The sequence below is a fragment of the Monodelphis domestica genome, chromosome 1 (genome assembly GCF_027887165.1).
Source record: "Monodelphis domestica isolate mMonDom1 chromosome 1, mMonDom1.pri, whole genome shotgun sequence".
Lineage (NCBI taxonomy): Eukaryota > Metazoa > Chordata > Mammalia > Didelphimorphia > Didelphidae > Monodelphis > Monodelphis domestica.
In genome coordinates this window covers 603,566,106-603,627,053 of record NC_077227.1, presented here as the reverse complement: position 1 = coordinate 603,627,053, position 60,948 = coordinate 603,566,106, and the positions used below count along the sequence as shown (strand labels likewise).

The following is a 60,948-nucleotide window of genomic DNA, read 5'->3' as shown; positions in this document are numbered from 1 at the left end:
TTCTAAGATAGTATTCACTAATGTTGTTATAATTCTCCATTTCTGAATATGGCATTAAATATATAGTTCTATTCAATGATTTGCTAGACTGTGTCACAATTTTTGGCAGCATTTGGCTTTTTTAAAAAAGTTGTTTAACACTTTTTTGTCAAATTTGATTATACAGAAGCAAAACTACTTTCCAAGGCATTTTGTTAAAGATTTAAATCATCCTACTATTTTGAAAAGGAATAATTTTTGAAATGAAAGGCACCTTAGAGATCACTTAGTCCATCCTCTTTGTTTTAAAGGTGAAGAAACTGAGGCCTCGAGTGCATGTGACTTATATAACTATACTAGTCTAAATGTAAGTCAGATCCCTAAAATGAAATGCCTTTGAAAATATAGATGTTGAGGCTATGGTGAGAAAGGGGGCTTTTGGTTCCTCATCCTCCCTTCCATAGTTGTAGTCATACAAAGTAAAAAATAGTCAACAGAGGAAATGTGGTGTTAATGAATTAAGAAGTCCTTACATCCTCCTTTTCTCCTTTTATGAAATGTAAAATGTCTTGCTTTAACAAAATTAAAGGAACTATTTTCATTGGATGAGCAAAAATTGACTATGTTGTTGCATAGTTTTATATAGTGAAATGTAAGATTTAAATTAATATCCAATAACTCCAAGTATTATATTTTGTAAAGTTTATTAATAAACACTTGAAGTAGAATAAAAAAGAACAAAAGTAAAACCTGAGTAAAAAACACCTGAGTAAAATTCCTCTACCTCTCACCTTACCCTACCTTCACAGTCACATTTCTGGGAGAAGAGAGAACATGGAGCTACACAAAGCTTATATCTTCCCTATGTTGGTATTTCATGTTAGATATGTAACTGGAATGCTGAGAGAGCAAGTCCTGGAGAGCAAAATTCTAATTTTACAGAGTGTATAATTTTTGTAAATTCAAGATTTAAAGGGGTTTTTTTGTTTTTTTGCTTTTTGCTTGTGAGTAATTTCAGCAAACGAAGCTCACTAACTCCCTGAATTGAGAAAGTGAACTTTTTGGAGAAGACACCATGGAGATGCCTGCAGAAATCACACACTGCATCAAAAGATCCAGATTGAACTTTGGGATGTAGTGAATTTAATTGAGTGGGGTTGAACACATTTACTGTTGTAAAGATTGGATTTGGCTCTCCCCTGATTGTAACAATGAAGGTACTTAGCTCTTCCTTGATTGTGAAGATTAAATTATAATCCCCTGTCTATTTTTAGATTTCAACCCCCAAAAATGTAAGCATAGTACTTAAAGTTGTGAATCTTAAAACTGCTCAGACTCTACTTCAGAAGATTTGATTAAGCTATTCACCATTTTTAACAATGGAGGTAATTGGTCAGGAATGTATTGAGAACTTTTAAAATTACTCCACCCTACTCAGACAGTGCCTTAGGGGAAGACAAAGTTGAAAACTCCTGACTGAACAATGAAATGTCCCTAACTCATATCTTATAGTAAAGTTAGAACCTTAAGCTAGGTCTATTTTTAGATCTAATACAAAAAGGTGCTAAATACCTATAAAGGTTAAATTAGTACCTAAAAGTCAAGCAACTTACAAAAGGCAAGCTTAACAAAAGAGGTGTGAAGTACTCAGTAGACTTAATCTAACCAGAGAAGGTGAGAACAAAAGAAGATGAGAACTAAGAATGGGCAGTCCTGGGAAAAAGCGTCTACTGTGATTGGTAGATGTGAAAATTTAGGGGAAGTGACATAAGAGAAAATTTCTTTAAAAGGAAGGTACTTATTGAATTTGAGTTGGTTGGAGTTAGTAGTTGGAGTTGGAGGAGTTTTGGGATTGGAAGTTAGTTAGAGTTGGAGTTCGGAGGTTTGAAGCTTGCTTGAATATGATCTTGTGGTGAGTGATAAAGACTGACTCGCTCTCCCTTAGGCCCAGGCCTAGGCCATTTGGCCTAGGCCCTTTCTACTATTTTCTCTTTTATCTCTCTCTCTCTCTCCTTCCCTTAATTCCTTCATTTGTATTAATTAAAATCTCCATAAAACTCAGCTGACTTGGGTATTTTCATATTTGGGAATTTTCCTATGGCGACCACTTAATTTCAGATTTAAATCAAGACACTAAAATTATCTTTACAGTTTGGCCAAAACCTTTACAGTCTTGGCAATTCACAGTCTTGGCAAACCACATTTTCACGGTTACAAAGTTGAATATGGAGATCTACCCATTTTGGATTTTAACCACAAAAAGGTATGAACACCCATTTCATACATTGAGTGGGAGGTCTGTGACCCATGTGTGAAAGAGTGTGCAGTCCTGGAGTGGAGCATTGACTGTGATTGGTAGACATAAAAATTTAGGGGAGGTGACATAAGAGAAAAAGTTCTTTAAAAGTGGAAATAGAAACACACAATCAATTGGAGTGAAGAGGGACACTTAGAGTTTGAAAGAGACACATTTGGAGTGGAGCCTGCTGGAGTTGAGGCTGATAAAGAATCTGCTGATTGAACTGACACAAGGTAAGTGTAAAGGCTTAGTAATTCATTTTTGGGATTTAGTAATTAAATTCTTGGTGACTAATTACATATATTCAGTCCAACCATAAAACTGACACTGTGAATGTAAACTTTTGACAAAGCCCTAATTGGCTTTTTGTCAATGAACCTAGCAATCAATGGTTTTGCTCTCTTTCTTTTTTATCTCCCTCTTATCCCTGAATTATTGTAATTTACCTTTAGATAGTGCAATATTGTATGTACCTCTTGTAAGAGATTTTTAGAGATATAAGCTGGATTATGGGAAATGATTCTTTGGGGAGACTAGGCATGTAAATCTGGAAGATTTCAATATGCTTGTCTCTCAAAGAATCATGGGGGGGATTTTGTAGTTAGAATTGTCTCACCACAGTTGATCCAACCCCGCTCTTCTTACCTAGCCTCTCATTTGTGTGCTTACACTACATGCAGGCATGTGTATGGGAGGGAAGGATAAAAGTTTTGGTGTGGCACCACCCTCTCTCTGTTTCCTGGAATGTGGCTGAGGAGCTTGGCTGAGAGTCAGGCAGTGATCAGTTAGATTAGATTAGGCTTTATACTTCTAAGCTTTTAAATTTTTTTTCTACTTCGAGTGATTATTAATAAACTTTATAAAAATAATACTTGGAGTTATTGATATTAATTTAAATTTTACATGAGTTTGGAAGGATCAGTAAGTCCAATTTGGAGCCAGAAGTGGAGAAGAAAACCTGAACCCAGTCTCTGAGGAAGAATCACTCTTGGTAGGGTAAAGAGAGGATTTCTTTCCCTGACACACCATCTACCCTGTTACAAGGGAATCACTTTAAAAGACTGATATATATATATATATATTAATTTAAGGTCGCCAAGGAATCAGCTATGTAATTCCTAAATGAAAAACTCAAGTCAGCCGTCAGCCTTTTTTGGATTTTAATTACAATAGGAGCAAGAAAGGAATTAGAGATATATATAGAGAGAGAGAAAGGGGAGAGAAGGGAATAGGGCTTAAATACCCCTTCTGTTTAGGCTGGGCCAAAAGGCCCAAGCCCTTAGATAGCTGGGGCAAAGAAAAGAGATCAGTCCCTATTACTCACGTGTCCAAAATGGAGAAACAGTCTCAGAGGCCCCCACCTTCAGCTTCCTTCAGAGCAAGCTTCCTCAGACCCCAGGAACCACACCAACCAAAAACTCAAAAACCTCTCCAGTCTCCAGACCCTCCTATCTTTAAGGACACCATCCAAGTTGCCTCCCCTCAGTCCTCACATCTACCAATCACTCTTCATCAATTTCCCTGTCAATGGAGGCTCTCGCTTAACCCAGGACCGCCCAGAGGTTTCTGGCTTTTGCACATGTCTGTTGAAGGTCATATTTTTCAAATGATTAAATCTTTACTCCTTTGTTACAGCCCTTTCTAAATCCTGTTAACTTGAGTATGGTAGAGATTGGAATAATTAAATTTTGATCTAGGCTGCAGCCCTTACTCAATCCTATTAGGACTGAATAGGGTGGAGATTTATTCCAAGTATCTCCATTGTATCAATTCTAAAATCAATCCAGACTCAAAGAAATTCCTGTTCTATGCTTAAGCATAGGTCAAAGTCCTTTCCATTGTTCAGCAAAGGGTCTCTGTCCTAAAGTAATCTTAAGAAGGGAAGAGAAAGAACCTCCCATGCCAATGGAGTTCCCATTCCAATAGACTATCAGTAAGAAATTTTCCAAGTATGAAATATCCCAATGGTGAAATTTTCAACAATTATAAGTCTAAGGAAATTTGAGGTTTACAACCCCCAATATAAATTTCATTTTAAAATAAAAACTCAGAGAGTAGGAAATATCCACCAGGGAGCAGATACATACTCCCACAGAAACATCAGCAAAGAGACAATCACTTACAGGAGAAAGCATCTGAGAGTTTGACTTCTGGCAACAGAGAAGGGAGTCATCTATGGACTAAAAAAAAAAAAAAGAAGATAGCTCTGGCAATCCAGAGTCAAGCTGTGAAGAGTAGATCCCAAGGACCCATCTAAGTCACTTGCTAAGCAAAGATATGTAATAAAGATTAAACTGAAAGGAAACTTTTACTTATTGAAATGGAGAGGATAAACTGAGGGGAAACCTGTTTCTTTAACAATGACTGTGGCTAGAGAGGCTGTTACAGGGGCCTAAAACTGCTGAGGGAACTTGTGACTGCTTATTGGTAATGGAGGACAGAGAAATGCTGCTGGAGGATGCCACCACATGCACACACAGGGATACTCGTACACAAGGGACTGCTCTGGGGGTATCTGCCTATTGATCCCTAACAATGGCTAATCTATTTCCTAATCTCCTTCCTCCCTCAATCCCTCTTCCAACCCTCTTCCTCCTGTTACCCTTCTCCTCCTGATTTTCCCTCCCCCCTGAGTGAATTATAAAATATTCCAAGTTTCTTTCTCAGGTAAGGGGTTTATTGAGATAACAGGATGGGAAACTGAGATAAAGGGGATGAGGAAGTCCCTAGTCTAACTGAGGTAAAATTGAGAAAATAGTCCAGTCCCAAACTGTGACTATTAGACAGGGAGATGGAAGACAATGGCTTTTCAAGATCTTCTTTCTTCTTCTTCAGTTAAGTTTCTCCTTCTTGTCAATTTCAAGTGTCCAAAGTCAGAGAACTTCAAGTAACCAAGTCAGCTTCACAAATGTCTCTCAGCCAACTTCAAACTCCAGAGAGCAAGTGTGTGTCCCCCAGTCAGAGACCCAGAGACAAAAAAGCCCCTCTGGTCAATTCCAATTGTTCAGAGCCAGAGAGCCAGAGAGCCAGAGACTAAGTTCAAAAGCCCAGTTTCTCTTCTTAGTATGGCCATCCAAAAGCCTCCAGGGAAAAGTTATGACTTCCAGTCCCAGACACAGAGACACCAAAAGTCCCCTGGTCAACTCCACCTCCTCAGACCCAGAGAGACAAAGTCCAAAAGCCAATTTTCTCCTCTCAGAGTGTCCAGCCAAAGCCTCCAGGGAAAAAGTAACTTCAGTCCCTCACACAGAGACACAAAAGCCCCTACCTCAGCTCCAACTGCCCAGAGGCAGAGAGAGACAAGAGACCAAGTTCAAAAACCAAGTTTTTCCTCTCAGAGTGTGGCCAGCAAAACCCCCAACTCAGCTCCAACTGCCACCAACCCGGGGACATTCCGATGGAATCCTGGGTTTTACATTTTAGAGCTAGAACATCTTGGTCCATAAGTCCTGCAAAAATATTCTCTGTCTCATATTTCTATCACAGATATCATATATAATGGGAAGCTTTGTGAGGCTTTAGTAGGAGGTAATAGACCTCCAGTTTTCACAGTACTGGGGTAGTCAATAGTATTGGCTACATATGTTCCCCATAGGGGAACATTGTTTTTGTTCTCTAAATTTGTGCTTAGCTTTCTCACAGTTGCGAGGTGCAATTGTGACAGAGTGCACCTCAGGTTTATGGAGTTTTTTATGGAGGAATTTTTTGTAACTATTACAGTTACTATGGCATTTTAATAACTGTTTTTGCTATGAATTAATTGGATGTACCGGGATCCACTGGGAGGATGGAAGGCATATTGCTGGGGGGAAGGGGCAGTATCATTAAAGATCAGTCCTAGAGCCCCAAAGTAGTAGTCACTCTAAAGGCATACAGGTCAGAAATGGTGTTATATAGGTATACACTGAAAATTATTTATGCATAATTAGTACATAATATTAATAAATCATATTTACTATAAAATATATTTAGATTCTTTCAATTCAATTAAAGATGTAATATATACCTACAGATCTATTTATTGCCAAAGTTTAGTCTGGTGATGGCTAACCTATGTCACACAGAACACTCACTCTCCATGGGGACACCCTTCAGAGATGGTTACTAGAAAGACAGAGGGGTTTGGGCAGAGCTGCTCCCCTTCCCCTCTCCACCCCACTGATAACATTTTTTTACATCACCCACCCCTCTGCCCAGTAGTTCAATGGGAGCACATAGGGAATAAGATGGGTGGCTCGCAGGTGGCAGAACTGGAGGGGAACAGAATGCTGCGGCCACTCCCTTCATCCTCTCAACACTACCTGAGGACATTCCTTACTTCACCCACTCCTCCCCAAAACCCAATGGGAGCAGGGAATGTCTGACCCTCAGTGGGGCGGGGAAGGGCATGGTCTTTGGTCTCTGGGAGGGTGGTCATGGCACTCAGTCAGGGGGATGGGGTAGGGGTAGGGCCCAGCACTCCATCTCCAAAAGGTTCACCATCACTGGTCTAGTCAGTTTTGGTGGATTTAGAGAAAGATGATCCTTCATTTGAGTTTTTAAGTATATCTCCCTATGGAGGTATGTATGTATTGTAAAGAATTAAATTTAGGAGTTTGGTGAAAATATATGAGAATTCTAAATTAATATTATTGTCACCAATTTAAAAATATTATAGCTCAAGTCAAAATGACTTTTAATAGTTTTTATTTACAAAGGGGTAGAAAGAGTGAAAGTAGAGAAATACAAAAAAAGGGTAGAGAAGATGTCTACCCTATTACACATTGCTCTGGTGCTCTTGTTAACTTTCGCAGGGTTTGTTAATCCTTGACCTGGAGGACCTGGAATTCTTCCCACAAGGCCTCCTCCAAAAAGGGAAGGCCTCTCCAAAACTACTTTCTCTCCAGACACCATGAAAGGAAGGCCAGCTACTCACTCACCCAAGAGGCAGTCCACGTCCCAAGTCCCAATTGTGAATCTTGAAATTTCTCAGACTTGTGAATGTTAAAAAATTCCCCATTGGGGAATTCTCCATTGGGACAATTCCCTATTGGGACCACTCCCCATTTGGACAATGAGAACTCTACTTAGATCAGAAATGTGAAGACCTCTACTCCACCCGTACTTAAGACTGCTTTAGGGGAGAAAACTCCTTGCTGAACAATGAAAAATACTTACACCCATACTTAAGCCATGCCTATTTTTAGAATTAATTACAAAGGGGTGCTAAGTACCTATAAAGGTCAGGCAACTTGTGAACTTAAAAGGAGCAAAGAGGAAAAAACTTACACAGAGATTCTAACCTACTCAGGTGTGGATTACTAAAAGGATTAATTTACTCGGGTGTGAATTCAGAATGGGCTGTCCTTTGGAAAATGTCTACTGTGATTGGTAGATGGAAGAACTTAGGGGAGGTAACATAGGAGAAAGCCCACTATATAAGAAAAAGGACAGACTATTGAAGAAATCTCCTGAGATATACAGGCTCTTGAGAGAGAATCTCTAAGGAGGTCTCTCAAGGGAGGCTGACTCTGGCTGGAACTCCCTCTGGGGAGACTCTGTCCCCCTGAATCCTTGCTTGGACAGATCTTGTGGTGAGTGATTTAGATATAAGGACTGACTGATCTTTTCTTTTAGGGCTTAGGCCTGGGTTGGCCAGGGCTGCCTGGGCTGGCCTATTCTTTTCTCATTTATTTCCTTCTCTCTCTCTCTCTCTCTCTCTCTCTCTCTCTCTCTCTCTCTCTCTCTCTCTCTCTCTCTCTCTTTCTTTGATTCCTCATTGTATTATTAATTAAGTTCTCTATAAAACTCAGTTGACTTGGGTATATTCATAATTGGGAATATTTCCCTGGCGACCACCTTATATATTGATTTAAAAACAAGACACTGTAGTGAAAACATTTTCAGTGGTCACAAATTTACTCACCCACTCTTATATCTATCACAATTTATATCTTCCACTATTTTAATCACTATAGTTTACAACCTCAACCTATTTTAACTCTTACAGTTTAAGGCATCCACTCTTTTAAATGCTACAGTTTATGAGTCTTTTAAATGCCACACAATACTCCAAGAGGCAGGTCACCAGTCAAAGATGACTACCGATGATGCTGCCACCACCAACCTTCAGCCAAAGAAGTTTGGGACTTTTATAGTTCTTTCTTGTCTCTTCCACTCTTCACAGGGGCCAATCACAGCTTCCAAATTCTCTGCCCAAGGTGGGAGTGGGGGTGGGGGTAGGGGAGAAGTGTCTGTGGGATCTACTTCTTATCCTCTGAAGGTGTCAACTTTTTATCATGGGATTCACAAGTTTCTGATTGATTGGGTTAAAAGGGTGGAGTTCTCCAAGTAAGTGATATATGAATTCTCTTATTTCTCCAAGTAAGTGACTTACTTGATGGCTTACAAAGTGTTAAGTAGGAGTGTTTTCAGTTTTGGTTGATCAATTTAAAAGTTGCTGATGCTAGACAAAGAAAGTCTGATTCACTCCTCACAGTATGTAGACATACAAACTGGGATCTCTTAGAGATAGTTGAGAACATCTTCTAGTCCTAGGTATTTGTCAAATCATTCATACCTCTTTTAGGTTGAATAATTCTATGTCACAGACTGGGAATAATTTGACTATTGGGCTTTTTGTCTTGTGTCTCTAAAATGGAAATGAGAAAACTTCAACTATTTTTAGAGAAGTTTAGAATGACAGCTAAGTACCTACTCCAAACCAAAGAATTAAGAGTGGATCTGGGTTTTTGAGTAACGGAAAGAAGCCTGAAGTCTCACAGTTCTCCTTGAGTTTGGTTGTTGTCATATGGGGGTCAATGTCAGACTCTAGCTGATCAGTCCAATACAGGTGTGGAAGGCTCTTCCACAGGTATGGCACATGTTTGAAGTAGAGATATTGCTAAATTTGCACATTTCCCATTTCCTTGAGCTCTGCAATTCTGCTTCATTCATAAGGCAAAGTGCCTTCATTGAGGTGGCTATGCCATGCTGGATAGTCCTGTGCCAGTGTCTCCCAAGTCTCATAATCAATACTAAAGTTCTTCAGAGAGACTTTTAGAGTGTCCTTGCATCGCTTCTTTTAACCTCTGTGTGAGTACTTGCCTTGTTGAGTTCTCCCTGGTTTTTAGGCAAATGTACATTTGGCATTTGAACAATGTGGCTAGTTATCAGAGTTGTATTCTCTGCAGTAGAATTTGAATACTTGGCAATTCAGCTCAAGAAAGGACCTCAGTGTCCAGTACCTTGTTTTGCCAGGTGATCTTCAGACTTCAGTATTGTTGTGTTTCAGGGAATAGGTAGGCCTGAAGAGAAGGAGAGGAATGAAGAATACCTAGTCAGTGGAGCAGTCAGAACACACATAACACTTACTGATTAGGTTCTCCATGTTATATGCCCCATGTCATATGAGTCCCCAAACAATTATAATAGTAAGATCACTGATGATAGATCAACACGACAGATATAATATTAATGGATAAGTTTGAAATATTGGGAGAATTACCAAAATATGACACCGAGACATGATATGAATATATACTGTTGGAAAAATTGTGCTGATGGACTTGCTTGACACAGGGTTGCCACAAACCTCCAATTTGTTTGTAAAAAAAAGCATCTGCAAAGTACAATAAAGCAAAGGACATTAAAATGAGGTATGCCTGTATATTTCTATGGAAGTGTATAAAGCAACATAAGTAATGGAGATAGAGGAACTCTTAAGAGCCATGCAATGAACCCCTCTTGTTCCTTCACTCCTTTGTCTTGAGCTGCTGGATCACTAATAACACTAGTTTAGGGAACGATAGCTTCAGGCTATAAATCTGTCCGTGCTTTTATTTCTCCTAGAATCGCCTTGGGCTGATTTAGAGAACAGTCACAGGCAGTTCCACAGGTTTGTAACTTCCAAACAGGGTTCTTTGTTCACCTGGTGCTCCTATGCTTTCTGCTGAGGGGGAGGGGAAAATAGAAACTTGCACTTATTCCAGGCTCATTTTCTCCCATTTTCATTGCCTAAAAAACACTACACAAACCAAAGTTAGCTTACTAAGTTTTTGTTCATTTGTTTTAGTCTATTCATGGAAGAAAGCATAGCTGAAAAGATGAAAAAATGCTGAGTGCTTTGGAATAGTACCCAGTGCTTAAGTTTTCTGGCTACTGGGATAGAGATTGTGTTCCTGTTTAGACAATGGGAATGGTGGAAGGAGAGGAGTTAAAAGGACTACTTTTTCTGCAGTTTAGAATTATGGAGGAAGGGTAAACATTTCTGATGGAGCAACCTCGCCAAACCAGTTCCATTTAGTACCAAAGTATCTCATCATCTTTGCCCCACAGTATCAGTCACAATGATTGGCAATCAACTAGTCATCATGAAAGGTGGAGTGGGGGGAGCAGAGGCAGGTTTCAAACCTTGAGTGGGTGACCAGATGAGACATAACTGCAAGGACACTGACTAATTTAGGTCATTCTGTTCTCCATCTTTTCCATTCTTCTGAGCTCCATCTATCTTTCCTGAAACTGACTTTTTTTTTTAGTCCATAGCTAGGCATCAGTGATGATTCAAGTTATTAGTTTGTCCAGGTAAAGAAATACCTTCCAGTATTTCTATACTATAACACCTTAGTGGATGGGAGCCAAGACTATCAATAGGATGCCCTGTGGAGATAAGGTGCAGAAGATGGTAACAAACCATTTTATTTAAACAACAACAGAGCACTATTGACTAGAGGATATTTGCAAAAGTTGTGATACCTACGTCATGCATGTAGTTTCCACATATATGCCTTGACCACATGGGTTTCTGACACGTGCTTCTTTATGTAGGTTCCAGAGTACAGTTATATCCATGTATGTTCCTTGGCCACATTTATGCTCTTTCTCATTTGTGACAAGGAAATCACTTTAAAAGACTGATATATATTAATTTAAGGTCACCAAGGAATTCAGCTATGTAATTCCTAAATGAAAACTCAAGTCAGCAGTCAACCTTTTATGGAGTTTAATTACAAACAGGAGGAAGAAAGGTATTAGAGAGAGAGAGAGAGAGGGAGAGAGAAAGGGGAGAGAAGGGAATAGGGCTTAAATACCCCTTCTGTTTAGGCTGGGCCAAAAGGCCCAAGCCCTTAGATAGCTGAGGCAAAGAAAAGAGATCAGTCCCTATCACTCACGTGACCAAAATGGAGAAACAGTCTCAGGGGCCTCCACCTCCAGCTTCCTTCAGAGCAAGCTTCTCAGAGCACAACCTCTCCAACCAACCACCCTAGTCCTCAGACCCTGCTATCTTTAAGGAAACCATCCAAGTTCCCCCCCCCCCTCAGTTCTCACATCTACCAATCACTGTCCATGTCTTCCCTGTGCCAATGGTGGCTCTACCTTAACCCAGGACTGCCCAGAGGTCTGTGGCTTTGCACATGTCTGTTGAAGGTCATATTCTCAAATAATTAAATCTTGATCCTTTGCTGCAGCCCTTCCTAAATCCTGTTACCCTGAGTAGGGTGGAGATTGGAATACTTAAATTTTAATCTATGCTGCAGCCCTTCCTAAATCCTGTTAGGACTGAGTAGGGTGGAGATTGTAATTTCCAAGACCTGGTTCTGTCATTCCAAGTATCTCTATTGTATCAATTCTAAAATCAATCATGACTCAAAGAACTTCCTGTTCTATGCTTAAGCATAGGTCAAAGCCCTTTCCATTGTTCAGCAAAAGGTTTCTGTCCTAAAGTAATCTCAGGTAGGGAGGAGAAGGACCCTCCCTACCTAATGTTGGAAATGGGGAAATTTCCGACATTCATAAGTCTAAGAAATTTTAAGGTTTACAATTGACAGTGTGATAATCTGTGGGAGAGTAAACCTCACACAAGCTAAGAATCTTTCTTGTCACCTAATTAGTTATGCTATATTACTTTATTTGAAATAATGTGTCCTTCCTAGTATATGTATTACCCAGCTCCTAAAGTCCTAAGCTTCCTCATCTGTAAATTGAGGGAGTTGGACTAGATGACTGCCAGGGTCTTGGATCCAGCCAAGCTCAAGGCTCCAGGGGGTCCTGAGCAGGTGGAGCAGCTAAGGGGAAATAAATTATGGAAGACAGCTGTGTGTGTGTATCTGCCTGGGGCCAGGCTCTGTGTGGAGTGGTTGCTTCTCCATGTCCAGAATTAGCCTTTATTTTTATACTCATTTTCTTGGCACACTGCTACACTATTCAACATATATGTTCAAATTAAGGTAATTGTATAAGTGATACATTAACTTAAAAAAATCATTTGATTAACATTCTGAGATCATTCTACATGCGTATTGCAAATATTAATTCTGACAGGATACACAAATGTTTTGCACAAGATAAATGATTTTGTCACAGGTGGCTTAATTTTCTCATTAGCCTATGAGGAGCTTGAGCTTACAGACAATCAAGGAAAATCACTTATTACCTTTAATAAAATTAGATAATCAACCAGAAATCCTAAAGACAAATAACAATCATAGCAGTGAGGTTGAGAGATCAAAGGGGTACTGAAAACACAATTCAGATTTAATATTAGGCTGGTCATTTCTCAGAATTTGTTAGGGAGTTTTTCAAGAAGGGTTTCAGCTGGTAAATCAAGTCACTGAGGCATGTTGAGGTATGGTGTACCAAAGCTTATTATACAGGCCTCTCCTTATGAATGATTTATGTACTGGCTTAGGAGGATAAGTTTTAGTACATGGGAGTGGGGGATTTCTGGGCATGGCTTTGTAGGCACAGCTTTTTCTGGGAATTATATACCTAAGCAAAAGTTGACTGATGATTTGGGTTTGGTTTTGTGAGTCTGATCTTTTGGTGATATTTTGGGGAAATAGTGTGCAAGTATTTTGTTCTCATATTATTCCTTCTCAGACTAGGGAGAGGACAATGATCATGTTAATTCCATTGGAAAGGGATGTTGATGAGAGAAGTCACACAAAGGGGGATAAGTGGATGGTTCCATCCTGCCTAGGAGTCACTTTGTGACCTCCTGGCTTCCATGAGTGACTGTGTCAAGATGTTGTGGCCTGATGGATCCTGGCAGATGATCTCTAAGGTCTCTTCCAGATCAAAATCCTATGATTACAAACAATGGTGAATGAAAGTCAATACCCATTTATGTGAAATGCAGTCGGAAATAAGAGGGAAAATGTGATCTTAATACAAATCAAACACTGGGTACTGGCTATAGCATTGATTTCTTACATGCAAGCAATTTAATCTTTTGCTTCTTGTTTTCCATAATTTAAAAAATAATGGAAGGTTTCCATCCCTCCTCAAGCAGAATTAGGCTATTAGTAAACTATTCATATTATATGTGGAAAATACAGAGAAAGAAGCTATAGTAATCACTTTAGCATTTCTTGCAAATAAAGAGAACAAGAAATTGCTAAACATATATTGGAGTTAGTGCATATATATTTTATGTGATGACCCTGATTATAACAGGAAATAGCCTACAATAGAAAGTGCCTTGCTCTAATGCAAATACCAACAACATGGAAATGGGTTCGAATCAAGAACACATGTGAAACCCAGTGGAATTGCGCGTCGGCTATGGGAGAGGTGGGGGGGGGGGGAGAAAATGATCTTTGCCTCCAATGAATAATGTTTTGAAATGACCAAATAAAATGTTGTTTAAAAAAAAGAAAAAAAGAAAGAAAGTGCCCTGATATCATCATAATATTATGACCTTTGGCAAGTCATTTCCAATTAAATTCAACAAGTGCCTCCTATGTATATAATATTTGGTTAGGTTCTGGGCACACCAAAACCAAATGGAAAATAGCTCTTGACCTAAAGCAGTTCTCAGTCTATGGGGAGGAGAGAAGTTTTACACAAATCAATATGTACCTTATTATTTGAGGAAGGGGAGAATACTAAAATCTTGGTTGTTGCCCTTTGTACACATGGAGGACCAAAATTATATCATTAATGATGTCTTTTGACTCTAGCATAAATTGGATTTAAGTGAGGCAGAGTTACACAAAGTCATAGGCCTCACTCTCACAGAGCCATTGAAATCCATTAGCAAAACAAAAGTCAAGACAACTGGTAATGGCTTGAGATTCAGTGGATGATCTTGGCTTCTCTGATGTTTAACCAAGCTCTAAGTACTCCACAGCACCTGCTTCTGCTGTCTTCATGCTCACTGGAACCAGTTGTTCTTATCTGCCCCTTCTGCCAGGGAAAGTCTTCACATTTCTGGGGTAGACACTCCCCAAACTCATCAGTGGGTTTGAGGCTTTTTGGTTACCCTCTAACTGATTTAGCCTGTCTGCCAAGAGGGTTAACCAGAGCATGTCTGCTAGGTATGCTATGGCTTCTTAAAGGCATAGGTTAGAGCTCAGTGGCAGATAGACATCAAAGGAGGAAAGCATGAAAAGGGCTTGGCAAGCCCTCAGACCAGAAGTACTAGTCTTCCCTGAACACTCAATACATTCCAATGAAATCTAGGGTCTTCCTGTAGGAGGTGGTATAGGAGCTGAACCTTGAAGAAAGTAGGTATTTTACTGGGTTCAGATGAGAAGAAGATGTATTCCAGGTATAGGTAAGGACTTGTGTAAAGGTAGAATGACAGGAAATAGACTATTAAGTCAATAGAATAGTAAGTAGGACAGTTTGGTTACAACATATGGAGAATGAAGGAGATTGATGAGCAATAAGCCCAGAAATGTAAACTGGAGCCTGCATAGACTGGAACTAGTTGACTTTAAATTACTACTGTTATAGGGAAGTTAAACAGAAGGAATCACAGGTTTATTAGCTAAAGGTACAAGGGAATGGAAGGGGGTCAGGAACCAATTCACTACTACCCCACCCAGATATTAACACACTAAGTTTTCTAATCTAAACTTAACCTAATGAATAAAAGGACTAATTAAATTGGAGAGAGATTTTTAAGGGAAAGACAACCAGGGCCCAAAGGGAATCTCACCACAAGAGTCCTCCTTTGCTCCAGAGAGAGATGTCAGTAGCTCCAGTAAAAATCCACTTTCTCTGTGTAGTATAATCAGCAGGAAGTAGGCAGGAATCTCAAGACAGCCACAGAGAGGGAACTAAATGTTTTTTTCCTACGTCCACCACAGGAATACCAAACAGCTACCCTCTGAGTATCTTGAGAGGAAGCAGGACCCAGCTTCTTTCTCCTATGGAGTCCAGCACCCAACTCCTAATTGATTTTTTCAGTAACTCTCTGTCTCTCTCCAGTCCCAGATCCTGAGAGTTCCAAGTAGAATGTTGGCCCTGCTACTTCTTGCATTTTTGCAAACCCCTTATTACACTACCTATGGGGTTTTAATGTTATATTAGAAGCAACAGGGAGCCACTGAAGGTTGATGAACAGAATAACATGGTTAGACCTATACTTTAGGAAGGTTATTTTTTCCAGCTGCATAAGGGATGACTTCTAAGGGAAAGGCTTGAAGCCTAGAGTCCAATTAGGAGGTTGTTGAAAGTTCAGGAGACAATTAATCTGTTACATAAGAGTAAGAAGTAGATTATATGATGAAGACCTATGATCTCATGCCATTCTACTTAGAGACACTTTACAAAGTTTACAAAGTGCTTTGCCTTTGTTATCACTGTAACCTCCTGTAGTTACATTTTAAAATTCTCGTGGGTGGACACCTGAGAAGATTGGAAACTGAGGGAAAATGGATAAAAGAGAGAAAGAGAGAGACACAGGAATAAAGACTCAGAGACAAGGAGTTAAAAAATATGGACTACATGTTGCTCCTCAGATGGATTTTAGAGGGGGCTCCACATGTGTCCTCAAACTTTTATTGGAGAATTAGGGAATGTGGAGTGGGAGGTAACTAATGAACATGCTACATGGCATAGGCTTTAACATTGGCTCAATTGACAATCATGTAATCAAAAGAGAAGGAGGTTAATCAAACATGTAACTTAGAAAGGAATGTGGTCTAACAAGGTGTGAACTAGGGCCCTGTGGCAAATAACGTCCTGCTCAGGAATTCTTTTGTCCTTTGGACTGAAGATTTGGCAATACAATAATCAATAAGTAACATGAACATGAGTCTGGTATGTGAACACATAAGATACAGTATTAATACATCAATAATACTTCCATAATGCTAATATACCTGGTATGCTATAATCACATTTTAGCCCTAGACTATCCTCATGACATAGTAAAGATGAAGAAAAAGTTAATAGCTTTACCATTTTGAGATGTAAACGTTGTACATCAAAGATCAGAAGCTTTTATACTGAAAGTAGACGAAGAACTAGAAAGGGCATTATATCTGGGGGAATTTGCATCTTATTTAAAGTTGACATGTGTCTTTTAGATTTGGATAAGGTCTCAAACTTGGGTAAAATTTGAAGTGAAATTTTATGCTAAATCTATAACTATTCTTGTTTTCATGATTTGATGACTCCTGATTTTTAATCTCCTGGGCAACTTAATATTTGAAGGTCTATTATAAATTTTTATTTTGTTTGTTCAAGCACATTTATCTTCAAGTTTACATATAACACAACACAATTTTAAAAAATTAACTGTGAAGTTTCTAGTTCTCTCTTTTTGCCTGTTTTTTGTTGTTGTTGTTGTTGTTGTTTTGTCTGCCTTTTTGCCTTCAGATCAGGCACAGGGTAGGTTCTGAGACCCCATTCTAGGTTTAGAGACATATAGCTATTACCTTCCTACTATTCTCTTCTACTCTGCCCAGTATGTTGTGTCTGGCTGAGGGCAACTCCTTGCCTTGATCTGCCACAGGTTCCCTTAGTTAGTTTCCCTTCTCAGTCCATGCTGGATTGGGACCCAGATCTGGGGCAAAAACAATAGTTGCCAATTGGCACCTGATGTGTCAGGCACTTCTACATTTCAATCAACCATTTCTTGCCCTAGTACATAGTCTCTCGTCCCATTTAGTGTTGAAGTGCTAAAACTCTGTTTAGTTCCTTCTGACTAGATTGAGTCCATAGACCTGACTGTTGCTCTGTGCCAAAATGGACTAGAAAAATGACTCATTTTGATTTTTGTTTTGATTTTCTGGTCAAGACCCAGTCTGATGTTTTTCTAGGCATTTTTTGGAGTGCTTATTGAGAGGGAGCTAATCTGTACTGCTTCTTTTAACTCAACTTTCTTATTTGATAACTCCAAAAAGAGATTATACATGAAATTGCAAATGTCTATTATGTATATACCATACTTTTCTTTTAAAAATATATAAAAAATTCAACAAGCAACCCTCAGAGCTGTCCTCTTTATCTATAATTCTCTTTGGCCTTCCCTTTGTTTCTTTTTAAAAGTACTTCAATGGTCTTCCTCCCTCCCTCCCTCCCTCTCTTTTTACCTTCTTCCCTCCCTCTTCCTTCCTTCGTTCCTTCCTCCCTTCCTCCCTTCCTTCCTTCCTTCCTCCCTTCCTCCCTCCCTCCCTCCTTTCCTTCCTTCCTTCCTTCACCACCATTTGCCCTTCTCTACTTTCCCTTTCCCTCTTCTCTTTCCTCTTCATCAAATAAACTTGACTAATAATTATTTCAATTTAAGAATTTAATTTCAATGCATAAAAATCTTAACTTTTTAGTCTCTCCCTCTGGTTTGCTATCAGCATTCTTTGCTGGCTTATTCATTCTCATTCAGTTTTGCTTTTACATGGTCTTAGTTGATGTGTATTCTATTCATCATATGATGCTTTTTTTTACTTGTTAATATTTCATAAAGGTCTTTCCAGAATTCTTTGTAAACCTAATACTCATTTATTTTAATGGTATTATGGTAAACTATCATAAAAACATATAACAATTTAAATTATTTACATTTTTGTTAATTTAAAGATAATTTTGCTGTGAAAATACTTTAACTTATAATCTGTAAATGGCAATTTCTGAGACAGGTGCCTGTGTATAGTCAAACACTTCACTTGTTAGAAAACATAAAAATCAAAACAATAATAAGAATATAAAATGTATGTTATGCCTAGTTAAATACCTTATTGATGCTAAAAAAGGGAGGAGGGAATAAAAAATAGACTTTGACACAGATGATCATTATTTCTCAAGAGAAATTTAACCAATGTAAATAAACCATCACAAGAAGGAAACTAAAATAACCTAAAAACTGCATTGACTAGCACATGCTTTGTATCCTTGCCAAATGGAGAGATAGGGCAGTCAAGGGCAATAAGATGTTGGAATACAGACTCTTTTGCAAAATGTAGGAAAGTGGAAGCAACATTCCCTCACAGAATAGTAGAAAGCAATGGAAATAAAGATGAATTTTAAGAAAGTTTGGTGAAATGCTTAACAAGGGAAATTAATCCCAAGGGTCCTTAAGGGTGAGAAACCTTAAAGGCAAGAAGATGAGAAAGGCAAAACTTTATGAGAATATCAATAATAGTAAGCCAGACAATCCTGAGGATATTTAAGGATGAAATGGGAAAGATAATGAATATATTAAAAATGGAAAATATCTGTAAAAGTTTCTATAACAACTTTGTTTCTTGGTTAATGATGTTGAATCTACAATATATGAACTCTAGCATCAACATCTTCATAGTGCTTTAGGAAATGATTAAAAATATGAGAAGAGCATTAATTTTAGACTATGTATAAACAGAGGAGGTCCATGAGAGAGCTAACATAATTTTTAAAGGTCTTGAGAGATTGACTTTCAAAATATCTAAAAGAAGGGAGTCATATGTTAAGTTCTTAGAACTTCAATTAGGTATTGATTCCAGACACTTGAAAATAATATCACAACCAGCCTAGAAATATAAGTATCTGGAATTGCATGACAATATTCCCATGTCTACAAAACCAAGGAGACACTCTGAAGAAGTTTTGAGAAGAGGCAAGCTTTCCCAAATGGTATTCTAGAGTAGAACTTATAATTTTAAGTTTCTCAATTGACTGAAAGGTTCAGAGAACACATGATTTATTTCATTGGACTTGTTTATTATTTCCTTTAAAAAAGAGGTATTTGATTTAGCAGAAAAAATGCTGCCTTAAAGGTTCTTATTTAATATTATATGCCACGTGTTTGATTTTTTACTCTGTTTTGGCTTCCATCCTAAATTTTGATTCTAAGGCAGAAGAATAATAAGGGCTGGTAACTTGCCCAGGGCCACACATTTAGGAAGTCTGAGGCTAAGTTTGAACCCAGGACCTCCCATCTCAAAAAAACCTCTCTCACAATTCGCTGAGCCACCTAGTTGCCCCTTTTTAAAGTGGTTATACATGATGATATAATGTATAACCCAGATCAAATTGCTTGCCAGCTCTGGGAGAGGGCAGGGTCGGGAAGGAGGGAGATAATTTAGTTCATGTAACTTTGGAAAACTTATGTGGAAATCTGTTATTATATGTAATTGGTAAAATAAAATATCTTTATAATAAATAAAAAGTGGTTATGCACATTATTTTGTTGTTCATTGATTTCAGTCATATCCAACACTTTCTGGCCCCATTTGCATTGGTTTCAGTCATGTTCAATACTTTCTGGTCCCATTTGGGATTTTCTTGGCAAAACTACTGGAGTGGTTTGCTGTTTCCTTTTCCAGATCATTTTATAGACGAGGAAACTGAGATAAACAAAATTAAGTGACTTGTCCAAGTCTCTCACAGTTAGTAAAACTCTTTAGCCAGATTTGAACTAAAAAAGATGAGTATTTCTGATTTCAGGCTGGGTACTCTATCCAGTGAACTTTGTTTTAAAATTACACATTATTCCTTGAAAGATATAACGATGAGATAGCTGCTTGATAATGTTCTAAATATAGCAATCAAATCATAAATCAAGGAAATATAGGCATACTAAAAGTATTCCCTACTGTGAAAGAGAATTCTTTACACTATTGTCTATTCTGAGTTAACAATAACTTAAGTACCTCACTAGTTTGTGAAGACAGGATTAACTCTCCTTTGTCTACCTTTTAAATTGAATCAATAAAAGATTGGACACCCTACTTAGGGCTAAATGAGAAGCCAGAAAGATACTTGGAGAGCTCTACCTTTTTTTGAACTCAGAAACTTGTGAATTATTTTAAGAGTTCACACAAGAGTTCATACCCTCAGAAACTGTTCAATCAGGAAACTGTGAACCTTTTTGATGAGAAATTGACCTTCAGAAGGTGAGAAATTGATTCCACAGACACTGCCCCCTGGGCAGTGCTAGACAATTTGGAAACTGTGATTGGCCCTTGTGAAGAAGGGAGGAGGCAAGAAGTCATCATAAAAACAAGCCCAAATTTCCTCAGAGAAGATGGTCTTTGAGAAGATAGATTGTCTTCTGGAGATAGTCTTCTGACTGAGGAGAGCCTACGAGGGAGCTTTGCTGGAGACTATGGCTTGGATTGTGGGCTTGGAGCTCAGCTTCGACTTAGACTCTGACTCTTGTACTATTTCATTGGGCGAGTGAAAGGCTGGCTCCTTTCCTAGCTTCCTAAGAGACTAGCTTCCATCTTGGAGGAAGCTACACGTTTACTCACCATCAATCTTCATGGTTGAAATAGGAGAGATAACTTCTCTAGCCCCCTCACATTTCTCTTCTTTATTGTTTCCTCTCTATTTATAAATACTTGTAAATACATTTCTGACTCAAGATATAATAAATGTTGGCAACTACATAATTTCATAAAATTATTGTACAACCATTAATTATCACCTTTACACTACTAATCATGGAGGATCTTCAATGCATAGTTCACATGAAAAAGGAATTCCCTATTCATAGTGAAGGTCCTCTAGATGCTTCTGTATTGAAGAACTGTCCAAGAGGGATGTAACATAGGACACATCACATAGAAGAAAAAGGGTAACTGGCTTCTACTCTAAAACTGTAGCTTATAGCTCTAGCTTAGTAGGAGCTTGTTGATCTTCAGCCCCTTCAAGCTTCACCAGTCCCTTTAAATCATCTTTAAATCATCAGCCATACCATTTAATTTTCTTAGATGTTCACAGGTAGCCTCAATTTTATCCAACTTCTCTTGTAACACCATAACATTCTTCAAATCAGAAATTCCAAAATTTAAATAACCAAAAACATTGTATCTCTTAATCAGATGCTTCAAGATTTTAATCAGCTGGCATTACATACCAAATACTATAATCCCAGATATAACATAGGATAAACCCCTTCTTATGCTAGCTTTGGTATAAGGAAGCAAGATTTCCACTTTCATAAAGTCATATAAGCAGACAGGCAATATTACAACAAAAACATGGGGAATTAGGGAGAAATAGTATCTCAGAAACATTTTTTTATGTTAATGTTACACTTATTTAATATACCAGCTGCTGTTTTAGTATAACAGAGCCGCTAATAGTCAATCTATTGCTTACTTCCATTATATTGGCTACTTAGACCAAGTAGCAGTTGTTACAATGAAGCTGAGAGAAAAAAACTGGTAAATGGTATCTTTTAGTCTCCACCTCAGTTCAATCATGCAGTGAAAAGTTCCAATAGAATGTCCTCTTGAGTCCCTTGCCACAGAATTCTATTCAAAATGGCTACTTGCCAGTCAGAGAGTAGTCCTCTTGGCAGCCACACCAAGATTCTATTGGTCTGACTGAGCTTGGCAGAGCTGCTCTCAGAATTCTAAGAGGCTGTGGTTGATAGTTACACCCCAAAATTCAAAAAATCCTTTGGTCCTAGCCTAGCTGACTGCCAAATGTATTGAGGAACTGTCCTAGAGGGATATTAGATGTTACAACCTACCTAGGAACTCGTCAGGGTCAGTAAAGCACCAAACCCTTGTATTATGGAAACAAAGTTTATTTTTATAAAAGGAATGAGGGGAAACTGGTATCTGACCCTAACACACTTCAAACTACCTCCACTCAACTGCTAAGTCCCCTTGAGCCTTCTTTTTCGTCTCTGGGCCCTGCCTACATACAGCTCCCTGTCCTGCCTAAAACCTTCTCCCAAGCTATCTGACAACCTAATCTAATGAATAAAGAAATATTTAATAATTAATAAAGAATGCAAAAACCCCTGGGTTTGGCTGCTGTACTAAGTAACCCAAAGTTATAGATGGAAAGCTTTGGATTACCTTAGTCCAAGAGGAATTCTGGCAGCTGGACCACTGGCAGATGATCTTTGGACTCAGGGACCAATAGGTTTTCTCCAAATAAATCCTCTACCTAGATGCCAAAGATTTCTCCACCAAATCCTAGCTATCCAGGGAGAATCTCTTAGAGCAAAACCCCTCCTTCAGATTAATGGAAATGTAGGCAGAGAGACAAAACCTACTTCCAGCTCAGATGAAATCCAAGAAGGAAGTGGTTCAGTTACTTTCAGTTTTAGACTCCCACAATTCCTTTCTTACCCAGAATCCTTTCCCAGGGCTTATCTCAAAATTCCCTTCTTGCAACTAACCCTAGAAACCAGTCTTATATTATATTCCTACACTTCTCTTTGCAGATGGCACTCTGCTGATTGTATCAAGCCCTGGGACATTCCAGACTTTCCTAAAAAGCCATAATCATTTGAAAGAGTATGAATAATGACCATTGTTTTATATATAGGATCAAATCCAATATCCTTTATATGGCTTTTAAAAACCTTTACACTCTGGATCCTTCCTAAATTTTCAATCCTCTTATAGCCGATTTTCCTCCTATATTTCATGATTCAATTACACTAACCAATTTGTTATCCTCCCACAGGACACTCCATTTTTTGCCTGTGCTTTTGCTGTGCTCTCTTTCTTCAACTTTGCCTCCTAACTTCCCAATTTCTTTTAAGACTCAGCTAGAATCTTACTTTTTTCGAGACTTCTTTCTCTGTAGGTCTTGTAGATATGACTTAGTCATAGTCTTAGAAGATGCTCAAGAGTCAGTCAATAAACATTTATTAAGCATTATGTGCCAGCACTATTCTAATATGGAAAATATTGAACAAGCAGTTCTTTGGGGGAAAAATCTGTACATTAATTGGCATTATTTTGAATATTTCTTCATCTCTTTATTAAGTTTAGATAGCCTAAAACAGTAAACCCTGCCCTGATTTGTAGCATTTGCCAATTTCTGAGGTGCTCACACTAAAAATTTAAAAATCGGTTCCCATAAGCTAGTTTGAGCTGGTTCCAGAATATCTCTGCCACTGAAAACCTTGTTGGACAACATGTGAAGTATTTTATTTGATTTCAGGTGCCATCTTTTGGAAAGGAAAATAGCAAGCTAGAGTGCTTCTGGAAAATGATGATATGTTGAGGCGACTCAAGAAAATGCCATACAATGATTGTCTGATAGAACTAGGGATATTTAGTTGGACCATATCAGATTTAGTGAGAATATGATGGTTCTCTTTAAATATTTGAAGTGAAAGCATGTTGAAGTACTATTAGATTTCTTCTGCTTGAACATAGAGGATAGAACTGGGAATGGGAGAAGTTGCAGAGAGGCTGATTTAATGTCAAGTTGAAGAAAAATTTCCCCCAAATTAGAGCTTTCTAAAGGTGAGAAGGACTGCTTCAGGAGGGAGTGGATTCCTGCTCATTAAAGATTAAAGGCCTTCAGGCGGAGGCTCTTTGGGATTCTTGTTCAGATATGGGCTAAATTACAAGATTTACGTGGTCCTTAGCAATTCTTTTATTTTGTGAGTTTATGCTTTTGTGATTTGAATTGCCTGAAATTAAATGTCTATTTAGTGCCAGATTCAAATCCAAGTTGTTAGACTGTTAGTTAAATGCTCTTTTTGCCATATTCTGTTACCCCAATGACAAAACCCCATTTGCATTCCAATTTATAAATGCTTACATCAATATTTTCAGGCTGTGGAGTTGTTTATTGTACTCCAGTTGGGTTTTGCTAAAAGTAAGGTTGTGTTTTATTCAGTAATGATCTCAGAGAGTTCATTTGCCTCTCAAAGTATATAATTTCTAGGAATTAATATTCCTAGGGAGAATTTAGCTAGTTAAAAATTTGAGCAAGGTTGAATGTTTAATTGAATAAAATGTAGTTATTTACTTAGGGTTCTGTTTATATTAAAAATCTTTAGTTATGAGGTCTAGTCTCAGGCAGTATGAAATTCTATATTTAATTTACTAAGGGTCTGGTTTTGCTTAAAGCCACTTTTTAGTGCCTTAATGACTGTGCCTGGTCTGAGTCAGGTCTGCCCCAAAGGTGAAGGCAGTAGGATCATGAGGTAAATGGAGTTGATGGGACCCAGAGACCTTTAAATTATAAAAGGGCTTATTTTAAGCAATCATTGATCTAATGCAGGAAAGGATATCGGAAGCTATTTAGTCTAATTATTTTATTTACAAATGAAGAAGCTGAGGCACAGAGCTTACATGAATTAATCATTTAAAATAGTTAAAAATTATTCCTAGGCTAAATACCAAGGATATGCTTTAAGGAGTTAGGGAAATAGGGCTAGTTATATCAAGCAATTGGGAATATAGTCCCTTTTGGAATTCAAGACTATAGAGGCACAGTGGCAGACATGGAAAGTAACTGTCATTAGCATCAGTCCCACCATTACTAGCAAAGAAAAGCAGTAGTCAGAGAAGTCAGAGAAAGAAATAAGGTCCACAACAGAAGTATTAGTTATCATTCCCCCCTATTTAATTTTGAAATGTGCTATGAAATTAGGAGAAAGGCAGCAGGGTGTAGTGAACAAAGAACTGCCCCCAGAGCAAGGAGAACCTGGGTTTTAGGGCAGCTTTTGTCAAATAATTTTTGTGTGACCCTGGGCAAATCTCTTCACTTAGTGCTCTAGGCAACACACTAAGAATATAAATTACAAAGAAGGTGATCTGCATTGGTAGGTGAATAGGTTTTACCAGAGAGATCACCAGTCCAGAGTCTAACCTTTGAAAATTAGGTAGTGGGATCTATTAGGAAAAGTATTTGATTTAGGGGCAAAAGAATTGGATTCCAATCTAAGTTCTATAGTAGTGTGAATTTGAAATTGAAAAATTATCTTTAATATCTCTTCAAGTACTAATCTTTTGGCTTCTAAAATAAAAATTTTCAATGAACAAATTTTTTTTTCTCTCCCTCCAAAATCCCTGTATAACTGACCCAACTCACCACCAAAACAAAACAAAAACAAAAACAAAAAAGAAAAGAAAAGAAAAACAAAATTGTAACAAATATACATGGTAAAATAAAACTAATGCTCATATTGGTCATTTCTAAAAATGGATCTCAGTTTGTATTCTGAGTCCATCACCTCTCTATGGAGTATCATCATTTATAATGGATCATCTAGAATTGTGGTTGGTTATTGTTTCTTATTATAATATTTGTTACTCTATATATTGTTCCAGTTCTGCATCTGTTCATACAAGTCTTGTTGTTTCTCTGAAACTTCTTTCCTTCCTTCCTTCCTTCCTTCCTTCCTTCCTTCCTTCCTTCCTTCCTTCCTTCCTTCCTTCCTTCCTTCCTTCCTTCCTTCCTTCCTTCCTTCCTTCTTTCTTTCTTTCTTTCTTTCTTTCTTTCTTTCTTTCTTTCTTTCTTTCTTTCTTTCTTTCTTTCTTTCTTTCTTTCTTTCTTTCTTTCTTTCTTTCTTTCTTTCTTTCTTTCTTTCTTTCTCTCTTTCTCTCTTTCTCTCTCTCTTTCTCTCTTTCTCTCTCTCTTTCTCTCTTTCTCTCTCTCTTTCTCTCTTTCTCTCTCTTTTTTCTTTCTCTCTCTCTTTCTTTCTCTCTCTTTCTTTCTTCTTCTCTTTCTTTCTTTCTTTCTTTCTTTCTTTCTTTCTTTCTTTCTTTCTTTCTTTCTTTCTTTCTTTCTTTCTTTCTTTCTTTCTTTCTTTCTTTCTTTCTTTCTTTCTTTCTTTCTTTCTTTCTTTCTTTCTTTCTTTCTTTCTTTCTTTCTTTCTTTCTTTCCTTTCTTCCTTCCTTCCTTCCTTCCTTCCTTCCTTCCTTCCTTCCTTCCTTCTTTCTTTCTTTCTTTCTTTCTTTCTTTCTTTCTTTCTTTCTTTCTTTCTTTCTTTCTTTCAAACCCTTACCTTCCATATTGGAGTCAATACTGTGTATTGGGTCCAAGGCAGAAGAGTGGTAAGGGCAAGGCAATGGGGGTTAAGTGACTTGCCCAGGGTCACACATCTGGGAAGTGTCTGAGGCCACATTTGAACCTAGGACCTCCCATCTCTAGGCCTGACTCTCAATCCACTGAGCCACCCAGCTGCCCCTCTTTCATTATTTCTTATCACACACTAGTAATACATTAAATTAATATACTATAAGTTGTTAATCTATTTTCTAGTTGATAGATACCCTCTTAATTTCTAATTTTTGGCTACCAAGAAATTCGTTGCAATAAATATTTGTGTACATGTAGGTCTTTTTCCTATTTGTTTGATCACTTTGGGGTATAGGTATCATACACAGTGAACTTTGAGTTCAAGAATATAAAATCTGACACTTCTATTTCTTCTCCCTTTATTTGTTAGGAAGTGATAGGACCAGTTGCCAAGATATTATTAATTTTTTAATATTAAGCTTCAAACCAGCTCTTATACCTTGAGGAACTTCTTATTCTTCACTTCCTGCCATGAGTAGTGTCAACTGCATATCTGAGACTATTGATATTTCTCCTAGAAGCCTTAGTTTCAGCTTTTGATTTGTCCAACCTGACATTTTACATGCTGTACTCTGGATATACCTTAAGTAAGTAAGGTAACTATATATGTCACAATCCTTTTCCAATTTTAAACCATTCAGTTCCATGTTCACTTCTAACTGTTGCTTCTTCACCTTCACACAGGATTCCTGTCTCTTCGAGAACTTGCCGCATTTTGTTGTGATCCATACAGTTAAAGGCTTTAGTGTAATAATGAAGCAGAAGTAGATGGTTTGTTTTTTTTCTGGAACTCTCTTGATTTCTCTGTAATCCCACAAATGTTGGCATTTTGGTACTGGTTCTTCTGCCACTTTGAAAGCTGGCCTGTTCTTCCATTAAGTCGTGGTTCATATATTGCTGAACCCTAGCTTACAGAATCTTAACCAATATATTTTGTTGGCATGTGGAAATGAATAAACGTATTCAGTAATTTAAACATTCTTTGGGGCCCTTTTTTAGGATCATCACATAAACTGGTCTTTTCCAATTTAGTGTCCACTGCTGAGTTTTCCAAATTTGCTAGCAGATTAAGTGCAATACTTTAATAACATCCATCATCTTTTAGGATTTTAAATGGATCAACTGGAATTCTGTTAAATTTTTTTTTGCTAATTAATTTGCTAAAATAAATCCACATAAATCACCATCATTTTGATATATTATTGACAAAGTCCAGAAAGAAGAAATAGAGACATTCAGTTTAAAATCCAGGAACCACATAAGCATAATTGCAAAACACTATTTATACAAATAAAGTTAGATCTAAATAAATAGAGAAATATTAATTGTACATGGATGGGCAGAGCCCATATAATTAAATATAAATAAAATTAAAGTCCTACCTAAACTAATCTACTTATTCAGTGTCATCCCAATTAAATTACCAAGAAATATTTTATTGAATTAGAAAAAATAATAACAAAATTCATTTAGAAGAATAAAAGATCAAGAATACCAAAGGAATTAATTTAAAAAGTGTAAATGAAGGAGGTCTAGTAGTACCAGAGTTTAAACTGTATTATAAAGCAGTAATTATCAAAACTATCTGGTACTGGATAAGAAATAGAAAGGTAGACTAGTGGAATAGAACAGACACACAACAAATAGCAGTAAAATAATAGAGTAATCTGGTATTTAATAAACTCATAGATACAGGATTTATTTAGGAATAATGAATTGCAGTTTGGAAAAAAATTTCTGGAATACTTGGAAAGTAATTTGGCAGAATGTAGGTAAAAACCAATATCTTATACCATTCACTAAGATAAAACCAAAATGGATAGATGATATAGAGATAAAAGGAGATATCATAATAAAATTAGAACAGATACTACCTATCAAATTTATGGCTAGGAGGGAAATTTATGAGTAAATAAGAAATAGAGAGCATTGTAAAATGTAAAATGGATAATTTTGAATAATTAAATTGAAAAGTATATGTACAAATAAAATAAATGGTGGAAAGATTAGAAGAAAACAGAAAATTGGAAAAAACAATTTTTAGATAGGCTCAGAGGTCTCATCTCTGAAATATACAATGAACTTTGTAAAATTTCTGGGAATAAGAGCCAACCCCAATTGATAAATGGACAAAAGATACGAACAGACAATTTTCAGGTAAAGACATCAAAGCCATATATAGGTTTTTTAAAATGCTCCAAATCACTACTGATCAGAGAAATGTAAATTAAGTAAGTTCTGAGATATTACATCATGCCCACTGGATTGGCTAAAATGACAAAAGGGCAAAGTGACAAATGTGGGAGGAGATGTGGAAAAACAGGGATATTAATACACTGTTGGTGGAGTTATAAATACATCCAACCATTTTGGAGTACAATATGGAATTACATGGAAAGAGTTAAAAAACTGTGTATACCCTTATTACTGGGTTTGTTTCTCAAGGAGATTAGGGAAAGAGGAAAATAACTCATGTGTTCCCAAATATTTATAGCAGTTCTCTTTGTGGTGGCAAAGAAATAGAAACTGAGTGGATGTCCAGCAACTGGGGAAGGGCTAAACAAATTGTGGTCTATGGTTGTGATGGAATACTACTGTGCCATAAGAAATGATGAGGAAACTTATTTTTTTAAAACTTGGAAAGAATTATATGAGATAATGAACATTGAAATGAGCACAACCAAGAGAACATTAAAATTTGTTTCCAAATTACTTTATTTTAAGAACAACTTTCCACATAAGTTTTCTGAAGTTATATGATTTGTATTGTCTCCTTCCCTTTTCCCCTCCTCACTCCTGGAGATGACAAGCAATTTAATTGGGGTTGTGCATGTATTATCATGTAAAACATATCTCCTTAATACTCATTTTTGTAGGTAAATATAAAACCAAAACCCAAAATCATATACCCAAATAAACAAATGATAAATGATATATTTTCATTTGCATTTCTGTTCCAGCAGTTTTTTCTTTGGAGATGAATAGTATTTTTTTTCATAAGTCCTTCAGAATTTTCCTGGATCATTGTATTGCTGTTAGTAGCAAAGTCTATCACATTTGAGTGTTCCACAATATTATAATTACTGTGTATAATGTTCAACATTATACACAGCCACAGAACCAATACTAGAAGAATAAACTGAGCATGTTATCTGCAGAAAGTAAACAGAAAGATGACACATGGAAAACTTAATTTATATGAATATGTTGTCCTCCATGACAATATCCAATATGATGTGGGGCAGGCAGGGAGGGGGGTAGGACACTATTGGACATGGTCAATTATGTAGATGTGAAGAAAACTAAGTTAAACATCTGTGATTTCATTTGTGTAATATCTTATTTTTCTTTATATGTGAAATGCTTTTGTCTGGATTTGTAAACATTTGGAATAAAATTAAAAAAATAAAATGTCTTGGAATATTAAAAAAACATATCTCTGCTATTCTCTAGAATTCTGCATTCAATTTGTGTAAAGATAAGATTTATAGGAGAGAAGGGAATCCTGCCAACTGTAAGAATTTAAAATTTAGGATTTATGCTAAATATGAAAGTTCTAAAAGTAATATTGTGGTTGCTGATTTAAAAAAAAAAAAAAACGATTCTTAAGCCATTAGTTTGTTAGCTTCTCTTAACAATTTAGTTTAATAGAGATATAATGCCACGGGCGAGGTCCAGCTTCACTCACGACTCCAGGGGTTCCCGACAGGTGGCGAATGATCAATCAAGAAAATAACAAATGGAAGATAGCTTAATCATTATGGCCATGGGACTGCTTTGCATCTGATAGCTGCTCCGCTATCCCCATATCTGGTTTTTATTTTTATACCCATTTTCTTGGCACTCAAATATATTACCTAACATAGATGTTCAAAGAGAGATAATTGGGAAAGTGATACATTAACTTTTAACAAATCACTTGATTAATATTCTAAATGCTTGTATTGTGATTACAGATAGCATACAAGATAAATTATTTCATCACAGGTGGTTTAATTTTCTCATTACCTGGTGAGAAGTTTTGAGCTTACAAACAATCAAGGAAAATTACTTATTGTTTTTAATAAAATGGAATAATTAATCAACAGTTCTTAAAAGACAATTCAACAATCCTATCATTGAGGTTGAAGGGTACTGGGAAAACAATTCAAATTTAGACTGATCATTTCTCAGGGTTCTTACTAGGGAGTTTCCCACTGGTGAGTTACTGAGGCATATTGAAGCTTGATGTACTTGTACTTATTGTATGGGCCTCTATGATTGATTTGTGTGCTAACTTCATGAGAATAGGTTTCTGTGAGTGGGAAAGTTTAGGACTTGGCTTATACCTGTGGTTTTGCTGGGAATTATGTACCTAAGTAAAAGTTAACCCATGATAATCTTTCTGGGATTGGGTTTAAGGGTCTGATCTTTTGGTAATGTTTTGGGGAATTAGGGTACAAATATTTTGCTCTTGCATTATTCCTTTTGAGATTAGGGGGAATAATAATCATGTCAATTCCATAGGTAAGGGACATTGATAAGAGAGGTCATGCAAAGTGTGAATATTAAAACTACTCAGACTCTACTTCAGAAGATTTGATTAAGCTATTCCCCATTTTAAACAATGGAGGTACTTGATCAGGAATGTATTGAGAACTTTTAAAATTACTCCACCCTACTCAGACAGTGCCTTAGGGGAAGATAAAGTTGAAAACTCCTGATTGAACAATGAAAAGTCCCTAACTCATACTTATAGTGAAGCTAAAACCTTAAGCTATGTCTATTTTTAGATCTAATACAAAAAGGTGTTCAGTATCTATAAAGGTTAAATTAGTACCTAAAAGGTCAAGCAACTTACAAAAGGCAAGCTTAACAAAAGAGGTGTGAAGTACTCAGTAGATTTTATCTAACCAGAGAAGGTGAGAACAAAAGAAGATGAGAACTAAGAATGGGCAGTCCTGGGGGAAAGCGTCTACTGTGATTGGTAGATGTGAAAATTTAGAGGAGGTGACATACGAGAAAATTTCTTTAAAAGGAAGGGACTTATTGAGTTGTAGTAGTTTTTGGATTGGAAGTTAGTTGGAGTTGGAGTTCGGAGGTTTGGAGCTTGCTTGATGATAATCTTGTGGTGAGTGATAAAGACTGACTCGCTCTCCCTTAGGCTCAGGCCTAGGCCATTTGGCCTAGGCCCTTTCTATTATTTCCTCTCTCTCTCTCTCTCTCTCTCTCTCTCTCTCTCTCTCTCTCTCTCTCTCTCTCTCTCTCTCTCTCTCTCTCTCCTTCCCTTAATTCCTTCATTTGTAATAATTAAAATCTCCATAAAACCCAGCTGACTAGGGTATTTTCATATTTGGGAATTTTCCCATGGTGACCACTTAATTTTAGATTTTAAATCAAGACACTAAAAATTATCTTTAAAGTTTGGCCAAAACCTTTACAGTTTTGGCAATTCACAGTCTTGGCAAACCACATTTTCATGGTTACAAAGGGGGACTGAGTGGGCAATCACATCTTTCCAAGGGCCACTCTGTGGTCTCCTCAGCTACCATGCGTGACTCTGTCAAGGCATCATGGCCTGATGGCTCCCAGCAATATAGTAAAGAAGAGAAATTTAGGAAGGAAGTAAAAAGTATTGCCTAACTAGATACCCTATAATTTCTGTCTGAAGAAGTCCAGCTCACCACCCAGTAAGGGCTTTCAAGTCTGGATCTCCATATGGAGTTGTGGTAGTCTCTAAAGCTAGGAGTCGCTGTGGTATCTTCAGCAAAGGTTCCACTAATGCAGCCTCCTCTAGGAAAAGAAGGCCTCTCTGGAACCAATCTCTCCAGAAGCCAGGAAAGGAATACTAGCCTCTCATCCAGCAAGCTGATGCAAGATCCAGGGAAAGTGCCTTCTCCTTCAGTCTAGCTCACCAACATTGAGTGTAGAAAGACTAACTCCAAAGGAGACATTCAAAGGAGAAGACTGAAGGAGAAGTCCCTTGGACAGGAAGTTCAGGACTTTTTATAGTCCTTTTTCCACATCACTTCCTGTCCATTCCCCACTTTACAGGAACCAATTGCAGTCTTTCAATTTGCCTAACACTGTCCAAAGAGGGTGGCAGTAGCCTTTGGAAGTGTGAGCTTATTCTAGTAAGTAACTCATGAATTTTCTTACTTAGTGTTAAGTAGGGGTGCTTTGAGTTCCTGCTTTGTTTAGCTAAAAATAGGCAAGGGGAGAGTTAATCCTATCTTCACACAACTCTACCAATTATGAGGACGTAAGGCTTATTTTGTACTGATTATGCCAGTTATGGGGAGAAGGTCTATTCTGCACTGATTATGTCCATATATAGGTTGACACACCCTCCATGAGGATACTGAGGTACCAAAGGAAGAATGACCAAAACCAGTTTAGTTATTAGGTTTTATTAAATATATTTTATTAAACCTTTTATGGGATTTGTTAAAGTCAATTCAGTTAATTTGGATTACTGGGAAGGCTTATTCAGAAGAGGTCAGTCCTGGGTGGTAGGTAGTAGGACTGAGAAACATGGTGTATCCCTGTAGGTCAGACTAGACATTATAAGGAAACAGAACAAAGATAGCATAGTGCCAGGAATGACCCAGATCACATGCAAGTTTTTCCATTGAAGAGTTGGAGCTTCTTTTTTCTGTTTATAATTACTCATGGTAGTTAAATTCTCTGAGGGGTCATAGATCATGTTTTAACTCTGGTGATCATTTGGTTGGATATATTTTTCCTTTCTCTTTTCCCTTTTGCTTTCATTTTTCCCCTTAGCTATTTGTAAAGTCTCATCAGTCAGCCACTTATCTTTCTTGTCTTCTTTGGAATGTATTTTGTTGCTTTTTCCTTTGCAATTCTGTCCATAGTTTTCCAGGTACTCCATCTACCAGATATATTCATCATATAAACCTCATCATTTAAACTTAATGGTCATAAAGAATGTTATTTAAAAGGTCACACTGCTACAATTCTTTGGTTTCCTCCACTTTTTTTTCAATTTAAATCTGAATTTTGCAAAAAGAAGTTCATGTTCTGTTTTCTAGGTCTTGTTTTAACTTACTGTTTAAGGCTTTTCCACCGTTAACTGTAAATTATATAATCAATCTGATTTCAATATTGACTTTCTAGGTGATGTCTATGTGTAGAATCACTTTTTGAGTTGTTGAAAAAGAGTTTGTTAAAACCAGTGATTAATCTTAGCCTTTGCCCTGTTTCATTTGGCACTCTAGGGCCAAACTTGCCTATTATTCCAATTATCTTTTGATTTCTTACATTAGCTTTCTAATTCCCTCTGATAAATGACATCTTATTCTTTGCTTTTCTTGTTCATGTCTTGCCATAATCCTCCAAATTGTATCCACTCCTTCCTCTAGGTCTTTTAACATCGTTTAGGGCACTAGTGAAACATTCAGGCTATCTGTTCTCATTTTTTCAACTCCTTTTACAATCATAAATATTGTGAATAATTTTTATTTTGAATCTTGAATACCAGTCACTGATGATATCTTTCAGCCTCTTTATGACTATCCTACAGTCCTCAATTGCTCTTTGGATCACTTTACCCTTTAGATTCTGATTCTAGGCGTTTTCACTGGCTGCTGACCATCCCTGGAATTCTCTCCCTCCCCGTGTCATTCTACTGGCTTCCTTGGTTTCCTTAGAGTCTCAGCTAAAATCCACCTTTTACAGGAAGTTTTTCTAGATCTTCCTTAATTCTATTGGTGTGTCTCTGTGACTCCCTCCAGTTTATCAGGGATATGTATCCCTGTTTTTACAGAGTTGTTTACATGTTGTTTCCCCCATTAGATTGTAAACTCCTTGAGAGAAGGGATTCTCTTAGCCTTTCTTTGTTTAGTAACTGACTCAAAGCAGAACCTTAATGAATGTTTATTTACTGATTGACTCACAATCATGATTGTTTGGAGATTGTGGTTTGGTGTCATATAATATCACTAAAAGAATGTTGGGTTTTAAAAGATGCATTTTTGTTTCAAGTTGCAGTTTGAGATTGTGAAAATCACCATGCAATTCCCCTAAAGCAATCTAATCTGCCCTCTTCCAGTTATTCATTTCTCAATGTCTTTTCATTTTTAATTTTCAAATATTTGTTATCATATTCTTCACAAAGCCTAATTATACAATCTCTGCATGCTTTCTTTCACTTCAGAAACATAGCTTTGATATTTTATAACCTGAAGATCAGGAATTCTTAGTTTTTGTGGATTATGATAATTTTGTGAATTTTTTTTCTTTCCATTGGCTTCCCTTTTTTTTCTTTAATGAAGGCAATATTATTGATCCATTCTCCTTAGGAAGAATACTTTGAGTTGTTTTTATAGTAGGGGTGATAGATTTGCTGTGATCCAGCTGCAGACTCAACAAGTTTTATTTGTAATTAAAGGCAATTAAACTGCAAGGCAGTTGGTTAAGTGGAATCTGAAGCCATAGAACAGAACCAAACTAAGTATCCCATACTGGGATACAATCCGTGATCTAAGTCTCAATTTAGTTCTCTCAACTAGCTGAGCCAAAACTGGCAAGTGGTACCTTATAGTCATAGGTTTGTATCTGAAACAAACTTCAGAGCTCATTTAATTCAACCTCATTCTATAATGAGGAATCTGAGCGCCCCATCTATGATGTAACTTGTACATGGTTACACAGCTGAGTGAAGACTTTTACTGGGGTCCTTTGACTCCAAGTCCAGAGTTCCACTCTATGAAATCTTTGGTAATCTTATCTAGGAATTGTGGAAGTATGTGATTAAGAAAGATCATGATGTCATGTAATGGCTCAACTGCTTAATTTAATAAAATGCTAGTAAGTAAATAGTTTTGGTGGTGTTGGAATGATATGATTTGATTTTTTCACTGCACAAGGAAAATATTTGTGTCATTTGAAAATGTCTAAGTTAAAACAGAAAAATGGATACTCTTTTAATCTTTGTTTTTCTTATTATTTCAGGCATAGATTTCTAAAGATAAAGACAACCATTATGAAGTCACTGAATATTAATCCCTGGAAAAGTACACCTACAGCACTCTTTCAAGAGGCGAACAAATGAACTGAGGCGACTTTTTAATTCTCTTTTGTTTAAGCTAATTTTGATAACTTTTAAAAAATAAATTCTGTATAAAGGAGGCAAAACAACTTTTATAACACTTCACAGAATTTCCTACTTTAAAACTGAAGAAAAATGAAAGGAACAATCCTTGCTATAAACTAGAAAAGTCAGCTGTGAGTTCCCGTCATATTATTTCATAATGAGAAATTTATAGACTGGCCAAGGAATCCTAAGCATTACAAAAAACAGGTGGTTTGGCTAGGTCTCAGTGGAAGCTCTCAATTCTACAATATTAACATTTCTGGCCATTGCACTATTATATATAAGAGCAATTAAATTTACTATGTCAAAAGGAATATTTATAGCAGGGGTCCCCAAACTACAACCTGCAGGCCACATGCAGCCCCCTGAGGCCATGTATCTGACCCCCACTGCACTTCCAGAAGAGGCATCTCTTTCATTGCTGGTCAGTGAGAGGAGCATGTGGTGGCTCCATAAAGCACAGGGTCCTTCCCATACAGTACTACTTCTGGTAACATAATCCTTTGCATGGCACCTTAGAACTGTGAACTTTAAAACTACTCCACCCTACTCAGACCATACTTTAGGGGAAGATAAAGTTGTAATCTTTTGATTGTAGGAGATACTTGGTCTAACAGAATCAGGAATGTCTTGTGAACTTTACATTGCTCCACCCTACTTAGTCTAACAAGGTCAGGAACTATAAAATTATCCTTATAGAATGAGGTGCATAATGAAGGATTATGTGGCTGCACAATGGAAGTCGTTTGCATGGTGAGCAGGGATCTGGAGGAGGAGATTCTGCACTGTGTATACTGTTGCCCAGTTAGGGTTAGAGTTAGGGTTAGGGTTAGGTTTTTATAGTCCGGCCCTCCAACAATTTGAGGGACAGTGAACTGGCCCTGTGTGTAAAAAGTTTGGGGATGCCTGAATTACAGCATAGTCAAGCAACTTTCAAAAACCACCTTATTACACCTTATTATCCCTCCTTAACTTAATCTCCATATTGGTGGATTGAGTTCCCAAAAAGGTTGGTTGTTTTAGGAACTAGAGGTTATTCTCTGAGTGTACTGTTCTAGCTCCTGAATCTCCATCACTGTGCTTCCTATTAAATGCTAATATTTAGCTGTTATTCCCATTAGCAATAAGCCAGAGGCTTATTTGGGCAGGTAGGTGCTGCAGTGGATAGAGTGCCAAGCCTAGAGTCTGAGTTCAAATCTGGCATGAGACACTTCCTAGTTGTGGGACCCTAGGCAAATTATTTAACCCTATTTGCCTCATTTTACTTATCTGCAAAATAAACTGGAGAAGGAAATGGCAAATCACCCCAGTATCTTTCCTAATAAAACCCCAAATAGGGTCCCAAAAAGTCAGACACCACTGAAATGATCAAACAATAACAAAATGAAACTTATTAATGAAAGGCATTTACTAAGATGGTATATCAAGAGCAGTTGCTGTATAATGTTCTCCCCCAAACTGGGACATACTGTCATGTACATTCATGGGGGAGTGGGTTCAAAAAGCATATAATGGTGGGGAGGAACCCATATATGTGTGGTAAAGGGTAACATAACTCCTGGTACTAGAAGTCTTTCTCCTTTTGCAGAGTCCACATGTATCTTACTTTGGGGGCAACTCTCTGCTGAGCTGACCTCAGTGAGGTTTCCATAATTTTCTCTTGAGTTCTTAGCTGGTATGTGTCTCCATGATGAGGGATCAATACTATCCTCCTGAGCCCTTTGACTTGCTGTTTCTTAACCCCCTAGCCATGCTGCTGTCCAGACATGCCCATTTCACCTTCTCAGCATCTTCTGAATATGTCCTCTTCTCTCTTCTGACACTGTCCCCACTCTAGTGGAGACCCTCATTGACTCATCTGGATTATTGTCATAGCTTGCTGGTGGGTCTGCCTGCCTCAAATCTCTCCCCTCTCTAATGCATTCTCCGTTCAATTACTAAAGTGATTTTCCTAAAATGCAGGTCTGATCACATCACCTTCCCCACAATAAATGGGGTCTAGTGGGATCTAGTATCCCTTGTGTGAAGACAGTGTCACTAGTTGGCATATGGAAGTGAGACAAGTATAAAAAGACTAGAAAGGTAGGAAGAGGCCAAATTAGGAAAGGCTTTAAAAACCAAACAGAGAATTTTACATGTGATCCTGGAGATAACAGGGGGTCTCTGGAGTTTATTAAACTGGGTAAGATAGGTGGTGGGGTGGTACATTCAGACCTATGCTTTAGGAAGACATCTTTTGTAGGTTAGTGGGGAACAGGCTACAGAGGGAAGAAACTTGAGTTGAGGAGATAAAACAGAAGCTATTGCAATAGTCCAGGCAAGAGGTATTTAGGCCATCAGTTTTAGAGGACAGAAGAGGGCATATATAAGAAATGTTATAGAAATATTGATGACAGGACTTTATAATTGATAGGAAAGTGGGGTGGTGAGAAAGAGAAAGTCAGGAGTCCAGAGTGACACGTAGGTTGCCAGCCTGGCTGAGTTGGAGGATGGTCATAACCTTGACATTAAGAGGGAAATCAGGAAGAAGAGAAGATTTTGAGGGAAAGATAACCAACTCAATTTGGGACATGTAGAGTTTAAGATGTCTGCAAGATGTCTAGCTCAAGATGTTCAATGAGCAGATTGGAGAAGTGAGACTGGAGGTCAGGAGGGGGTTAGGGCTAGACAAGTAGATCTGAGAGTCATTTGCTCAGGGATGATAGTTGAGGGGAATGATAAATCAGGGGAGCTGATATCATCACCAAGTTAAATATTATAGAGGGAGAATAAAAGAGGGCCTGGGACCAAACCTCAGGGAACCCTGACAATTAAAGGAGAAGATACCAATATTTGGGAGAGATTGAAGATTAGGAAGAATGGGGCAGGGGTTGTGTTTTTATGATCTTGTTTATAAAAGAAGTCATGTGAAAATATATACACCCTTATTTATTTTGGGAAACAACAGGGAATCTGTTGCATCATTTTAATATACAAATAAGAGCCCAATGAATTTAAATAGAGGTATATAAATATTAATTCATATGGACAAAGGGGCAATCCAGCTTCCTTAATGTCACTCTTCTTTTCATTTGGCCACAGTGTAAAATAAAGATATGGGTATAAATTTAACCATGATTGAATATGAAGTTGAGATTTTCCATTGTATACATTGATGAGCCAAAGCCAAAAGGTATGTGTGTGTGTGTTTATGTGAATATTGTCATTTCGTGACAGAAAAAGTTTTTTTAAATCACAGGAGACTACATTTTCCTGTTTTCATAAGGAGAGATGTTTTCCATCTTAGTTCTGCATTACTTAGTTTTGCAATATAATGCCAGAAATACTTTTCTTTGCTATAAACATTGTGTGTGTAGTTGATTCATTGATTTTTTTTGGGTATTGATTCTTCATGTATCCACCAGGTGGCACCTATGAGCTATAAATGCTGAACCACCCAGACTTCTTGATAAATGGATAATAAAGATCCTGGAACTATAGACTTTCAGCTAGAGGAGGTGTGCTAGAGCCAGCTCTGACTCATGAGAGCCGATTGTTAAATTTTTAATGTGAGCATTTACACCTCAGAAATTGACAAATGTTACAAATCAGAACTTGATTTATTGCTTTATGGATTATCTAGATTTACAGTGACAGAGAAAATATTCAGAATCTAGATTAAATATAAAAGATTGTCAAGCCTCTGCCCTAAACCACTTGTTAAATACTTATCTCCACACCATCAACTGGAAGTGACCTCAGGGGAGAGGTAGTCCAATCCCAACTCATTTTATAGATAAAAGTAAGACTCAGAGATGGTAAGTGATTTAGGAAGTAGTAAAGCTCAAATTTGAACTCCAATCAGCTGATTCTTCATCTAGAGTTCTTTCCATTGGATCATGAAGTCATGACTACTGTCTCACTGATGCTTTCTGGTAATAGGAGATACTAATTGCTCAAGAAATATAGAGAGCAAATGCTGATTTTTTTACTTCCATTAGCCTTCTTTGGTTGTGAATTTCTTAAAATGTCAGAGGTAAGGGGGAATGGATTAGGGGATGTCTCAGATTTTCTTCTGAACTTGTGAGTATCTCTGTATTTTTGCTGGCTTAAAAGATTATTTTTTAGTGCAGATTTTTCATGAGAATAAGGTCCCAGTTTTTTAGGGACAGTTTTCTGTTTCTTCCTCACTATTCAACTGGTGTGTGCCAATGGTTTATACAAACATATTCCAGATTAAGCAGCTGCATAAAAGGGAGGCTCATTCAAAAGTGCACCTTTGATAAGCAATGAATGCCTAGAGTCCATACACTGGCCTATCATTATGGTATGGTGCAAGGGACTCTATTTGTTAGGCAGTCTTATAGATTCCCCATTTAGAGAAGCTCTCTGTATGCCAAAAGACTGGGAAATAGTTCTTTCTTTGTAACAGCCATACCCTGGTTTTAACGAGAGCACAGACTCTTTTGAGAATCATAATCAGTAAAAGTAATATTTAAAATGTGTATATTTCTTTATATTATTTGGAGCACTTTTAAATATGGTTGCTTGAGTCAATGAAACAACATGACATCTATCAAGTAGTCTTGCATAGTGGATAGAAGGTTAGCTTTGGTGACAGGAATAACTAGATTCAAGTCATACCTTGGACACATACTGGCAGTGTCATGAGGGACAAGTCATCTAACCTCTCAGTATCCCTACACACCTTTCTATCAATTACAAATGAGTTGTTCATCTGTGTTAGTAAAGAGATTTTCCATGCTGGAAGTTCCCTCAGAGTTTTGAAACCAAAGCTCCAAACTGGATCCTTCTTGCCAAAGAAGCAAATAACAATGATTAAATCCATATATCATTCCTTCCCCCAGTGAGTTAGAAGTGTTTTATACATTTAGAATTTAGAACTAAAAGGAAACTCAGAGTCCAACTGACTAATTTTTACTTGAGGAAGCTGAGGCATAGAGAGGTAAGATAGTAAGTAACCAGTGTCACAAAGGTATTAAATGTTGGCACAAGATTTAAATAAATTCAGGTATTTGGGCTCTAAATTAGTTCCCTTTCTATTATTTAGTCACTTTTCAGCAATCTTACTTTGATACTTCATGATGGCACAGAGGTGACAGAGTTCTCAGTATCAGAGAACAATTGAGTATAAGTTTAGTAGTTTCTACCAGGCTGGAAGGACTTAGCAATAGATCCATGGACCAATCGACATACATTTGGGGAATCTCATGAACAGAAAGCTGAACACCAGGTGATGAATGTTTTTGTCCACAGGAACTCATGACAATATCTTCTGAATCACTGAAGGTTTCTAATCTCTCCTGGTGGAGGGAACACCTGCCTAATTGAAATCATGGCTCTTTTGAAATGTTAAACTTTTTCAACAATGTCCATTTGAGGGAAATAGATACAAGTTTTACTGCCACTTTATAAACCAGGTGTTGGAGAGGGACTGAGTCCTAGAAATATTAGCTTTTTCTCACTTCTGGTTAACTTATTGCAGAAACTGGACTTCAACACATGTCACATGAATCCAAGCTCTGCATTTTACCCATCAGACTACCATGTTACATTGAGTTAAAATATCTTTGTAAAAAAATGTTCTCTTAATGCTCTTTTGTAAAAACATAATCTTCATTTCCTCACCCCTCAAAATAAAACCCCACATTAGAACCCTCTCTTATATATAGCAAGGAAATTTAGTTAAAATAGATGAACTTATTCACTGTGTCTGAAAATGTAAACCATAATCTGTTCCTCTAGTCTACTATCTCTACCACTTATCATATTAATGACCAAGGCCAAATAAATCCCTTAATTTCTGTGAGGCTCAGTTTCCTTATTTGTAAAAATGGGGATAAGTTCTGCTTTACCAAACCCATAGGATTATTATGAAAAAAGTTTTAAAAAATGAGTTCTTTGAAGGCTATTTGTTGTCTTTATTTTATTCTTCATATATAAATACTTAATAAAAAATTTGTTGATTTTCCAACTAAGTCAAAATATACCTTATGTGTCAGAAACTATAGGGAATAGATTACAAGGGGCAGAGAATATTATATACTGAGTGAGGTTGGACAGGTTATTTAACCTTTTAGTCCTCAGGTTCTCAATCTGTAAAATGAAGGCCATTGGACTAGATGGCCTTTATTATCTACTTTTCTACAACTAGGAGCTTATTTGGCTAGCATACTGTGAAAGAAGTTATGCATTACTACCCTGGGAAAAATTAATTTGTAATTCAATTTGACAAACTATTAAATGTATACCAGGTGCCACATTTTGGCAGTAAAAAATCATGTTCCCTTTTAGTACAAAGGGGAAAGGATGTGAACACAGATTTAAAAAAGTAGAACATGATGGAAGTCAAAAGAAATAACCAGATAAAGTATTCTAGAATAATTGATGGAGGGAAATGTAATGAATGAAATGGTTTAGAGGTTATATTTTTGGTTTTAAAATATTAATTGATTAAATGGACACTCAGGATTTCTAACTAGCCAGCAGACTCCCTCTACAGTTCAAAAAGATGCCAAAAAATCTGAGCAGGGCCCATAAGGCAAGATATGAGTGAACAGTTAGGCTAGGTTAGGGAGAGCAGAGGCTTAAGGTTGAGCAGCTAAGCAGCTAGACTTGGTCAAGAGAGAGAAGTCATCATGCCCAGAAGAGAGAGGCCAAAGTGAGAAGCTAGGTAGCTAGGTAGGTCAGCTGGGGGAGCCAAAAAGGCTGACTTTTTGTAGCTGCAAGTCAGTATATATCACTTATGATGGCATCACTCAATCGTTCCGCAGCACATCATCGATCAGAATCTACTTATATAGGAAATGAACTCAGATTTTAAAAGAGCCTCTCTTCTTCCCCACCCTGTGGTGGCCACTGCAGTCCAAAAATGGTGTTTGCTTTTACTTATTGATTTCATTATTTAAACAAGTTCTTGTTTGTAAATAATTAAGGAGCAGGTTTCCATCTTGCCTATAGAAGATCTAGACAAAAAAAGGTAGGAGCCAATCCAGTTTCATAACTTAGGGGAGAGATTAATAGAGCTTTAAAATCAAAATGTTTTTCAGAGGGACTAAAGAGAAAGTTATTTCTGAAAAAAATTCCAATCCAATACTAATTTTCTACCAAAAGAACACTTTCTATTAGGGGGGGTCCATAAAGGTCCAACAGAGGCAGAAGGAAGAAAGATTTCATAAACTCAATTTGCAAATGACATGATTTACTTAGAGGGTCAATGAAAAAGATTAATTGAAACACTTATTAACTTTGGTAAAGAAGTATAGTATCTAGTCCAATGGCCCTCATTTTGCAGATTAAGGAACTGAGGACTAAAAGGTTAAATAACCTGTCCCAGGTCACTCAGGATATAAGTGACAGCTGGGAGTCAAACCCAAGATCTCTGACTCCAAATTCAGTGCTCTTACCTGACCCCAACCCCAACTCTCCTTCTGAGCTGCCTAGCTTTGCACTCTTTGGGCCTTCTCTTCTGGGGCACATTCAACTTCATTTTTTCATACTTGTTATAGGGGTTGATGTGTACCCCTGGGGTTTCCCTTTTTCTTCTGGGTGCCAAAATGTTATGGGCTGGAAGGATACCCTTGGGGTTCGGGAAGGATACCCTTGGGGTTCGGGAAGGATACCCTTGGGGTTCGGGAAGGATACCCTTGGGGTTCGGGAAGGATACCCTTGGGGTTCGGGAAGGATACCTTTTGCAAGCAAGCAAGACTCCAAAACTTAGTTTAAAAACAAAAAAGAGATTTATTAATTTAGAAAATAATGTTGAGAAGTGGCCGGGAGGAGCGCAAGGGGGGACAGCAAGATGGGGAGCAGTTCCTTGGTAGGACAGCACGAAAGGAAAGGCTGTTCCTCCATGGAGACAGCATGGATGGAGAGGCTGTCCCCCAGACAACATCAGTTCTGGGGTTTATATACTCTTTAGATGCTATGTGTGGCGGTGACCTAGAGTGTTAGTCCCTCAGGCATTTGGTGGGGTGGGGTGGTCATCTGACTGGGGCCTGCCTGGAGGCATAAAGATTCATTTCTTTGTCCACCTTCAATCTAAAGGACAAAAGAGGGTAAACATCTCCGGACCCTGGGTGGGGTCATTGGGTGTTTCTAGGTTAAAAGTCACAAGGATGCAAAGGCAAGGGAGCTTCCCTGGTAATAGTTCGCCTGGGTTTCTTGGGGTACAGTGCCCATGTCAATACTGTTGTGAGCTTTGGAGCAAATAATTATGTGAACTAAACAAAACTTTAGGTGGCTTATATATAGTGCATTGTCTATGGAGCATCTAATGTAATTGATTAAGAAATTGCTTTAAATGGTCCTGACAGTAATCTTTGCAGAATGTACTGCTTGAGGAATCTTTCAAGGTTCAATTTATATTTAGTGCAATATGATTTTGGTCCAAAAAGAAAATCAGAACCCAATCTGCCAATAACCAACTGAATTTAAAGGTTGGGTTGAGGTCTAAGTTGTACATGAACTAAAAATATGAACCAGATCCAATCCAACCTCTTCCTTGAGACAAAGTTTTGCTATGCTAAGAATGAAGCTAATGGGCACTTTGCTTAATTTGGGGAGGGGAAAGGGGTCGCATTTTATGATGGGAACAGATTTTTCCTGGCTTTCTGCCTTATAAGGGAAAAGGACAGCTGTTGAGTCACTTTTGATGTGGTATACCAGCTCCACAGAAGATGAAAATATTAGGGTCAGTGGTTCTGTGGTTTCCTGGATGAGGCTCAGAGTGCTGTTCAAAACAAAGGATCACTCTCCAAACACTCCACTGTTTCCATTCAATACTCACAAGTGGGCTTTGTCTGCAGCTGCTGATTTTCATGCAGATTAGTTTTGGTTTAGTAGAGAACTGCCACTCATCTCCCTTGTTATTTCAATGTTGTTGCTGGGGTTTTTTTGTTTTTGTTTTTTAGCATTGCAGTTTCTTTTTGTGTATTAAGCAAAATTGGTAATTATTAAAATAAAAATTGTGATGTCTCATCACCGAAGTTATAAGGTGGTAAAATACCCAAATAATACTTAAAAGCAACATCTCAATGGATTCATACCGTGTTCCCAATTTTTTTAGAAGAATTTTAAAAACCTTTTTGTTTCTCAGATCATACTTTCCCATAGTTAGGTTCATGGGGAAGTCCATAAAAGTTGATTTAACCCATAATGTACCTTGAGCTTGTGCCAAAAGACTTTCCAGTGCTATGGAAAAATATTTAGGTTGTGTAATGAATGATGTTTCTATTTACTCCAAGTCTTAATCAGGAATGTCCCATACTGACCCCTCATACTCTACCCCATCCTCAAGAGGATCATGCATTCGTCCTTTCCCAATATTTTCATCACTTTGGGAATAAAGGGATCTGCTCCAGCTTCAAGTCATCGGGTGGTAGCTTCTGTAAACTGGGATAGAGACTCCAAAAAGAAGATTTCAAGGTAGACATAAAAAGCTGGAAGGGGGTTTCAAGTCTTCTGTTAGCCTAATTCTGCATTTATAATTCTTAGTCTGGGGTTAATCCCTCAATTGCCTCCTTTCTTCTCCAAAGTATGAAGATTAATATCTCTCTGCTTGCTTTCCACTTCTACCACCTGCTATATTCCAGTTAGGGGTTCTTGCTATTCTTGACTTATTGTGGAATAAAACATTTTAGAAGCTGTCATGGAAGCTAAAGACTGTAGTTAGAGACATTGATTGATTGTAAGAAAATTATTCAAAAAAAAACATTGATTTCAGCATGATGTATGCAAAGGGACAGCTAGGTGGTACAGTGGATAGAGCACTTGGCCTGGAATCAGCACGACCTGAGTTCAAACCCTGACATATATTTACTAGTTGTGCAACACTTACTAGCAAGCCACTTCATCCTATTTTCCTCAGTTTTCTCATCTGTAAAATGAGCTAGAAAAATAAATGGCAAACCATTTCATTATCTTTGCTAAGAAAACCCTAAATGGGGTCCTGAAGAATTGGACACAACTGAAACAACTGAACAACAATAAAAATGGCACTGTTCCAGGAGTCAAAAGACTGTATTATAATCCCAGCTCTCATTCAGTCTCTGGTTCTGTTTCCTCGGGTTGAAAATGGTAATGTCTCTCTTAACTCTTTAACTCAGTCAATTGAAAAAAAATTAATGTCTACTATGTGCCAGGGACTTTGCTAATTGCTGGGAATGTAAATACAAAAAAGACAATCCTTACTCTCACAGAGTTTATAATATTATAGAGGTGGAAAGCATAAAAGGAAACTGAAAGTGTAGTATGGGGTTTGGTAGGGTGGAGAGGTACTCAGTGTGGAGACATGATGGAGGATTCCAAGGCATTGAGGCTGGTGGGAAATGAAGAGATGAATTATTGCATGTCAAATCCTGTACTATTAAATATCTTAGCCATCTAAAGAAGACACTGACCATATGGAGTAGAGGGAAAAGCTGACCAGCATAACTCTGTCTTCTAGTGAGCATGTCAAAGTTTTCAAAGGTGTGAAATAATCAACTGTGAATGAAGAAACAATTCTACATAACATTACTTTATCTATTCATTCCAGGGGCTATATGGCTAAGAGTATATAGGCAGAAATGCTGGAATAGTGACTTAGTTAGGTTGCAATTACTATTACCTTGTGCTCTAATACTCTACTGTTGCATTGGGTCTATGATGTTGCTATTTCCTCTAACAATACAAATCACAGACCTTGTCTGCCTGTCATGTCTATACAAATCTTATATATGCCTTCCTATAAGTTTGCAGCAGGCAGTCTCCCATGAATCACTAGTGCTAATTAACTCAATAACCACTTATTTGGTTTCTGTCTTTGAACCTTTCCATAGATAGCTCAATTCAATTTGATAAAATTTATTTCCTGCCCATTATATATAAGGCATTCTGCTAGACTTAACTATATTCCAGGAATGACACTATTTTTCCATCTGCTTCTTAATGTAGCCTAAGATTGTATTAGTTAAAAAAAATTGATGCTATTCCCTATACAGTGGAGAAATGATGCCTTTGTCAGAGAAACATGTAAAATTATTTGATATTACTTCATTGTCTATGGTACTTTTCTTAGCAAAATGTAATTTCTTTGATTATCTCTTTTAAGATCATCCCAACATAATCAACTTCCATTCACTCTGTCCCAGTAGAGTCCTTTCAACTGCCCTAATAATGTAAAAGATCTTAGAAGTTGCATGTATCATCTTCCCATATAGGGATATAAATATTTAAGCTTAATGTGTCCCTTATAATTTCTCTTTTATGCTTACCTTTTTAGTACTCTCTTGAGTCTTCTATTTGAATGTCAAATTTTCTATTCAGTTATGGCATTTTCATTAGAGATGCTTGGAAGTCATCAATTGCATTAAATATCAGTTTTCCCCCCTAAAGGATTATACCTAGATTTTCTAGGTAGGATATTATTGGTTATAATCCTAGCTCCTTCACCTTACAGGCCCTTTGTTTCTTTAACATGGAAAGTGTTAAATCTTGTGTGATCTTGACTTTGGCTCCATGATATTTGAATTTTTTTTTCTGACTGCTTGCAATATTTTCTCCTTGATCTGAGAGCTGTAGAATTTGGTTATAATATTTCTGAGAGTTTTCATTTTGGGATCTCTTTCAGAAGGTGATCAGTGAATTTTTTCAACTTCTATTTTACCCTCTGGATCTAAGTTTTCCTTGATAATTTCTTCAAATATTAAGTCTATGATTTTTCTTTGATTCTGGCTTTCTGGTAATGTTACAGTTCTTAAGTTCTCTCTCCTGGATCTATTTTCCAGGCCAGTTGTTTTACTAGTGAGATATTTCATGTTTTCTTCTACTTTTTCATTCTTTGGCTTTGTTTTATTTTTGTTTCTTAAAGCCTCATGGAGTTTCCATATTAGTTTCCACTTGTCCAATTCTAACTTTTAGGAAATTTTTTGTTAGGTGAGATTTTTAGACTTCTTTTTCCATTTGGTCAATTGTTTTTAAAAGAGATTTTTAGTGAATTTTTTTTTGGCCTCTTTTACCTAGGTCAATTTTTAAGATATTTTTTTCTTAAATATTTTTGTGCATCTTTTATTGAGCTGTTTAATTTTCATTTCATAATTTTCTGATCATTCTTTTCTTTCCCCAAATTTTCCTTTATCACTTCTTTTTTTCCTTTCTCTAAATTCTTCCAGAAATTCTTGGATCCTATTAGGATTTTTCTTTGAGGCTTTTCTTGTAACTGCTGCTTTCACATAGTCATATTCTTCTATGTTTAGTAGAAGTCTTCCCTGTCACTATAGTAGCTTTTTATTGTCAAGCTCCTTTTTCATTGTTTGCTCATTTCCTCAGGCTGATTCCCATGTATCTTATATTGCTTGCAGTTATTTTAAAAGGAATTCCCTTTTCTATCTCTTCCTCCTGGACTTTGTTGATAATATATAGAAGTGTAGAGGATTTATTTATTTATATCCTGCAACTTTGCTAATGTTATGAATAGTTTCAACTAGCTTTTTAGTATATTCTCTAGGATTTTCCAAGTACACTGTAATATTATCCTTAAAGAGTGGCAGTTTTATTCAGTACCTCTTCTAATTTCTTTTATTTTTTTCTTATATTGTTTCTAAAAGCTATTGCATTTCTATTACAATATTGAAAATTGTAGTGATAATGGTCATCCTTGTCTCACCCCTGATCTTATTGGGAACATTTCTAGCTTATCTCCATTACAAATAATATTTATGGTTTTAGATAGCTACTACTGATTTTAAGCAAAGTTTGATTTATTCCTAGTCTTTCTCATGTTTTTAATAGGAAAGAGTGTTGTATTGTATAAAAGTCTTTTTCTTCATCTATTGAAACATCCATTTGATTTTTTTGCCTTTGTTATTGATATGATCAATTATTCTGATAGTTTTTCTTATAATGAACTAACCTTGCATGACTGATATAAATCTTACCTAGTCTTAGCATATGATCTTTGTGATATATTGCTGTAATCTCCTTGGTGATTTTTTAAAAATTTTGCCTCAATATTCTAAGGAAATTGTTGTATGGTTTGTTTTTTTTTCTGTTTTTGTTCTTCCTGGTTTAAGTGTCAGAACCAAATATTTTTGTCATAAAAGGAACTCTAAGGAATTCCTTCAACATTATTCTTTTAAAGAAGCAAACATTACCAGTGTAGGATTTGTTTGAACTGCTCCCTGGCTGTGACTAGTAACTATTTTGAAAAATTCCTGAAAATTTAATGATTGCTTCCCTACTTTACACTCTGACAAGAAGCTTGCAATCTGATAGAGGAGCCAACAGGCAAAGAAATATATACAAAAATTATATGTAGGCTAAATAGGAAATAATGAAAAGAAGACACTTGAATCTACAGGAATTGGGGAAAAGCTTCCTGTAGAGCATGGAATTTTAGTTAAGACTTAAAAGAAGCATAGGAAGTCAGTAGGCAGAGATGAGGAGGGAGAGCATGCCAGGCATTGAAATCAGTCAGAGAAAATGCCCAGAGCCCAAAGAGAAGGTATGTAGCACTGATGGGTTTGTACCCCAAAGAGATAATAGAGAGAAAGACTTGTCCCAAAATATTCATAGTTGTGCTCTTTGTGGTGGCAAAAAATTGGAGAATATGGGGATGTCCTTTGATTGGGGAATGGCTGAACAAATTGTGGTACATGTTGGTGATGGAATACTATTGTGCTCAAAGGAATAATAAAGTGAAGGAATTCCATGGGAACTGGAACAACCTCCAAGAATTGATGCAGAATGAAAGGAGCAGAACCAGGAGAACATTGTACACAGAGACTGATACACTATGGTACCAGTCGAACGTAATGGGTCTCTCTACTAGCAGCAATGCAATGATCCAGGACTATTCTGAGAGACCTATGAGAAAGAACACCATCCACATTCAGAGGAAGAATTGTGGGAATAGAAACACAGAAGAAAAATAACTGCTTGATCACATGGGTTGATGGGGATATGATTGGGGATATAAACTCTAAATGATCACATTAGTGCAAATATCAATAATATGGAAATAGTTCTTGATCAATAACACATGTTAAACCCAGTGAAATTATGTGTCATCTATGGGAGGGAGGTGGGGGTAGAGAAGGGAAAGAACAAGAATCTTGTAACCATGGAAAAATATTCAAAATTAAATAATTAAATAAAAATGTCCAAAACTTAAAAAAAATAATAAAAAAACAAAAGAGATGCTTTGTCTTGTTCTAGCCCACCACTGATTTAAATTTAGGGTTTTGTGTCCAATAGATAAATAGTTCAAATCTCATTGCAACAAAAACTTCTTAGCAACAGCAAGCTGAGCCTTAGGCAAAACTCCACCTATATTAAGCAAAGCCAAGAACTTTCTCACATAATTTGTCCTTGATGTCTGAGATAATGAGATTTGACCTTTGTTGTGCTTTACTATGAAGGATAAGTAATGTCTTCAGAGAGAGAGAGAATACCTATCCTAAAGAAAGATAGACTTCAGAGTCTAGAAAAAGTTGATGAAAAAGAGACACAGGATCTTCTAGGATTAGGCATGTAGCAACTGTATCTGAGGCTGAATTCTCCTTCCTTCTCTATTATTTTAATCCCCCATAGGACACCAAAGACACATGTAGGAAGAAAGATAATGTCTTATCCTTTCTGATATTCAGCCTCAAGTCACTCCAAAAGTAGTGAATCTTACTATACCTCCCTACCTACTTGCTGATGTTTGAAAATTCTTCAGCAAGGGAGAAAAGAAACTATTATTTAATGGAACAAATACAGGCTAAAAGATTAGACCATCCTCTAGTGCTTTGGAGTCCTCATTCAACCTCTATTACTAACTAGTTGTGTGTTCACATAATTAGTTCAATTCAACAAACTTTTTTTAGGAAAAAAATAATTAAAATTTTTTTTCTTTATTTTATTCAAGTAACAAATTTACACATAAGTTTTCCATGGTTACATGATTCATGTTGTCTCCCTCCCCTCTTTCCTCTCTTCACCAGAGTTGACAAGCAATTCCACTGGGTTATACATGTATTATCACTCAAAACCATTTCCATATTATTCATTTTTTTTAACAGAGTAATCTTTTAGAACCAAACCCCAAATCATATACCCAATAAACAAGTGATAAATGATATGTTTTCTTCTATATTTCTACTCCAATGGTTCTTTCTCTAGATGTGGATAGCATTCTTTCTCATAAGTCCCTTAGAATTGTCCTGGATCATTGTTTTGCTGTTAGTAACAAAGTCTTTTACATTTGATTGTCCCACAATGTTTCAGATACTGTGTATAATGTTCTCCTGGTTTTGCTGATTTCACTCTGCATTAGTTCATGTAGGTCTTTCCAGTTCTTTGTTAAAATCATCCAGTTGATCATTCCTTATAGCACAATAGTATTCCATCACCATCATATACCACAATTTAGTTCAACAAATATTTATTAAGTTCCTGCAATGTGCCAGGAACTTTGCTAAGCACTGGGGATACAAAGAAAGACAAAAGAGTTTCTGCCACTAAGGAGCCCACAATCTAATGGTTAAGACATTGTGCAAACAAAAATTTCTCATTTTTTAAAATTAGAGGACTGAATTGGAAGAATAAGGTTTCTTTCTTCTCTATTACTTAGTTAATAATAATTAATGTTGTGGGATAGCTGTCCTCATTTTACTCATCTAGGCTCTGTGTATTCATTGTTTCTTCGATAATTCTGCTATTTTGTGAAGATTTTAACAAATGTGCCCAAGTCTTTTGGGTAATCCATCAACAGTTTTATTTTATAGTATTCTTCTAGTTTTTCTAACTAGTTAATTTTTTTATAGTGCTACTGATGAGCCTTGATGAGAGGTGGAGATTCTAATAGATGGAGGGATTCTATGAGGAGAGAGTATTCTAGGCAGTGAGGACAATCTGTTCAGTCAGAGAGGTGGGAGACAATGGAATATACAGACTGTAAGCCCTTATAATGTCTTTTCTGTCTAAGTGGAGATGCATTATGTTCTTGAAAGATCAAAAGAAAACATTAAGTACTGATCAAATCGCAATTATAGGTGATTATAAAACACCTGAACCCTAAGGGGAAATAGTTTTTCTTTTCCACTCCATATCTTTTGCATCCCTGGCTTCCTTCAATCTATATTTAGATTGATTTTTGTTTGGGCAAACCATTCAAACATTAAAATACACTTCATAGTGAGTCAGAAATATAGGAGATCAGGACACGCTTAGAGCCTTTCCCACAAAAGGGCCATGTCATTATTTTATGTAATACTCCCACACCTCCTAGTGACAAGCCAAACTGAAATGTATATTCCATCTTCCTTGTAAGACATCAGAGAAAATATAGTTTAATGGCTATAGCACTAATTAAGAAATTAATTAAGCTAATTAAGAAATCAGAAGATAATATCTAGTCTTAGTATTAGGCAGTTGACTTTATCTTTTTTCTTTACTTGATAAGAATAAGTTTATTTAACTATAACATGGAAAGGATATTTAGCAAGAATACAGCATTTAAAAATTTTTGTCTCCTCTTTTGTTATTATGAACTTGATAAGCATTAACAAGCACGAACAGTTCCACATTCAAAGAACAAAAGAAAAAGGACTACATTTATGAATCTTCATTACACATAGCTTTTAGACCATATACATTGTGAATTTAATCTGGTAGATTGAATGCTGTTTTGCAAGTTCCCATTCTGCATTTTCTTTTGCTCTGTTATTTGTATTTTTAAAAATTAATTTATTTAGTCAATTTAGAACATTATTCCTTGGTTAAAAGAATCACAGTATTTCCCCCCTCCCCTCCACCCACTTTTCCCACAGCCAAGGCACAATTTCATTGGATACTACTTGTGACCTTGATCAGAACCTATTTCCATGTTGTTGGTGTTTGCATTAGGATGTTCGTTTAGAGTCTATAAACCCAACCATTGTGTAAAGGAAACAAGACTGACAGTTGGAGGGGAAAGGGGTAACTGGGAGTGACAGTTGGGTCTTGTGACTAGCACTTCCCTCCTGCCGGGCTGCACTTCCTTCCTGGTGTTGGAGGAGGGAGGAGCTCATTCAGCCCAGTCTGGAGTGGAGTTCCTCTACTTGCTTCAGCCCGAAGACACAGGCCCAATCAGTTCTGAAGGTCAGACGTTCTTGTTTGCTTTCTGTCTACTGCTTAGATTCTGAAATTTACAAAACTAGCACAGAAGAGGGAGTGGGAGAAACCCTCTGCCAGCCTGTGGGGACTGGCCTCAGCTCCAAAAGCTGAGGAAGACTCCAACCTTATTTAGGGACATCCCTCACCCCTCTTTCCTGATACCTCTCCAATCCAAACTGGACTATTTTTTCTGGGCATAGAGGGAAATGATCATCAGTTCAGTAATTCAAGGACAAACAGTCCTTATCATACTCCTGCTGCTTCCTCTCGGCAGGGGGCATCTCTCCTTTGCCTCACCAGCAGCAATATTCCACTCTCCCATCAACTCCTCCATACCCTGCTACAAAACTTCCATTATCCCTTGTTTTTCATTTCCCCAGTCTTTTCCCAATAAATATTACACCATATCCTCTCGACCCATGTATTCAAGCAATTGTTTTTCTTCTATGTTTCTACTCCCACAGTTTTTCCTCTGAATGTGAATAGTGTTCTTGTAGATCCCTCCAACTTGTTCAGGATTACTGCATTGCCATTAATGGAGAAGTTCATTACATTTGATTATACCACAGTATATCGGTCTCTGTGTACAATGTTCTCCTGGTTCTGCTCCTTTCACTCTGCATCAATTCCTGGAGGTCATTCCAGGTCCCCTGGAATTCCTCCACTTTATTATTCCTTTGAGCACAATAGTTTTCCATCACCAACATATACCACAATTTGTTCAGTCATTCCCAAATTGAAGGGTATCCCCTCATTTTCCAATTTTTTGCCACCACAAAGAGTGCAGCTATGAATATTTTTGTACATGTCTTTTCCCTATTATCTCTTTGGGGTACAAACCCAGCAATGCTATGGTTGGATCAAAGGGCAGACAGTCTTTTAGTGCCCTTTGGGCATAGTTCCAAATTTCCCTCCAGAATGCTTATATCAATTCACAACTCCACCAGCAATGAATTAGTGTCCTGAATTTGCCATATCCCCTCCAGCATTCATTACTTTCCTTTGCTGTCATGTTAGCCAATCTGCTAGGTGTGAGGTGATACCTCAGAGTTGTTTTGATTTGCATCTCTCTGATTTTAAGAGATTTAGAACACTTTTTCATGTGCTTATTAATAGTTCTGATTTCTCTAACTGAAAATTGCCTATTCATGTCCATTGCCAATTTATCAAGGGGAGAATGGTTTGATTTTTTGCACAATTGGTTTAGCTCTTTATAAATTTGAGTAATTAGACCTTTGTCAGAGGTTTTTGTTATGAAGCTTGTTTCCCAATTTGTTGCTTCCCTTATAATTTTGGTTGCATTGGTTTTGTTTGTACAAAACCTTTTACATTTGATGTTGTGAACCATTGAGACTTGAATTTTTGTTCTTCTAGGTGCAGATGGATTTTTACAAGTTTGATCTAACACTATAAAATCTCAGTTCAATGTAACAAACATGTTAAGGGTCCACTATACATATAATTAGGGATTCTCATGGGTTCATGTGTGGTTCCTTGTGTGTGTTAACTTCCTCCATTAGAATGTCCTTGAGGACAGGAATTGTCTGTCTTTCTGCTTGTATTTTTATTTCTGGGACTTAGCACAGTGCCTGGCAAAGAGTAAGCACCAAACAAATATTTGTGACCTGACTGACTATAAGTTTTGTCTTTCCAATGAAATTATGAATTCCATGATATTTTTGTGTTATGATTAATTATTATCTCTTTTCTCTCTAAGGCCTTTCTCGCTTTTACCACAGTACTGGGATCTCAGGAAATATTTAATAATTTGAATTTGAAGCAAGGCAGAGAATAAGAATGAGATGAGAAAAAAGTATCATCTCCTCAGGAAAGATAAGGAAAGACAGATCTCATTACAGATTTGGTCTCTAATCTCTTTGAATTCTGAATGAATAACCTATGGGATACTGCAAAAATAATTGAACAAGAGTACAACCAAGCCAAATAAACCATGCAATGTATGCCACTGGATTCTCCTGAAGTGTGAGAAAGAAAACCTTTAGGAGATCTCTCTCCAACATGCTCCACTTCTGGTCCTCAGTCACTCATTTTAAATTTGCATTTAACCTCACTGAGCATGTTGAGGTATGGTGGATATTGTGAACATTGATGGATCCCTGTCAGTAGATGATGAATTTTGACTGTTTTAGATAGCATTCCTGGTGATTCCAAGAAATGGAGGATGAGATTACTTTTTCAGAAAATGTCCCAATGCCATCTTCACAACCCATAACATAAATATGACCTAATTTCTAACCCACAAAGTTCATTCTGGGACAGGAGCACCAGAGGGCTAGTCTTGGAAGATATGAGCCTGCCAGGCACAGAAATCTATTCAAGTGTCCTAAAATATTTCTTGCCTATCAAAGTCATTTTTTGAGCCATTTGGATGAAAAAAAAATGTGAAGTTTAACTACCAAAATCTCTGGACCGATTGATTATAAAACTATAGGAGATATAAAAGGGAAGCAGAGTGATAAGACATCTAATCTCCCTGACTTCTTTTAAGCTCCAACTAAGATCTTACCTATTACAAGAAGCCTCTTTCACCCCTCTTAATTCCAGTACTTTCCCTCTTTTATTTCCTATTTACCCCGTACTGTATATAGTTTGCTTTGTATGTATTTATTTGCATGTCATCTACACCGTTAGATTATAATCTCCTTGAAGGAAGGAAATGTCTTTTGCCTCTTTTTTTTGTATCCCCAACACTTAGCATAGAGCCTGATACATAGCAGTTATTTAATAAATGTTTACTGAATGATTGATGAATTGATGGAATAAACTATAGTTTGCATTAGGGAAGAACTGAAGGGAGCCTCAGGTACCAGAGCATGTCTCTAAGTCATTGACTGCCAAGTGCTCTCTCATTTAAGCCTACTACTTGTGCCCAGTCAGAAGTTGAATTTTCTAGTCATCCTTGTTCTCCTTGCTTTGTTATATTGGGATAGGAAAAATGAAATGGGGGAAATTTTCATGGCCAGTTTTCTTCTGGCTAAGTTATATTTTTGGCTCCATGGTTCAATGAACTTTCAGAAAATATGGATCAGATACCCTCATTTGTTCTGCCATTATCTAGCTACAAAACATTTCTAAATTAAATTGAAATAATATACCATACAATGAATGATTCGATAAACTTTCCTTCCTAGCAATTACTACTAGTATTTCACCACTAAATTTTATGAATGTGATGTGCCCTCACAAATGCCCAGAATTCCCTCTAACTATGTTCCAAGTTCACTTTTCATCATAGAACTTATCTGAAAAGAAAATAAAAACCAAAGCAGGGAGGTAATTATCAACTACTTTTTATCCTTAGATTATACATAGATTCACAGAATCTCAGAAACTCAGACCTGGAAGGTCTCTAATCTGAATCTTAGAGGCCATTTAGTCCTTACTCCACCTGAGAAGAAATCTCGACCTCAATAGATCCAACAAATGGTCACATAGTTTATGCTTGAAGACTTCTAGTAAAAGAGAACCCATTACCACAAAATAGATTGTTTAGCTTTTATTTGTTTTTTTTATTTATTTTTTAACCCTTACCTTCTGTCTTAGTATCAATTCTAAGACAGAACAGTGACAAGATATGATAATACATGTATAACCTATATCAAATTGCTTGCCAGCTCTGGGAGGGCGGAGGGAAAAGAGAGAGGGAGACAGTTTGGTTTATATAACTTTATAAAATTTAAGTGGAAATATCTTATTATATGTAATTGGTAAAATAAAATATCTTGATAATTAAAAAAAAAGAATGGCAAGAGCTAGGTACTTGGGGTTAAGTGACTTGCCCAAGGTTATAGAACAAGGAAGTATTAAAATGAGGGGATGTCCTACAATTGGGGAATGGCTGAACAAATTGTAGTATCTGATGGTGATGGAATACTATTGAACTGAAAGTAATAACAAACTGGAAGATTTCTATAGGAACTGGAACAAACTCCAGGAATTGATGCAGAGCTAAAGGAGCAAAGTCAGGAGAACATTGTACACAGAGACTGATACATTATGGCACAATTAAATGTAATGGACTTCTATACTAGCAGCAATGCAATGACCCAGGACAATTCTGAGGGACTCATGAGAAAGAGCACTATCCACACCCAGAGAAAGAACTGTAGGGGTAGAAATGCAGAAGAAAAAAACATATGCTTGATCACATGGTTCAAAAGAGATGTGATTGGGGATGTTGACTTTAAATGATCACTCTACTGAAAATATTAATAATGTGGAAATAGCTTTTGAACAATGATACATGTAAGACCCAGTGGAAATGCTCCTTGGCTCGGAGGGGAAGGGGCCTGGGGGAAGAGAAGAGGGAAAGAACATGAATCATGCAATCATGGAAAAATATTCTAAATTAATTAAATTTTAAAATAAAAAATAGAATGCTTTATAAAATGGCTCTATTCTTCCTTTCCAATCTTATATCTTAGTCCCCTCTACTTTCTGCTCCAATGCACTGACTGTTCCTTATGTTTGGATTTTCTCTTTCCTTAACTCCTAATCCTTGCTTTCTTCAAGTTCAAACTAAATTCCTACCTTCTTTGGAAACCTTTCCTGATCCTTCTTAGTGCCTTCCCTCTGAAATTATTGCCAATTTAGCCTGTATATACCTTGTTGTACATAGTTGTTCATATTGTGTCTTCCTCACAGGAATGTGGTTGTTTATATGTTGTCTTCTACATTGGAATGTGGGGGAAGATACATACAATATTCCTTTTCTCAAAGAGAGCAGGGATTATTTTTGCCTTATTTTGGATCTCTGGTGTCTATTGAGCAGTACTTGGCATATAGTAGAAACTTGATAAATACTTCTTGACAACTTGATTTAACTACTTCCCAAGGAAGTACATTCCTTTTTTTTTTATGATTCTAATTATTAGTATTTCCTTATATCAAGCCAAAAATCCACTTTTGCTCACTGATGTTAATTCTACTTTCTGGTGCCAAGCAGAAAAATATAACATCCCTCTTTGATGTGATAGTCCTTCAAATACTTGAAGACTACAAAAATGTTCCCCCTGAAGTTTTCTTCTGAAGCTAAATATTCCTACTTCCTTTCCAATCTTATACCTTAGTCCCCTTTACTTTCTGCTCCCATGCACTGACTGTTCCTCATGTTTGGATTTTCTCTTTCCTTATCTCCTACTGCACTGCATGAAGTTGGGGGGTGGGATGAGGGCAGGTCCCCAATTTCTTAAAGGTTCACGATCACTGCCCTAAGCTCTGACTAATGAGCATTCACCTTATCTTGCCCTGGTCTGATACCGACCACACTCTTTCTTGGTCACCTCCATGGCATGGCACTGTGTGGATACCGTCCTTTCTTTTCCTCTCTCTGCCTCATTTTCTAGCTTTAAACTTGAAAATAGTAATCAAATTAACTCTACCATTTCAAGAAAGGCATGCAAGTTATTTGCTCTATGACTCCAATCACCATTCCCTTTGATTTCTCTATTTAAATATTCCCTTTAGGTGTTGTCTTTGTTTTTTTACACTGTAAACTCCTTGATTATTGATTAAAAATAAAGGCTTTATATACATCAATGTATTTAGAATTGCTCTTTTCATGGAAGCAAAGAACTGAAAACAAAGTGAAAGCCCACTAATTGGGGAAGTTAAATAAGTTATGTTACATTAATATAATGGAATATTGTTATGCCTATAAGAAACAACAAAAAATGATTAATGCAGAAAAGCATGGAAAGACTTGAACTGATTCAAAGCATGGAAAGACTTGAACTGAAAGACATGAACTGATTCAAAGTGAAGTAAGTAGATCCAGGAAAAAAACAACAACAAATAATAGCTATATCAATTTAAATTAAAAGAACAAATACCATTAAACAAATGAAAATAAATATAAAATTATGAAAAACAAGCTTGGCTCCAAAGAAGAGATATGAGAAGACACTTCACCATACTCTTTTGCAGAATTGGGGAAGGAACAGTACATAGGTACAGAACATCATCTATAATAGCAGGTCTTTTTTCAATGAATTGATTGGTTATACAAAACATTTTTCTTCCTTTTTTTTTTAAACCCTTACCTGGTAAAGGCTGGGGGTTAAGTGACTTGCCCAAGGTTATACAGATGGGAAGTATCTGAGGTCATATTTGAACCCAGGACCTCCCATCTCTCGACCTGGCTCTCAATCCACTGAGCTACCTAGCTGCCCCCTTTTTTTCCTTTTTAAAAAATAACATATTATAATGAATGGCTTCCTAGGAGCAGGAAGAGTAAGACATATGGGAGAAAATTTAGGTGATATAAAAGCAGATCAACAAAAATCTATTTTAAAAAAACCAGTCTAAATTAAAAAAAATAACGTAAGCCCTCTTATTTCAGAAACTGTCACACTTATATTTGTATTCCTAGTGCTTAACATAGTATTGTATATATAGTAAATGCTTTTCCATTCATGTACTCATATTTCTTTGTACCTTAGGATTAAATTAACTGTTCTCAATTCAATTCAATAATTATTACATATTTACTATGTTCAGGGCCCTGTGTTAGGTCTTGGGATATATATTTTGAAACATGGCTCCACCCTCACAGAGATTACTTGGTTGTCATATCACAATGTTGACTCATTCTGAGCTTGCAATACAATAAATCTCCCACTTTTTTTTCCTAGATGAACTACAATCCAGCCACATATCCACTATCTTGAAGGAAGCTGGGAAAAACAGAGAGTAGAGATAAAAGGGAAAGCATTCCAGGCAAGGATAGCCAATTCAAATGCACAGTTAGTAGATGAGTGCAAGTGAGTAACAGGAAGGAGGCCAGTATCACTGGATTATACATTACGTGAGGAAGAATAAAGTATAAGAAAACTAGAAATGTAGTGCCAGGTTGTGAAGGGCTTAAAAAACTAAATATAGGATATTTTGGTTGATCTTAGAGGTAATAGGGAGCCATTGAGGTTTATCAAATGGGGGAATGATATCTTTAGATCTACATTCTAAGAGCACTTTGGCAGCTGAATAAAGGACAGACTTAATTAAGCAGGGAGACCAACATGAAGGTTGTTGCAATAGTCCAGGCATGAGCTGATGAGAACCTGCACCAGGGAAGTGGCTGAATCAGAAGAAAGAAGGGGAAATCTCTCTCTGTCTCCCTGTCTGTCTGTCTGTGTCTGTCTGTGTCTGTCTGTCTGTCTCTCTCAATGATACTATGAAGGTAGAATCAATGGGACTTATTAACATCAGATATTGTGGAGTAAGAGTAAGAAGCTGAGAATTAAATTGAGGTTGCAATTAGTATTGTGATAGTGTCCTTGGTGGTAATATGAAAGTCAGTAAGAGGGGAAGAAGAGATAATGAGTCTTTTTGGATATTGTGAGTTTGAGATAAATACAAAGCATCCAGTTCAAGATGTCTAGCAGGCAAATAGCAATGAGAGACTAGAGGTCAGGAGAAAGATTAAGGCTGGTTAAATATATCTGAGAATCATGAACATAGAGATGATAATTGAAAGCATGGGAGCTGACCAACCAAAATAGCATAGAACAACAACAACAAAAAAGAAGGTCCAGGACAAACCCAGTTAGAAACGCCCTGTTATCAGGTGTGACTTGTATGAAGATCCAGCAAAGGAAATTGAGGAGTGGTCAAATAAGTAAGAAGTATCAGGAGAGAGCAATGTCCTGAAAACAAAGTGAGGAGAAAGTATCAAGAACAAAGGGGTGATCACAATGTCAAACACTGAAGAGAATTCAAGAAGGATGAGAATTGAGAAAAGGCAATTTCTTTTGGCAGTGCTTCTATTTGGCATAGAAGTGAAGCTTAAAAAAAATTTTTTAATAACAAATGCTTGTTGATTAATAGAATTACTTCCATTCTATTATTATGTAACCTTTTGAGTAATATCTCACCTGAAAAAAATTTTAGTACAAAATTCAAGTGACTCTCATAAAATCTCCAAGAATAAAGACTATTTAGTAGCTAAATATGGAGAAGATGAATTACTTTTCAGTCCCAGATCACTCTTCTCCTGTCCTATCCAGAGTTTTCCAATAAATGAAAACAAAAGGAACACTTACTATCATAACACACATTATGTCATTGCATGGTTTATAGGGGCTGTTTTCTCATAATAATACTATGATATAGGTGGTATTACTATTATATTCCCATTTTAGAAATGAAAAGACTAAAGTTTGGGATAGGGAGCTAAGTCACATGGCTAGTGTTGGAAGTCAGGTCATAATTATAAGTCAACAAAAATCTCAGACATTTGAAACTTTTCATTGTCCATTGGCATACATTTCAAGGCTGTTTATGGGTCTTGGGATTATTCTCCTAAATTTCCTAGATTTACTCCTTCCTCTCCATATTTATTACTATAATTTCAGTCTAGATCCAATCATCTCTTCTTTCACTGATTGAAACTTCCTTCTATCCAAATACTCCCTTTCCAAGGCCATCATATTCTGGATAATCTGATGCCACTTAAGTGGATATC

At 36.9% G+C, this 60,948-nt stretch overlaps 1 long non-coding RNA gene across 1 annotated transcript; it reads right to left on the bottom strand.

Moving 5' to 3' along the window:
• Positions 1 to 666: 666 nt before the first annotated feature.
• LOC130456551 (uncharacterized) lies at positions 667 to 22,509 on the bottom strand. The gene is made up of 2 exons (XR_008915594.1): positions 22,279 to 22,509; positions 667 to 9,564 (listed from the first exon to the last, which is right to left on the bottom strand). It is a non-coding gene; the product is annotated as an uncharacterized LOC130456551 (long non-coding RNA).
• Positions 22,510 to 60,948: the final 38,439 nt, after the last annotated feature.